Below are 54,651 nucleotides of genomic sequence, written 5' to 3'. Positions count from 1 at the left end.
AGCTGCACGGAGGAAAAGCAGGATAAACATGATAAATAGATACTGCATAGGTGAGATGTGTCAGTGGTGATGGAATGAAGAGTTTGGATTTGGTAGGTGCTATAGAACATTTTAAGGCAAGAGTTCCTGTACTGAAGAGATGGGCTCTCCTTAAACTAGAATGGAACCTGACCACTGGTGTAAAAGGCTGTAAAGCAGCCTTTGAATTGATTTCTAATGTAACGGTAACAGGCACAGAAGTTTCAGAGGGTAGCCACGTTGGTCTGCAGTAAAGCAGCAAGACTCAAGCTCAGTAGCATCTTGTTGGTCTCTAAGGTGCTGCTGGACTTGAATCTAGGTGCAGAGGTGTATGTGATTTAGAGCAATTTATCCATTTGGGATAAAGTTTTAAATTTTCAGTATTCTCAAAGTGAATAAAAGATCAATGGCAATTAATGAACTAATTAAAAATGGAAGCATCAAAATACACTGAAAATATATTTATATATGAAAACCAATGAAACATTATTGTCAGTGGGTAGGTTACATAGGACAAGTTATTGCACTGTGGTGTGTGTGTGTAGGCTGTCAAGTCGCAGCTGAATTATGATGACCTTGCAGGGTTTTCAAGGCAAGAGACGTACAGAGGTAGTTTGCCATTGCTTGCCTCTGCATGGATTGAGAGAGTTCTGAGAGAATGGGCCCAAGGTCAAACCCAGTTCTCCAGATTATAGTCCACTGCTCTTAACCACTACACCACGCTGGCTCTCTTATTACACAGTATATGAACAACAACAACAACAGAAGATTCCGAGACGTTGGGCAATAAGTTAGATTAAAAAGAGGAAAATACTATGGCTAAAAGACAGCATAATACGAGGCCACTATTACATTATTAAAATAATCACAGAGAATTGTCATGAATTATTTGTTTTGGTTTTCATTTCAAAATCTTTTAGCACAAAACTAACATCTAAATCAATTTTTTCTTGGATTTGCATCTGAACAATTGTAAATGACAAATTAAAAAGTAAGAAGTCATCAGTTGTTGGCGCATTTTTCAGACAGCCCATTCCTGTTCTACACAGAAGGATATACAAGTCTATATAATAGGATCTACCTGTCCTAAAGGTCAGTCTTCACCCAGGGAAATTTAACAAATCCATCCCAGTTGATTTATATGGCCAGGTCAATTTACAGCCAGGGGGAAAAAAACCCTGAACATTTGCTTTAGTGCTAAATTTAGTCCTGAGTTTGTCATTGTTAGCCCTAGGAATCTGTTCCTGAAGTTAGTGCTTAGGGCTGGAATCTGAGAGCATTTTCTTAAGTGATGCTATAAATGTCGTTTAGCCTTTCTCACAGTATAATCTAGGATTGTGGCTTAAGCCAGCCTAAATAAGGATAGTTGGAGGTAATGAATGCTGGAAAACAATGCAAAGTTGTGTTTATGATGGGTTTTGTTGTTTTTTTGCTTCACCTGTGAAAACCTTCTGCTGGAATAAATAAAAGGTTATGGTGGAATGCATTATGTTAGACTTTAAGGTGTCACTGGAATCCTGTTTTATTTTGCTGCTACAGACTAATATAGCTAACTATGCTACAAATCTCCCACATGCAGCAGCTATAATTTTTTTCTGCACACAAAAGTAGGCTGGACAACATTGTCTTTGACTTTCTTTCCCTCAAGGATGAGTCACGCAGTTGCAGTGCAAACAGAGTTACACCCTTCTGAAGCCCATTAATTTAGGGTTGCACTGTCAATTCCCTTCCTCTTTACTTATTTGCATTTAGGGAGCAAGGCTTCTAGAACAGGACATGGTTTGCAAGCGTTTTTGGTTCTGGTATCTCTCTTTATAAATAAAGTTTTACCATGTAACTGATATATCATATATGTTGCCCCCAAAGTACCTCTCTGCAATGTTGGAATCATGTTCTTGCATGTTACGGTTTGCAAAGAAATGGTGGTATAGCCATGAGTACATTCCATCTTATGCATTTGTTTGCTGACACAGCGGACATAAGGACTGGGCTGTGAATAACTTCAGCATATCAATTGCTATGCTTGAAGCCATTCATAAATTTCAAAGACACTTTTAAACAAAGAATATCTGACAATGCCTTTGCAATCTTTGTACACAAGTTTCCTAAATGCAAGGAGAACTAGAACTGACACTTATCTGGATTTGCCCTGAATTCAAATGTTGTTTTCAATATTCATTTTGACTTTATGAGGGAGTTTACTAACATAACCTCTCTCATCATGTCTGAAATGTTACTGAAATGATAGAAAGGCTATGAAATGTAATGCTGTTTTTTTTAAGTAATTCTAACAATTGCTTTCATACTAGGCTCATTTGCATTACTGAACATCTTTGTGTATTTGCATACATATTTATCTGCACATACATTTGTTGGTATAAAATGAAACACATACATTTTAATATCTGATGCCTTCAACGAATAATTAAATATGAAGAATATGTGTGTTTAAAAGTAAGAGGTTAACAGAAGTATAAGCTATAACTTGCAGCCTGGATTTATAAACAACCAATCAACTTAGACCAACCTGATTACTTTTTCTGATTGAACCCACAACATTAGTGGAGAAAGAGAATGCTGTGTGTGTAATCTATCTGGAGTCCCAGCAAAGCATTCGATACAGGGCCTCATAAAACATTACTTGAAAAAATGAATTGATATTGGCTTGTCACTATCATATGGATTAAAAGCTAACAGAAGGATCATAAACCAAAGAGAATGCCAAACAGCAAAGTGTTGAATTGTGGGCAATAATGCGGAGGTGGGCACAGTACTTAGCTCTGTTTAATGGCTTTGCTGATGATCTGGAGGGAACAGATCAAAGAGGTTGACTAATGACACTAGGGAAGAATTGGGAAAGGGAGCTTCAAATATAAATGAAACGGGAAAACATGAAAGGCTCTTGGCTGGTAACATGGATGGGAAATAATAATAAAGGTGAAGCAGTTTGTACCAGAGGTGCAAGCAGCCCTTTAGAAACAAATTGTAGTAGTTTGGTGAAGAAGCACACAAAAATATTGTTAGAGCAGTTGCAACTGAAATGCCTCAAGCATGTTCCATCCAAAGTACCTCCCTTCCTTTCCAAAAGTCAGCTCTGGTGTTCAGACTTCAAGCAGAAGTGCTTATTGTCAACTACACGTCCCATGACGTCACCAAGAGGCCTCTGCCATACCGAAGAAAAGTTTTGCATTTTGAAAACAAGTTTTGCATACAATTAAAGGGCAAATACAGAGATCTATGAATGTTCATTGGGTCTTTTAATTTTTTTAAAATGTGGACATCTCAACTTGGAGGGGGAAGGAGAACTATCGTCGAAGCCAGTGTTAAATTCACTGGAATGCTTGCCACTGTGCCAGTCATTTTGATTGTTAAACTAGCCTCACGCTGTAGCTGAGGAATGTTTTCTTTACAGAACATTTATAAACCACTGTTCCACCCAAGGAGTCCTCAAGCCCGCTAAAAAACAAGTTAAAATATAAAGCAATTTCCTATACAGTTCATAAAAATCATCTAAAAACACAGAAACACACGAGGGTGTCAACAAGTGTCATTCCTAATGTTAATCCAATGCAAAGACCTTCCAGAACAGGGAAAAGTCTGCTGGAAAGGCCTATAGGGATGTAGGGTTGCCAGGACCCTCTTTGCCACTGGTGGGAGATTTTTGGGGTGGAGCCTGAGGTGGGCATGGTTTGGAGAGGGGAGGGACTTCAATGCCATAGAGGCAATTGCCAAAGTGGCTATTTTCTCCAGGTGAACTGATCTCTATCAACTGGAGATCAGTTGTGATAACTGGAGATCTCCAGCTACTACCTGGAGGTTGGCAACCGTATAGGGATGGCATAGGGATGGTAATTTCATCTCCCGGGGGAAGGAATTACATAATCTGGAAGCAGCCGCCAAAAAAGCCCTCTGACAAACCCGGCCAACCTAACTCTGGCTAAGGAAGGTTCATGCAGAAAGGCACCATGCATGGATTTAGGAGTCCAGACAGATTGATGTGGGTGGAGCCAATCCCTCAGATACTCTGAACCCAAGAAACTGATGGCTTTGTAGGTCACACCTAGCACCTTGAATTAAACCTGCGAACAAAGTGAGAACCAGTACAACTGACTTAGCACAGGCTGTGATTGTTTTGGCATGTTCTGGAAAGAAACATTGCACCTGCATTTTGTACCAAGTAAAATTTCTGAACCATCTTCAAAGGCATCCCCACTCAGATTGCATTTCAGTAATATTTGATGGTTCTCTCCTTATACAGTATTATATTTGTTTTCACCCTTAAGCTGTGGCCCTGCTTGGAAGCAGATCTGCTGATGTGAAAGAGGCTGACTTTGAAAAATATGGTGACTGGAATATAAGATTTAAAACCCCCACAAAAGAACAAGCATACAACAAGCATACAATAAGTAATAACTGCTGAGGCTTCAGATCCACGATCTGGTAATGGTCTGTCCAGAAACAAGGAGAGATTATCAAAGTACCTACCAAGGCACAAATCTTAAACAAAACAATAGAAGAACATCAGAACTTCAATATGGAGAAATGTTACTCTCATTTGTGCAAAGGCACAAATGGGGTCAGAGTCTACTCACTGGTATTTTCATAAATAAGAACTTCATAAACAATCTAAGGTAAGACATTGCATAGACCAGTAAACCAGGCAAGTGAACTGAAGGTTAGAGGTGGAGGGTTAGGTTACTTGGCATGATTTCCAGATTCAAGATGGTTTCTAGAAGTCATGCTTGTAAATGAATACTCATGCAGATATGCCAGGTGAAAAACTGTGGCCTAATCTCGTACTATCGCAGCATAAGCTGATTTTGTGGCACTGCAGCTATCCTATACTGGCAAAGTTGGGGGGGGGGCAGAACCAAAGGCACCCCAGCTTTGTAGTAGCCTTTGTGGTTCCTGAAGCCCAGGAAGGGTGCTGCTTAAGTATGAGGGAGGGCCCTTGACTATTTAAGTAAGGGACAGTGTGCCATCAAGTCACAGCCAATTCATAGTGATCGCACGAAGTTCCACCTCATGGGGTTTTCAAGACATGAGATAAACAGAGGTGGGTTGTTATTGCCTTCCTCTGCCTAGCAATCCCAGTCTTCCTGGACTGTCTCCCATCCAAGCGCTGACCATGGTTAACCCTGATTAGCTTGCAAACTCAGATGAGATTGGGCTGCATGTGTGCAAAATGCCATCAAGTCACAGCTGACTTATGGTGACCCCAACAAGGGGCTTTCAAGGTAAGTGAGAAGCACAGGTGGTTTGCCATTGCCTTACTCTTGCAGAGTCATCCTTGGTGGTCTCCTATCCTAGTACTGACTGTGCTTAGCTTCCAAGATCTGATGAGATTGGGCTAGTCTCTGGGATGTTAGGGCTGCTACCTTGACTCTTTATGATGGTGAAAACGTGAGTGGCTGTTATGACTACCTTAATGCTGCTCCCACGCCAATGGTGAGGCTGTCCCAGGCAATGTGCCAATGACATCTGTTTATTTTTAAGGAGTCATCTTTTTGTCACAGTACTTGTGTCTTAGCCTACAAATTCCTGTTCAGGATTCCTTCTCAAGTATGTAATTTGTCCCATGGTCCTTTTATGAACCACATCTTCTGGAATATCAGTGGCGTTCACACAGCTGTCAACATATGTGAGCCACTCAAATGAGTTATTTCCACATGTGTGGGATCTCTCACGAGATGAATCCCACATATGGAAACGATCTATGTTGTAAGTGATAAGAAGATCATTCTCAATTTCCAATACTATTCCATGAACAAAAGCTTCATTTTCGATGTGGTGTTCACTAACCTTTGGTTAAGTACTTACAATGAGTGAAACACTTGATGTCATAGTGTTTTGAAGATAATTAGAAAAATAGCATTAATCCTTTTAAACAGTTACAGTGGCTACAGTATGAGATCCTTCCTCCCCCTTCTCTAAAGCAAGTTCATGGGAACATTGTCAGTAAGTTATCCTGTGTTTTGCATCAACTGAAAAAATTCTCAGTATTTATTAATTTGGGCTAGATTCATCATTCTAAATTTCAGTTTTTAATTTTACTGGTCCTATCGTATTGTAAGATTGTGTTTGTTTTAATTATATGTAGATGTGTCTTGTGTTTTACTATTTTTATTTTGTTTGAATTTTTGTGAGTTGCATGCCTTTGGTGGAGAAAGTATAGAATACAATTTTTGAATAAAACAAAACAAAAAAAAACTAAGTAAGAATGGGAAGAAGTCTACTTTTTATCGCTCTAGAAGCAGCAGGACAGCATGGAACAGAACATGAAGTCCCCTTCTTCTGACAAGTGATAGCACAAAACAATTAGGTCATCCTAGAGGACTGTTCTTATTTATAAACTTTTTGTACAGGACTTACTGTTAAGAGCTATATTGTTTATTTGTTATGGCACTGAACGAGAGCAGAACCAGTAGACCCTGCAAAGGCAGGCCACTGGTAAGAGCCTGTAATGGAAGCAACCTATGTAATAATGGATGGCATGGACCCTACAGCACCTCTGCAGTCCAGTCAAAAGGAATACGTCAAAACCGCTTCTCAAAAGCTAATGCTCACTTTCTGTTGCACATACTCAAGAACGAAATACCTCATCACCTTATGAGAGGTGCACACAAGTAGAATTTGCCTTGTGCCCTTTTCAAATCTTAAGAAAGGAGAGCACAACTGTTTCCTGGGCACCCCTACAGAGTGATGTAAAAAGACAGGCATGCGTGACCAAAATAAAACATGAGTTCCAAAATAAAACAGGAGTTCAGGGGCACCGGAAGAACTAACAAAACGTGTTCTAGCATAGGTTTTAATGTGACCTTCGCAATGGAAGACCTGAATGTGCATTTTTGTCCTTGGACACTGTGGCCCAAAATCAATAGGCCATTCCAGAGAAAACAACAAAGCTCCCCTCTTGGGATAACCTTGATCACCTCGTGGTCCCCCATCAACCGCACACAGAGACAGTCCTATGCAACAATGCATGTTCACTCTGAGATAAATCTCTTGGAGGTCAACGGGATTTACCCCCAAGTAAGATTAACTAGGAACCCATTAGCACCTTAAATACTCACAAAAGGCTAGGAATAAACTGGGGTTACATTCCCAGCGATGTATTAAGAGTTTGAAAATGTTATAAAAACATCGCTTTAAGGGGGTTACCGCACATTGTATTCCCAGCGATGTATTAAGAGTTTGAAAATGTTGTAAAAAACATCGCTTTAAAAGGGTTTTTGGATACCACGGCTTATAAATGGTTGGAAGACGTCTTCACAGCTAAAGGGGCCAAACAAAGTGCAAACAGTATTTTTTATAACGTTTTCAAACTCTTAATACATCGGCGGGAATACAAGTGCGGTAACAGCCTTAGGTTTTGGATACCATGGCTTATAAATGGTAGGAAGATGTCTTCACAGCTAAAGCAAAGTGCGAACAGTATTTTTTATAACATTTTCAAACTCTTAATACATCATTGGGAATACAAGTGTGGTAACTCCCCCTGTTAGTCTTTAAAATGCTACCGGCTTCCTGTTTAATTTTGCGGTCACTGACTAACAGGGCTATCCCTCCAGAATTATGCCTTGCGAGGAAGAAGAGTTGGTTTTTATATGCCGACTTTCTCTACTACTTAAGGAAGGATCAAACTGCTTACAATCCCCTTCCCCACAACAGACACCCTGTGGGGCTGGAGAGAGGTAAGTGGGCCTAGAGAGCTCGAAGTCAACGTCTCCTTGATGTAGAATTGCAGAATTTTAACCCAGCTCTTCCCCCCATCTGTTCTCCTGTGGCCCTAGGCCTTAATAATGGATTGGGTAAAATGGCTAGGTATCTAGATAACCTAGAGATACCTTCTCAACGCCGCACTTTTCTATTAGCTAGGGTTAACGCATTCCCATCTAGGATGCTCTTAGGCCGATACCTTCAGATTCCTACACATGAACGCTTATGCACATGCGGTTTAAATTTGTTGGCTACAATTGACCACATCCTTTTAGATTGCCCCTTCTATGTGACTCTGCGGGATAAACTGCTATTTACTTTGCTCCGGTACAAGAGATACAGGAGTAATGAAGTGAAATGCAAATTTCTCTTGAGCAATCATGATCCTAAAATTACGGCTACCGTGGCTGAATTTCTTACAGGGGTTCTTAAAGAACAAGAAAAGTTTTATTAACCCGACTTGTAACTTATATACATTGCCCTTTGGAGGTATATTGTTGTTTTATCTCTGTCTTTTGGTATCCCAATAACGGTTAATGAAATGAAAGGAGAGAGCTCGAAGGGAGCTGTGACTAGCCCAAGGTCACCCAGATGGCTCCATGCGTAGGGGTGGGGAAACCCACCCGCTTCAGCGGATGAGCGCCCACCGCTCTTAGGCGCGACACCACGCCGGCTCCCTTGCGTCTAGGAGGGCTGTGACAGCCAGCAACAAACGCGGCAGGCGGGACACGGCGGCACCTCCTTGGGCTGCTGCGCCCAGCCACCCCGCGAGCCACCCCCACCCGCAGCAGTCGCCGAACGGAACGGAACGAGGCGTCGAGTAGGCGGACCCGGCGGGGAGGAAGTGACACCCCCCCTCGCCCTGCCAGGACCGGAAGCGCCGATCGGGAAGAGCTGGAGAGGCCTAGGAGGCTGCGGCCAGGGTACGGATGAGGCCTGCGAGGCCGCCGTGGGAGACGGGTGAGCCTGCGAGTGGTGGTGGTGGTGATGATGCCGCCGCCGGGAGGGGGGGAGGCGGCGGCGGGAGGCCAGGAGCCCCGGGGGAGGGACTGACGACTGACTGACTGACCAGCTCGAGGAGGCCGTCGGTATAAGCGGAGGGAGGGAAGGTAATGTTTGGGTAGCAGCCGCAGTTCAGGGCGGCTGGCCGGGGGGGGGGGGACGGCTCTGGAGACAACAAGTGACCGGAGGGGAGGGCGGGAATGTGTCGGTGTAAGAAGTCGGACTTTTTTTTTGGGGGGGGGGAGAGAGTTGCCCTATCAGGTTTAGTCAGGGAAATCGGAGGTGAGATGAAAGGGAGGGTGCTTCGACTCTGGAACAAGTTAGAGGCCGACTGTAGAGGGCGGCGCCCTTAAGGAGGCAACATTTACACTAACCTGGGAGTAAGTACCATTGGGCAAAGTGGCACTGACTGTTGAGTAAGCGTGCATAGGATCGCGGCTGCTCAAAATCCTTCTTCACACCCGTCACTTCTCAAGAGGAGGGCTGGGTAGGTTGCAACGTGTGACAGGTTTGATGGATGAGGATTGTAGTAGGAACAGATCTAGAGGCCCAACGACTGCCTAGGTGAGATGCCCGGTTTTGTTCGTTGCTAGCTTTTTATCTTTCCTCCAAGAAGTTCATGGTTTCTTAGTTCTGTTCTCTCAGCCACACTGCGAACTACATGGAGAGTGAGGTTGGTTCCTAGAAACAATAGTTGCAAACTGTAGCCAGGGGACTCCCAGAGGAACTCTCGAAGATTAAGCTCTAATAGTTTTAGTAGTTATTTTAGAGCTCTTCAAGCTGTCTTTTTGTGCTTTTCTTTCCTTTTCCTCCTCTGCTGAGTCAGAAGGTGGCTTTAGGAGCATGTGACACAAAATATTTGTCAATAACTCAGCTGGGAAGGTGGTGATTGTTATTTTTGTGTGTGTGGAGATAGGTGGTACAATGGAAAAGCCATTTTTAGTAGACATTTGGGACAGGTTCAAGGTATGTGGTGTGGATTTATGATATGCTGGACCAGCATTATGAAAAGTTCTAATTGTTTACATTAATGCTTGGCAGACATTGCCCATGGATGAGTTGCATGACTTGGCTTCAGCCCTAGAGCAGACATCTGAACAGATCAAGCTGGATGAGTTGTGGGAAGAAATGACTCTGAGCCCTAGGCAACAACGGCGGCAACTTCGCAAGAGACGGGGCCGCAAGCGGCGCTCGGACCTGACGCATCAAGCAGAGCATGCTTGCTGCTACAGCGGGGCCTCTGAATCCAGCCTGGATGAAGCGGTGGAAGACTGCCGGGAAGTGCTGACGGCCAACTTTAGTGACTCGGATGACATGACAGGAGTCAAACGTCACCCAGCGCTTAGTGGAACTCTCAGGAGTAAGCAGCACTCGTGGCACGAGTCTGACTCGTTCACTGAGAATGCGCCATGCCGACCACTCAGACGTCGTCGAAAAGTTAAGCGTGGGACATCAGAGGTGGCTGCCAGCCTTCAGCAAAAACTTAGAGTGTCAGAATGGAGTTATGAAAAGGGTTGCCGGTTCAAGTCTGCTAAGAAACAGCGCCTGTCTCGGTGGAAGGAGAATGCTCCCTGGACATCATCTAGCCGAGGGCTGTGTGAATCAGCAGAGACTAGGGCCTTCCTCAGCAAGGGGGGAAGGAATGAGAGGATGGAGTGTGAAGCGGATGAACAGAAACAGGGTTCTGATGAAAATATGTCTGAATGGTGAGATCCTGAGGCCTTTCCTTACCTGTCTATAGCTTTGTTGAATATTTTTTAAAACCATTGATTGCCACTGAAAGGTCTGCCCTTTAAGTGGCTTCTTTTATGTAGTCCATTTTTGTTAGTGATGTAACTTGATCTTTATGTTCTTAAGACAATATTCTGTCCATAATTGAAGTGTATTCTTGGCACTAGTTTTTATAGGAAGTGCATGGACAGACTTTGGTGTTATGTATGACACTGATTTCTAACACTGATTTATGAAGTTCACTAGAAATGACAACCAAAAGCATGCTAAAACATTTAAGCCTCACAGCAGCATACTATTAATCACATTTCTTGTGTGAATGTAAAACATGTGAACACATGAAGCTGCTTTATACTAAATCAGACCGTTGCTCTGTCAAGTTCAGTACGGTCTGTTCTAACTGGCAGTGACTCTCCACAGTCTCAGGTCAAGGTCTTTCACATCACCTACTGCCTGATCCTTTAAGTCGATTGAACCTGGGGTCTTCTGTGTGCTAAGTAGATGCTCTGCTACTGAGCCATAGCCCCATTTCTACACCTTATGTGTGCATCCCCCCATTACTAACTATGGGGTATTTTGTAGAAATTTGAGAAGTAGGGGAATTGGTAGAGCTAAAAAGAAGGGGACACTAGCAACAATGTGTTGCTTTTAGAGTGATAAATATCAGCCATAGTAAGTAGATTGTAGGGATATGCTGGGTTATGCCAGTAGTTTCAGCAGAACGTATGTATTTTATTTTATTCATTTATACTACCTTTCTCCCCAATGGGGACCCAAAGCAGGTTATATCATTCTCCTCTCCACACTGGGTCTCATCTCCGTTTGGGGGAGATGATATCGTCCTGTGCATCATAAAAAAATCAGATATGCCCTTGATTCATGGATGCAGAAATGTTTACACATGGAACTAGTAGGATTTTGTAGGAGCCAGGCTGGAGAAAGGAGAGAGATGAACACTGGAGCACAGTCGTAAGAGAAGATCCATTTAAGCTTCTTCTTTACCATTCTTTCTATTAGGCAGTGTTTAATTGAGAAGTGCCACACATGTCAAGCCTATTTGGAAATTATAGAGGGTAACTTCAGAGTAAGTGCTCCAGTGAGTAATTGCTGGCTGTAAAGGAAAGCACTCTGCATATCTGTTCTTGTTTACTGTTGTTGCATATCTTACACAATTGAACTGTGATTATTGCAAGAGTAGTAACAATGCCACATAGCCAGCACATTCCACATGCACTGCATGTAGTTTCTGTAGATTACACCTTATATAAACACAAATGAGTGGCAGTTTCTTGTATACAAAGGTATTTGGCGTTATGTAAGAGATAATGGGTTTTTACTGAAAGCCCACTGAGAGGAGTTGACTGTACATGAGTAAATGAGTCGGTTTAGTTGGAAGAAAAACAACTGTTGGGGGAGGTAATCTAGTGTTGTTTTTAACCTTTAAAGCACTATATGACCTGGGCCTAAGGTATGTGGAATGGAGTCCAGAGCATTATTCAGTGTCTTGCATCTCATGTATTAAGATTTTCCAAAAAGGCTCTTTTACATGTGCCCTGATGACTTAAGTGTTGCAATTGCTGTAAGATCTAGAACATTCTAGGTTGTGGTGGCTGTGTTGTGGAAATCCTTCCTCTGAGGTTCATTTGGCCTCTTGACTAACTTTCAGGAGGCCCATAAAGTATTCTATTCAAGGGTGTTTTGCTTAATTTTAGTTAAAATTTTATTAACATTTGGATTCGAGTTCAATTATTGCTATTGTACCCTGCTCAGAGTTAGTGAGTAGTGTATAACATTACCAAGAGAATAATCCTAAGCAGGTATACTCAGAATCCTACTCACACTTATTCAATGGGTCTTACTCTGAGGAAAGTGTTCTTAGAATTGTACAGTTAGTATACATCGAAGAAAGAAAATTTTGAGTGGGAGAATTGTGAGCCGCTAGTTTGTGGGAATAGGAACAGTGTTTCACAGGGCTTGTAGAATATGCCCTACCATGGGAGAACCTCTGGCAATTCTACATACAAGTCTTCTAGCCTGCTCCATAGTCCCTTAATTCTTGCATTTGGGATGGACTGTAATATTAGTCGCATTCAGCATGCTCTTTGTGGTTAGAATTGGCAGCCCATGCAGTAGGATTCCTAATGAAGAGGAGAAATTTGTAGTCATTTTTCCATATGCTTTGTGTGACCTTCAAAGTTTTTAAATACATTATAAACGCAAGTACAGTGTGTACAGGCATCTCTGCCATCCTGCTGCAGTTTTAGCATACAAATTGAGCGTCCCATATTCTATATAGGTTGAATATTCTATATAGGTTGAATAATGCTGGAATACCTTGAGGTCATTATTTGGTCAGTTTCACAGGGAGTGTAGGTCAGTTTTAGTTCTCGGCAGAACCGGGTAGATTTGCCGCCCTCCCCTTATACGCGTCCTCTTATAAGCCTTTTTTGTTGTTTGCAAGTGCAAGACTACCGATGGAACGATGAATGTCACAAATGGCTGTGCGAGTATTTTTATGTTCTTACGATCCCTGCATTGAATTATGCAGAAACAAATTGGTCAGGGGCGGGGGGTCTGGACCCTTCTCTGCGTTGGCTGTAAAATGGCCACTTGGTTTAGATGAAATGAAAGAATCCCGCTGCGGGGCTGGCGGGAGAAAAACACACACCACAGCCAATTACAAAGCAGCATTTTTGGGGGGATGGACTCACACGTGGTTTGGAAGCTTCACATTTTCACTGGGGTTGCATAATTGATCACAAAGTATTTATGGAATTTCTTCAGGGCAAAAAGCCCCTGTGTATAGTGTTTTGAGAATTCGACTGCAAATACTGTGCAGTTAGAGAGCAGCAGATGCAGCGGAAACAGACCATGCCTAAAAGGCCATTGAGTTTTGAGAATTTGGAACAGAAAACTGGGTATCTGGAGAGCTGCAAACCCCGCACAAATTTCCCCTGCATAAATGGCCAAAGAGACAGGAATAGATTTTTTGATACAAACAAGAACTTGCTATGATATTGTTCCTCTTAAAAGATGGCAGGCATCTTTCAAAGGGGGAAGGAAGGAGAGATAGTGAGTTTGTTATTTTATTCTGGTTTCAACTGGATTTTTTAAACTATTATAGTAAACTACCATGAACCATAAATAAATAAAATTATAATGGTCATACGTGCTGCTGCAGTCGTCTTGTTTGTGGTTTCGTAGAGGCACCTGGTTGGCCACTGTGTGAACAGACTGCTGGACTTGATGAGCCTTGGTCTGATCCAGCAGGGCCTTTCTTATGTTCTTACTTCTGTTCTCATTTCCTGTTCAACAAAAAAAGTTGATAATGACAGAGGTTTTCTGGACACTGAGGTCCTGAGTGGCCACTGCAGCAACATTTGGGGGAAAGGGGCAATAGGGAGCAGGCTCCCTAGCTACCCATACTTGATCCTCATTTATACCACTTTCAGTGTTGGGCAGAGTACTGAGCTCAGTGAGTAGGTAACACATTTTGGCTGTGTATTTTTTGGTACTGCTGAGATTAGTTGAGGCCTGGCTTTTTCTTACTTATAGTTATTCTATTGTATGAATATTAACAGTGAAGTAGATTGGAAACCTTAAAAAACACAAAGGTTTCCAACTCGTTTGAAAGGATTTAAAGAGGGAACTGTGTATGTATGTAGATTCTTATTGGATTGGTTGAACTACACTTCATCCATTGACATCTTTTAAAATAGTAGGTGAACTGATGTGTATTGAGGGTTCTGCTTGTGCCAGATATTGGAATATCATCTGTGGTATTTCAAAATATCTGTTGTGCATGTGTCTTCTGATATCTGGATAATATCTTACTCTTCATTATTGGATTAATATATTTCCATCACTTGGTGGCCCTGATTGGGCAGAAAGGCAGGATTATAGGTAATGTAAACAAATAAAATATCTGTACAGCACAATTATTTTCTTTATGAGTGAACTAATATAGCTTCCATGTATTACTTAATTCTGTACGATCTGCTTATGTAACCTAACCATCCTGTAGTTATAAAAATCACGTTATTAATCTGATAATGGGGCCAACCAGGTTTTTAAAAAAATGTGTATCTGGTAATGATTTAAATTGATGTCCATTTATTTATTTTATTTAAAACATTTTATGCCACCTTTCTACCACGAGGTGGTGAACAAAAACATTAAAAAAAAATTTGGAATATGTATACACACATGTGCATGCACAGTTTTTAAAAATATATGAAATTGTAATGATTATTGGAATGCCTTGGAGCTTCATTCTAGTGAAATTTCTGTTTCCCCTGGGGAGAAGGGATTGATAGCATAATTGCTTAAGCTAAAATAGTTCTGTCTGAAATCTCTCTCCTTATGATCCACTGTGTAAGGCTGCCAAAAGCATATTGTACGGGACAGCAAAACAATTTGGTTCATCTCTTCAGGCCTTAATGTAGTTGCTGAATATGACCTGCTCTAGATTTCTCTCACAGCTCTTGGTTTCAGCCAAAATTAGCTGAATTTCCAAGTTGATGTCTTGTGCAGCTTGTTGAGTACTGAGCTGTCGGACCACCCAAGTTACCCCTCTTTGTGGCTCACTTCTTTTCCCTTTTGATGAGGAGTGTTATTTGGTGATAGCTTGAAGTGGCTGTCGAGAGGCTGACTGAGCTAATGTATTAGAGGTTGCTTCCCAGGAAAGAGAAAATCCCCCTCTCAGAGAAAGCAAGTGACAGAGACAGAGTGCTCAGCTTCCCCCTCCTCCTCCAGCCCAGCCTGACCTTCTGCACCCCCTTTGTGCCTCTTGTTTTCTTATTTTTATAGAAAATCAATATCCTTCCTGACACAAACAATAGCTCAGGAGCAGGACTAAATGGAGGAGAGCTGAGATCTGTCCATCACCTCTCACTTTAACTCTTTCAAACTATTTAATTATAGGCATGTTTTGCTCCAGGTGTTTGCAACAGTGCAATTGCTAAATGAGGGCCATTTTAACCAAAGATTGGGTGATCGATAACACTCTATAGCAGTAGCTTGTCGGATCAATAGCATTCATTATTTTGTGGTTAAGGTAAATAGCCTCCATTGTAAGTGGAGGTCATTAATCAGTGCTTACTGTACTGAAAGGCCTGTTTAAAGGCAAGTGCTTTCCCGGGTTTGTGTGTGTAGTATGTAGAAACTGGGCTGCCTTTGCATGAATCTTTCGCCTGGCACAGTAAATAGAAGACCTGTTGTAGTTTGAGACCTATAACAAATGAAGGGCCATCCAGTGATTTGTTCTGCTACCTGGTCTTGGGGTTTGGGTTTTTGGGTAGGCAGTAGTAATTCTCGTGATGAAACTCCTTATAAACTGTTAAAAAAAATAAGATGACCATCTTACTATTGACACCTGAGAGCCAGTCCCAATAAGAAAGAATTGGACTAGAACATTTCTTCAGCTCCTTCGTGTCCAGTATGATTGCATCAAGGCAGCAGGGAGGTAGTTTTCATCCAGCTTTTCCCCTGGTGCAGGAGGTGGGAGAGGTGATCTTGCTCGATTTCACCGCCTCACTGTAGTCCTCCCTCAAGTGGGTTTTGTCTATATGGGATTCATGATCCCTGACATTGGTGTGTGTGTGTGTGTGGAGTCGAAAGAGTCACCTCCTTTAGTCATTGTGCAACAGCAGAAAAGCTAGTAGGATCAAACCCAAGAAGATACATGACTGGTTAAAATGTCATTAAATCTTTAAAAAGTTAACATATTTCAACCATAAGCGAGTTTGTTTGATTAACATGTATCCACCACCCTGTCCGAGTCTCACAGTGCCTTAGGAAAGGTGGAGATGGGAATTAGGGAGATGTGCAGTCAAATGCTTCCCAGCACTCTGCTCTCCCACCCACACTGAAGTGGTACCGTAAGTATAGCCTCACTCTCCTGGGCAGGAGAGGAAGAGGCCGGGTGAAAGATAGCATCATCTGCAAAGCACAAGACCATTTTTGTACCGTTTTATCGATTATTGGTCCCACATTTAAAAGAATGTTCCAGTTGGTATATTTCCCTCCAGATTGTATTCTAATTACTTCACAAAAGCTGTATTTTTCTGTACAAAAATAAGAGGTGTCATTAAGGAAATGTTATTAAAGCTATACTCTGCTTTATGGCATGCTAGTACAACTGTATCTTACCCTTCCTCCAGGTAGCTCAAAGTGGCAGTTTAGCTTCATGATAAACTCTGAAAAAAAGTTATGCGGAGAGACAGCAACTTGCTTAAGTGGTAGTTTTGAAAACGAGTCCACCAATCTTTTGCTACCTGTCTGACCTCATACAGTTATTTAATCATTTGCTAGATTAACAAAACAAAAGCCAATTTACACCATGTCCTGTTGGGTCATTTAGAGATAATTTTTAGCCACTCACCCGGTCCTCTGTGAGCCAGGACTTGAGCCTGGGTTTCCCACATCTACGCTACTTACTGAGCTTCTCTGACTTGCTTATGCTGTTCACAAGAAAACGATTTTCCTGATTCCGCCCCTTAACCTGTTTCATAAAGTCTTATTATGTAAAGGTGATACAAAGTAGAACGGTTATCTGCTGCAGTTATCTACATAATGCTGATTGTTTAGTAGGAGTATCAGGAATAGGTATGAAGTGTCTAGGGGCTTGCATTTTGATGAAATCATTAGGTAGGGCAGAATTTGAAAAGTAGTTAACCTGGGCGATCATCTTGTCATCTTAAAAAGTTTCACACCTGCAATAAACCTGTGTGATCATCTTGTCGTCTTAAAAAGTTTCACACATGTGCAATAAAAAAATAAGTTTAAAAATTCCTGTCTTGACGGATTAAGTTAACAGTTGCCTCTTTTTAAAAAGTTAACACATTTAATTTTAGGCTGTTGGTTAAAATGTACTTTTCCACCAGTGACAGTGGTTAAAGATGCAGTCCTAAGAATACTTAGGGCAGCTGGGGGTAAGCCCAATTTAATAAAATGGGACTTATTTTGAATAGATCCTCTCTAAATTACTATGGTTGATAAATTCCTTTGTTACTGCTGCACATTAAATGTGTCTCATGCCATCAGTCATCATTGCTCCTGGCAAGCACCCAATCAGTTATGCTCATTCCCTTTATAAACTAACTGTTCACTAACAGATTTTCAGCACTACTTTGGGAAAACATACCTGCATTTCCTACAATTGCTTTTTTTAAAGCACATCCTCTATGAGTTCCACATTTATACAGTGTCAAATAATTATAGTAATACTTCCATGATGATACTTGTTATATTGCATGGAGTGAAAAAAGGTAAACACCATGCTTTGTGAATTCATTCCTTTTTTCTCTCTTCCTCCTATATTCATTAGAAATCTTCACATTAAAAATTTTGAATTTGTTACAAAAAAGATTCTGCAAGCATATTTGGAAACCAGTCCTGCATCCGATTTAGACATTTCTGTGCTAATTGTTTTGGAGTGGATCTTTGGTGCTCAGGAGAGGGCTATCTCTTGATAGAAATGCAGTGATCAGGGTGAAAGCTTTAATTTAATTGGCAGTTGCTGATATGGCTTGTATAATCATTTTCTACAATGTTCCTTGTCTTTCCCAAGAAAGACTGACATCTTACAGACATCATATAGCTGTGGCAGAAAAGGAAATAGAGTAAGTAGAGCTATGTAGCATTGCCATATATTAGCAGTCTGTATCTTCTAACTACTATTTAAGACAAATAGAGCACACTGGCTTGCTTTGTTTCTGATTTTCATTCCCAGTGAAGCATCATCTGCAGACACATTAACCATGATATCTTGCCCCAGATTCCTATCTTATGATCACTATATTTCTTAATATGTTTTTTTTTCATTTCATCTGTGATCCACGATTCTTCACCTGACTTCATAAGTGGTCTCAGTATTGGTCTGTAAAGTGGCTCTGGATGTCCCCCATCATGGTCAGCCACCTCTCAAAGATGCATATAACAATGTCCTTTATCGTCGGCTCTGTTGAAAGTGTTGGAGAATAATTGTGGCGAATGGTTTTTGCAAAACCAGCGTCTTATTACAAATTCATATGCGCTTTAATTCTCATTCCAGTGAAACCAGCAGTGTATGCAGCAGCAGCGACACTGGCCTCTTCACAAACGATGAAGGCCGTCAAGGTAACCATAGACTTGTATTCCAATTCATCTGTTAATTTCTTGCTGTAAATTATAAAATGGAAGGCAAAAGCAGGTAAGGAATCAGGTATGGTGTGGTTCCTAGTGTCACTTGGTGGCCACTCATTCAAAAAACAACACCTTATTGTAGAACTGAAATGTATAGAACTTCAGAGAAGTTAGTGAGGTGAGTTCAAATATTGTTTGGATCCAAAGAATCCAAAGGATCAAACTTTGCTCTCTTATAGAAAGTCTGTTGCAGTTCCTTGAGATTAATGTGTGTATGTATTAAGTGCCGTCAAGTCGCTTCCGACTCATGGTGACCCTATGAATGAAAGTCCTCCAAAATGTCCTATCTTTGACAGCCTTGCTCAGATCTTGCAAATTGAGGGTTGTGGCTTCCTTTATCTAAACATGTGATTTGAAACCCCATTTCTGCTAATATTATGTGAAGTCGCACTAATTGATTTTCATAGGAAGTTGGATAGAAATAAGCATATACAAAATCATAACTTGTTCTAAGCTCAGATTTGACACATTTTTCATCCTGTTACAACCATTTTTATTCTCAATTCTAGTGTTGGAAGATAATTAGGCAAAGTTTAATTTCCTAAGCCTGCAAAAAGGGCAGTTAAAAGAGAAATAGGTTTCCTTCCTGTGAGATGTGGGGGAAGGAGTGTGTAAAGTGCTATCAAATCACAGCTGACTTATGGCGACCCAGTTGGATTTTCAAGGCAAGAGACTAACAGAGGTGGTTGGCCATTGCCGTCCTCTGCATAGTAGCCCTGGTATTCCTTGGCGGTCTCCCATCCAAATACTTGCCAGGGTCGACCCTGCTTAGCTTCTGAAACCTAACGAGATCAGGCTAGCCTGGGCCATCCAGGTTAAGGCAACCAGTGAATAATACATGTGAATCTTTTCATCACATGCAATTCAACCATAAGACTAATTACTTAGCTAAAATATTTCTTACGTGTATCGAAGATGTTATACAGAGACTTTAAAATTAATTTAGTGCTTCTTTATTGTACATATTAGTGTTTAGGTATTAACTCTCTTAAAAGTTTTGTCATGTCAATGTCCCCTGTACTGTTGTTTCATGTAAGCCTCCCAAATTATAATGTCAAAGAACAAAAAAGAAAAACTGGTGAACTAGCTGTTATTTGGCTGAGAACATGTAGCATATTAGGAAAATGAGGTTATTGTCTGAACTGTGCTTTATATAAGCAATTGGAATTAAAATCCCAAAATAAGATAAGAGGGAGAGACAGTGTGAGGTCTACGAGATATTGGATTACCTATATTAGTTACTATTTTAGGCAGAACATTTTGGTACCTTCCAGATTTTTGTGTGTCTGTGTGGGGGTTTAGACTCAGCGGTTACTTATTTTGTTGTTGCGAAAGATGCTTCAAGGAAATGCTTCTGTTTGTTGGGTTGTAGATTAATATTTTGTTTCTGAAAAAGCCTTCTTCCAGGTAGTAAACCGTTACTATTGTGAGTGCTCTGTGGATTCTCCTGTCTGCCCTTTCCCCAGTTCTTGAGAGACTTAGTTGAGTGATAAAGAAGAAACATACTGCCAGTAGTCGTGTTTGCGCTAATAAGTGAACACAAGCACAGATACTCTGTCCTGTGCTGCAGTACCTGGCTATTTCATAAAGATTTTGCCGTGCAGTTTTTAAAAATCTGTCGTTAGAAGTGTATTCGCTGTTACTTTGACCTCTAGCTTTTTTTTTAAGTCAGCAAGTACAGTTATTTACTTTGCATGAAAACTGCTTCCACCTCTGATCCATTAAAATGAGATCTAGATCAGCTAGTGTGAAAAATAAATGAGTGGGGGCCAGCACCAATGAAAAAAAATTCTGGAAAAGTCACAGTGCAATGATTTGTAAGAACTGTTATCTAAGATATTTATTTAAGGATATTTAACAGTTGATTTTTATCTTATTCACGATTCTAAAAATATTAGCTGCACATTTTTTATCAGTCTTTCATAAGGTAGACAGTTGCTATTAGATGACTTTGCACATGTAAACCACAAAGGACAAGTGGAACACTAGAACAGTAATGTTCAGACATGATGTTCTACATCTAGTGGAAGGTTGTTTCACCCTTGTAGGAGCATAAACAAACAGGGTGCTTCAACTTAGGAATCTTTTGCCCTTAAAGTGAATGTTGGTGATCATGTTATCAGTGTTATAAGAAATTGCATTGACTGTCACCTGTGTGGGAGAAATAGTGCGAGGATATATTAGGTTATTTGATGAACAACTTCGTGCTTCTTAGGAGATGATGAGCAGAGTGATTGGTTCTACGAGGGAGAATGTGTCTCAGGCTTTACTGTCCCAAACCTTCTGCCCAAGTGGGGAACTGACCACCGATCAGATGTAGAGCGAATGGACTCCAGCCTTGAAAAAGTTTCAGATCCAACATTCCTTCTGCCTTCTCGGCCAGCTACAAGAGGTGAGTTCCTTATGGCTGTGTAGGGGGGATTGTTCACAAAGTTCAAACGTTAGATTTCTTAATCTGTTAAAAGTTTTTTTAAACCTATATGAGTGAATTAGTGAGCTTGGAGAAACCTTCGGCTTAATTGTACTCCAGAAGCAAGGTATGTTTTGCCATTGCAAATATCTTGGAGGTAAATGTTTGTTATAATGGCCTAGTAATTGAGGATGTTCTTGTCAGAAGAGGGTGCTGTAACCCACACTGTTGTCTTGTAGCTGCCCAAAGTTTGGTCACTTTTTTCATATAATACTTGTAGATATCAAAATTATATGATGTCATTGTGCAAGTGGTGTTTGCACGCTAAGATAACTGAAATACAAAAGATGTAATCTGTCCAAGCTATGCAAGATAGCATTGGGAAATGTAGAAATAGAAATTCAGGCTAGAGTCTTGTGTGTTTCTGTGTGTTAACTTATTGCACGTTACAGCTTTTGTATGCTGTTCTTCTTCCTTCATTGTTCTTTTCTTTTCCTTCTCAGGGTTTCATGGCCGTTTGAACCGCCTTCCCAGTGTTGCTTCCCGTTGCCTCAGAAAGGGCCGCAGAAGGCTAGTTGGAAAGGTACTGTTTTTCAGAGGCTGGCAGTTTGGTGCATACGTTTTTTCCCCTTCTACAGCAAACTTTACTTCATATATTAGCTTATGTAAAAACCCTTCCACTGTTGCAAATACTCATGGTCATTCTGGTTGTTTTTTAACATGGAGGTCAGTGGAAGAGATAGTAATGGGATGCTGAGGGAAGGAGGCTTATAGGATCCAATGGCTTGGATCCAGCAGAGTGTCTCCTCAAGGAGAAATACTTCCACCCACAGAGCCTCCCAGGAGCAACATTTCCGGGGGTGTTTTGGCAGAACCGGAAGGGGGGATGTAAGAAAATCGCACTCTGCAGGTATAGAATCAAAGAGTTGGAAGGGACCACCAGGGTCATCTAGTCCAACCCCTTCACAGTGCAGGAAATTCACAACTACCTCCCCCCCACACCCCCAATGACCCTTACTCCATGCCCAGAAGATGGCCAAGATGCCCTCCCTCTCCTCATCTGCTTAAGGTCATAGAATCAGCATTGCTGGCAGATGGCCATCTAACCTCTTCTTAAAAACCTCCAGGGAAGGAGAGCTTACCACCTCCCGAGGAAGCCTCTTCCACTGAGGAACCACTCTAACTGTTAGAAAATTCTTCCTAATGTCTAGATGGTAGTAGTCCGTAAGCCTGTGGAGATGCTGTGGCTGGAGAGAGAGATGAGGTCAGTTAGAAAGGAGAAATCATGTCCCTCCTGAGAAGAGGAAAGCAATGTTATCAGCCAGGTTGGAGAAAAATATTGTTTAGAGACTTGTGTCATGAGCATTTCTTGCCACTCTTAGTATTCTTTTGTGGGCTAAAGCTGAAGTACGGAGAATTTTGCCTCTGAAATATTAAGCAGAGTTTGGGGTTAGGAGCATTCCGCAGAAGTGTGCTATGGGAGGTTGGATTTCTTAAGCTGCCCTGCTGACATGGCGGATTGGGTCTCTTTCCAAATTTCATAGCTCCATATGTTGTGGGTTTGTATTTGCTCAAACATCCTCCAACAAGCTTTCTCAAGGGTACGCAACACACTTTATTTAATGCATTTTACCTGGCCTTTCCTCCTAAGTGCTCTGAGCTGCATATATGGTTCCTCCCTCCTCCAGTTTATGCTCACAACATCCATGTGAGGTAGGTTAGGCTGAATGTCAAGCCGCGTTTGTGCAGGAGAGCAACATTTGTCTTGTTTTTTTCCACCTTTTACAGATTCTGTGTCCCTTCTTTCTCTTGTATTTTGCTTGGCTATTGAAATAGAGCTTCGGTTATGGGGAATGTAGGGCTTGTAGCCCTGACCTGGATGGCCCAGGCTAGCCTGACCTCATCAGATCTCAGAAGCTAAGCAGGGTCAGCCCTGGTTAGTACTTGGATGGGAGACCACCAAGGAATACCAGGGTTGCTGTGCAGAGGAAGGCACTGGCAAACCACCTCTGTTAGTCTCTTGCCATGAAAACCCCCAAAAGGGGTCGCCATAAGTCGGCTGCGACTTGACGGCACTTTACACACACACACAGGGCTTGTAGCAGGAGCTGTCTGGCTGCTGGCCCGGAGTCCTGGGTTTTGTTCAGGCACTCCTAATGAACCAAAATGCGAAGAATAATATTTACTTGTTTAATTCATCTTCATCACCTTAAAGGGATCTTTGTCATTTGCATTGGAGGTCACTGCGCCCCCCCTCCCCCATTTTCCTCTAAATTGTAATAATAAATAATGAGTTTCATTCAAAGCTCCCCGCCAGCGAGCTGCTAATTACCCAAAGTACGGCTTGTAATTTACACAGTAATAAACCGTAAATTTAAATATTATGGCACTTTAAGTTAATAATTTCTCTGCTGTAACAAATAGCCTATCTTTCACCCCTGCTGGTGCTTTCCTACAAGGCATGCCTGTGTTGGTGTTCAGGGATCCTGGGCATGAGCTACCTTAAATGATGCTCATATAGCATATTTATGGCACGTTGCTCTTTGACAGCAAACAGCTGAATTTGTAGAACCTGATATGTGAGTGTACATAGTAACACACACAATAGCACACTGAACTGAATTTCTAAAAGAAGTTATTTAGTATAGGAGTATGCAGCCTCCCCCTGTGTTTTAAAGATCTTTACTTGTAAGGCTTCTTCACCTAAAACATTAACTTTTGAGTAACTGTTGGGTTTACAGATGTTGCCCAAGATACGACGGATATGTTTAGAAATGGCTGCATGTTGTTTGGGATGAATGGGTTGGAACTCATGATTGGTCAGTTGATGGCACTGATGGTTGTGAATTTTTCCTGGTCTCTTCCCCCCACCCTTCTTTCTGACCCTGAAAAGATTTATTCCTGGTGTCTCAGGATCCATGTATCAGGAGGCTGCAGTGGGGAAGAAAAACTTGGCTAAACCACTCTCTTCTTTCTCTTCCGTCAGAGCTGTTAGACCATGTGGGTCCCTAAAACCTTGGGGATAAACTTTCCCAGGTCAGAAAGGACTGCAGTAGGAAGGGGAACACAAGAAAGATCCCCTTTGCATTTGTGCATTGCAGTGTCCAACCCATAATTGTTTAGGATCTGATGAGGGTGAGTCCCCACATTTCTTATCCTGAACTGGTATAACGTCTTTTTTTACACACTCAAATAAGGCTAGGCTATCCAGCTTTCACAGGGTACCCTATGTGAGGGTAGCTGTTGCAGTCCTCTTCATGTTCAGTGCTAGGTAGTTAAATATTCTGGTTAATTCAGGCATGGGGTGAACTATGTGTATATTTGTGTATCTTTTTTAATCTCGTGAAGGGCACCTACATCCTCTTAATGAATTTTATCTTACGTAGATAGCCGTAAGTCTGTTGTGGCTTGACGTCAAAAAATAGTGCACAATAACAAATTAAGTCTAAACCAGAGCCTTTGAGTAATGAGAGAAAAACAGCAGTGGATGACTTTTGCCTGAGGCAGTGATGTGTGGCCCTGTCGTTTCTCCTGAACCTCTTGGTGCGCTTTCAAACCATCAACAACCATGGATTCCTTCAACTGTCTGAGTTGGAGATTGGGAGCACTATCCTACAGTTGACCTGTTCCTATCTGTCAGCTTGTTACCTGATGGTCGTGCTGGGGAGACAGCTGCTTGGCCCTGTGACATTTGTGCAGTGGTGTTTCATGGTTCTCTGTCCTGTCCCCCATGCCATTTAATGTTTAATGAAGCCACTAGGAGAGATTGTCCAGGGGTTTGGATAAAGGTGGTATCATTATACAGATAACACCGATAACTGGTAACTCTGTTTCTTCTTTTCATCTGAACTGGGTAAAGCAGAAAATGTCCTAGGTTGGTGTTCAGAGGTGGTAATGGGCTGGATGAGGACCAATACATTGAAATTCAGTCCAGACAAGGCTGAAGTGCTGTTGGTCGATAATAAAACAGCTGTAGGAGTACAGACACTGCCTGTTCTGTATAGGGTCTCATTTCCTTAAAGAAGTGAGTTTGCAGCTTGATCCTGAGTTAGAGATGGAGGTGCAGAACTCCTCTGACCAGCCTCAGGCTTTCTTCAGTGTGGCCACGAATATTTATGTTGTGACCACATCCAAACTGGATTATTGCAGTGCAGTCTATGAGGAGCTTTCCTTGCAGATGATTTGGAAACTTCAATTTGGACAAAATGCTGCAGCCAGATTACAATCTGGAACTGGCTATCGTGATCACATGATGCCAATCCTGAAAATATTGGGCTTGCTATTTGCTTGCAGACCTAGTTAAAGGTGATGGTCAATACCTTTAAAGCCCTAGGTGGTCTGAGAACAGGATACTTAAAATAGAACCCTTTCACATATATTCCTTCCTGACAGTTAAGATTTGCCACAGGCCCTTCTTCATGTGTCTTTACCTGCAGAAGTAAGGTCGGGGTGGCCATAAGAGGGAGCGCCTTCTCTGTGGTAGCACTCTGCTTATAGAACTCCTAGTAAAAGATTGCTGTTTCATCTCAGACCAAGCTTCTCTGACCACATCTGGATTCCAACAGTCATGCAAGACGGAAGTACAAAGGTAGTGGGAGGCGTGTATTTTTATTGCTCACTGGGATTTAGGGTAGAATAATGACAACCCATGTGATATAACAGCCAGTCAAAAACATTTTGTTGTGTAAAGTACTGAATTTCTTCTGAGCAAGGAAAGGGTGAAGCCGGTTGAATCAACAATTTTCTGACAGGCAACACTGAATTACTAGCATAATGATGAAACGTCTAGCTGTGGAACCCTCCCCTCCCCTTGTGCATTACAGAGTAATGATCATTTGCTCTGACTCATGAAAAATGGTGGTTGACTTCCCAAAGCTTGGTTGAACCTCGGACGAGAGATGTGTCATACCTGATATACAAAATAAGCATAGGTCCATTTTCTCCATGGGTTGTGTTAACACCTGCAGGCATAATTGGCCAATTAGGTGCACTTGAACACATGCTAGGTCACCATTCTTCTTTCTAGCATCTATAGGTTCAGATTCCAGAATTAAACAAAAGGGAATAAGAACACACACACACACCGGGCTTTTGGGTAATACAGTAATAACTCTCTGTGTAAGTGATTTACTAGGACTTCTAAAATTTATGGGAATTTGTGGTATTTTGTCTGTGTGTGTATCTTCCAAACAGTACTGCAAGGGATCTTGTCTTGACTCTGCCTCTCGTGACCAGACTGGAAACCCTGGCTGCAAGCAGAGTAGAGAATTTACAAATATTTTGGCTCTTCTAGATAATTGTATGCCACAAAGAGAAAAGATTTGAATGTTCAGTGTAGTGTTGGGGATTTGAGTGTCCATTAAATTATTTCCTCCCCAGCATTGTGGAAATTAAGTTCTTACTAGGCTGCTGGATCCATCTTTTCAGTTAACTGCCCAGAGGCCATTCTGAACTATGTGAATATGAATACAGTATCTTATTAGTATGTCATTTGTGTCTGTGCTTTTAGAATTGGGATAGGGGTTGCCTGTAGTTCAGTGTGTGTTTGTTTAAACCCAGGTATGCATCAATATTGTATAATGTCAGGGGTAAGAGACCCATGTCTAAGAGCAAAGGGGGTATGATGGAGAGGGACCTGAGCCCTCTCTCACAGTATGTCCCCCTGAAGTATTTCTTGGATGTTTTCTTCCATCCAAGCTAACTTCCAGTATCAGACTTCGATTGGATGAGAAGGGGCTTGAGGTGACTGGCTGTGGAGAGATGATTGGAGGGGGGCCTGGGGGTATAAAGCCAATCTTCTTTATATTTATTAGGGCAAATCCAGGTTTTAAAGAATGGGCCTGTTCCTATTATGTGTAGTTTCAGTCTCCCCTTCTTCCCCTGTCACTTTGTATTTCAGGAGACCATCATGAGTGCTATTGGCACTGAGAGGATTAGCCACATCATTGGTGATACATGCCAAAAAGAGTAAGCATTGGAGTGTTGCTTAAGTATAGAAGTCTGGGGCTGGGAGGGAGTCATATAGCATAGAATGAGACTTACCCCTTATTGTATTGTTCTGTGGGAATTGAATCCTTCCAATATATTAGAGCCACCATGTTGGGGCGGGTAGGGGTAGTGCTGTTTTTTCTGTTCTGTAGCCCTGTTGTATTTTTTGTCCCCTTCTACTGGCCTGAAACAAATGGCAGCTGCACTTGCTGTCTGTTAATTGAATAATCTTCCTTGTTCTCTTACACATTTACCTACTGCACAGAGAGACAGAGCAAACTTAAAGAAAGAAACATCAGTACCAGAAGAATGGCTGGCCGGTGGTAATGATGCCATTCAAGGCAGCAGCCAGTTTGGTATTGCTCTGCATTTCTGTACTACTTTCTCCTCCTTGGGTGTGAGTGGGGTGTGAAATGGGTGAAATTGCCCTTTAATATAATAATAATGTCTTCCCAGTCAGCCAGCGATTGACAGTGTAGCTTCCTACAGTTGTGCTCCTTTGGACTGAGTTTTTTATCTACCGGTTCCTGGGTTAATTCTGTTTGTCTGACAGCTGTGTTTAGAACACCTGTCTGACACGGAGGCTTAATCTTCCTTTCTTCCCCGTGCATCTATATTTCCTTCTTGTTTATCCATTTCTTCTGATTCTTGGTTTTCTTGGGCTTCCTGCAATTTCATCTTTTCTGCCATCTCTCTCCAGTTTCTGGTTGCCGTCCGTGGGAATGAGGTATCGCAACCAGGTAAGATGGCTCTACTTTGCTTCTTTATATTTTCCTCACTTGATTTTTCTGTCTAGAAGGAACAAAACGCTGCCTTCTGATTTCTTCCACATTACAGTGTGCACAAGAGGTAAGGCAACCCAATGTGATGCCATGCTCGGCTTTTTGTAACAGCCAGTACATTAAGGTCTCTGTCTTCTCCTGCCATTTGTTTTCTCCAGTTGCTTCTCCATATAAGCTTTCTGGCTGAAGTATTTGTATAGTTTGAGCAATTCAGTTTTATTATTAAATAGCCGTAAATATATACATGTAAATTTTCAGAGTGTGTGCCATCTTATATTTTATCCTTTTATAGCTGCGTCGACTATGGGATTCAGCCATGCTGGCATCTTCTTAGCAGGGAAGAAAGCAAGCTGGTATTCATAGTATAGAGGTTGCTTGGCTACTGCCGCTAAGGGAGAGAGCCACTGAGCATTCCTCACTGACTTAGACTTCTTATACCAGCATAACCAGTTGCAGCTGCATGGAGCCAGCTCCAGACTATACAGCATACAGTAACCATTACCTGTTTATTCCTCTTTGGATGGAAAAACAACCTCGCTTTCATTTAAAAACAATGATGCTCATTCCTCTTCAGTAGCCCTACCTCTTTTGGGTTTACTGGAGCTAGTGTTAAACTCTCAAACCACTGTGTAGCTTAAAACTGATTTTTGTACAACAGTACATACTGATTACAGATGCCGGAATTCTGTTACTCAACAGCTGTTGATATTCCTCTGACAAGTCAGACATGGTTCTATTTTAGACGGTGGGCATGAGTGTCTCTTATAAATGCTTTGTAGGAGGGAAAGAAAAAGGACTTGTCTCTGAATTACTCAAAATAATTCCCTATCATCTAGTAATTTTTTCCTCTGTCCATAATGTTATGGTTTATCACAAGCAAATAGTCCAGCTGAAAGTGAATTTTATTACAAGCACCTTTTAATTCTGTGCTCCTGACTCTCGTTTTACTAGCTGTTGGCACTGTGTTCTAGTTTTCTTTGTTCTTGTAGTGCTGTATTAGGAGAACTTCCTGTGTATGTTCTTCATAATGACAGCATATTACATGCATTGGTTTATTTTCAAAAGAAATATAGTACTGTATGCCTGTGTACTGCTTTGTTACAGTACTGATAAAAGTCAGTTTCACCCCCTTGAATTGCTTATGACCTTACAATCAAAGTTAAGCTGAGAGAAAATAGAGAGTCACCATAATGTCTTACAAGGTTAGAATGTGTTGCTGTCCATGAACATAGTGAATAGATAAAGCATGAAATTGTCTTGTTTCCTACTTCATATTGGACTATAGTTTACCCAGTGCTTTTTATTACCAGTTTAATTTAAAAAAAACAAACCCACAAGATTGAAGACTGAATTGAGCTCAGAATTTAGCAAGGCACATTATACTGCCACACGTGGAGGATTGTGTGAACGCCTCCCCCATTTTAAAATCTCTGCATTTGCAACACTTGCCCATCAAGGAGAAAGAGCCTTGGTTCACTTACCGTGAAGGCTTCTTCTGCTCGTAGGTAAGAAGGGCGTCTTCATTCTGGGTTATTTTCCTTATTTGCTAGGGAAGGCAGGATTCAACAAAAATGTAGGCCTTCCGGTTCCCCGGGGGAAATGACCCCCTCCCATCGGAATGCCTCAGTAGTTGAAAAGCTTAACATTAATCATCGAAAAAACTATCACGATTTTAATTTTGAAAGAAACATTTTTCCCCTTCAACAGATAAGGTAACGAGAGGAGCAAACGACTGGAAACGAAAACACCTTAAAAGGTTAACATGAACAATTTTACTCAGGACACCCTCCCCTATTTTTTTATTTAATTTTTTTTTTAAAAAAAAATTTCGGTGTGAATTTATATTTTGCAAAAATTCTCCTGTAGAGCCAAAATCACATTCATGTAGGTGATTCTCAAGAGGAGGGTGTTTCAGCCAAGTCTTTGCAGAAGGTATACTGTGGTTGTGAGAGGCGGCCCAATACATATGAGAACAGGCTCTTCTTTAATCTCTGTTGGTATTCTTACTTGAAAAAAGGTTTGTGCCTCTAGACTGAGATTAGGTGCTCTACTTCTGAGTCCAGTTGGTTACATCCAACCTCATCAGAAGGGGCAGCAGAATGGTCCGTTGTCAGATGTTGTATAGAAGCCTGAGGAACTGCAGGAGGATATCTCAACCCAGCTGTATTCTGATGATGTCACTTGATAAGCTGTTAACCAAACCTGCTCTTTTGCCTTTGCAGTTTAATCCACTATCTCCTCTGTACTCTTTGGATGTTCTTTCTGATGCCTCTCACCGAAGGTGCTCTCCAGCACACTGCACAGCCAGGTAACCGTTGTACTCTGCTATTTGTTGGGAGGATATTATGTAATCGGTTTTCTTTGAGAGCATGTATGTTGACAAAAAGTCTGCACAACTGTTAGTGCCCCCAAACGGCACTGGACATATAACATATGCTTTGTGTAATATTAGTGTGTCTATGTGAACAAAGATGATATTCGGATAATGGAGGTTGTGTATAGAGCAGCTGGTCTCCACTAGGTCAAAATTCCCAAATAACCAAAAATTTTTTTTTAAAAGAGGAGGTCTTTATTTCAAAACAGAACTGGATATCTTCTATTACTTTAATGCTGTGTCTTAAGGCTGTGTGAGACCAGAAGAGATTTCCTCTGAGACCTTTGGGGACTTTCCACCCTTCTACAGTTTTGGGAGAATGTGGAGTGTTGAGTGGGATGACTGTGCTAAAGGGTCAGGAAGATTTGCACTTGCATTGAGTTGGAGGTGGGTAGGCTTTGCTTTTATGATCCACGGTATAAATGGCATAGTTTGGCTGCCTGAAGTAGTGGATGCTGGTGATGTGAGCTGGGGTCCAGATAGGACTAGAGGTGGGCTTGCAATCAGCCACTTGCCTGCTTGCTGGCAGCGATTCAGTTTCTTCCAGGTGGACAGGAAGGGAAACTTAAAGCTGGGTCTTTCGTTCCTTTGGTAGGCCACATATGATTGACATATCACATGTAGGTGGTTGAGCTAGTAACTCTTGTCTGCAAGGCTGTCTTGAGATATTAGCCAAGAGCTTTTTTGCGTGTCTAGAGTATTTCAGGTAGATGGTGAACATGGTGTGCTAACAAATTCTGGGTTTTTGGGAAGACATGATCTTCTGGGGGCCCAGTAGGTAAGAAAGAGCTTATCTTTACTTCTATGCTGCTCAAACTAACAGTTTGTATAAGGGCCATATGCCTTTGGAAAGCATTAGCAAATGTGCTAAGCAGTCAGGAAGGCTGTTATTAGGCAGATTCTGTTTTTCCCACCTTTCTGCCTTAACCTATGTTTTCTTTGCCTCCCCAGTGGTTTCTGGTGCTATTCATTTGACAGCGTAGTGACTGGCTTGTAACCCACTGCTTCATTTAAACAGAGCCGCCAGCCAGATTGCTGAGCGCGGAGCCATGGGTGTGCAAGGAGGGCTTTGCGGTGTCAAGGAGAAGGCTCTGTGAGGAGTGTTCCTTGGAAGGCGCAGTTGAAAGGCTGCATAAATTGTAATATTCCAAGACTTCCTTTCTAGCAATTCCGTCTGTGAAGTGGGGAGACTTCTCTGAAAGTATTAGGCAGCCTTGGGAGTTCTACACCCATCATTAGAAGTGGCGTGTCTGTGTGGGTGGGTGGTTTGGTGTCTCTGTTATCGTTAGTAGTATAATTTTATTTTGCAAAGTGAAGAATCGTCTTTTTTGCTGTCCTCCCCGGGGATGGTTGGTGTATTAATTTGCTGTATTGCCTCCTGGCTGTTCCCAGGCTGTTTTGATTCTTCATCATGGAATTTTAATGGCCTGCTGCCTCTCGGGAGACATGCAAGGAAGAGCATCTCAGGGACTGCTTCCCTTCTTTTCACATGCCTGTAATTGCTGCTCTTTAAGAACACAAAGCATTTCATAATCATGCCTTGTCTGTTATGGTTTCTGTTTGACAATGCAACCTATTTTTTTTAAGAAGAAAACAAGAATCCAGCACTGAATTCTTCCTTGTACCACTTTCTTCCCTCAAATTTGGAAACTTCTTTGGGGGTCACCATCTGGTTCCATTACATGGTCGGTCTTGTAGATTGGTAGTGTGAAAGTTCCTCATCCTGTCTACCTTAGGAGCGCTTGAGACATTCTGTGGTCCTACGTCTGGGCAATGCTTGATAGTTGCAGTTTGGCCATTTGGCTTGGTAGCATGCTGTTTCTTAGAACAGTGCCAAGGGTTCCTGAGAAGAGATGCTTATCACTGGGTAGGACCATGGTGCAGTTTAGGCTCAGCATGAGAGCAATAATTCAAGTTGAGCCCAAATTTGTGCCTGGTCGCACCCTGGATTAGCACCCTGACAGAGGCCTTGAGTCTGTTTTGAAAGCAGCTGTGGGTGGTATATGTTGAATCCCTGCCTTTACTTTGCTGGATTTCAACATCTGGCTGTATTGGTTGATTCAGTATTTAACCAGCTGCTGGTACTGCTGCATAACTAGCTTCAAAGTGGGGTTGAGGGAATAAAATTAGTCATTTAGGTGGCCAGACGTTGGCAATAGGGTTTTGTCTTTGATTCTAGTAGCCTGAATGGTAGCTGTTCAGAAAAACGAAACAGAGCCATTGTGACAGTTGCCTGTGCAGATGTGCATGGCAGTGGTTCCAAGTGTTGTTGAGTCATAAGAAATATGTCATTCATTGCAGGGCATGGCATTGGGTGAGAGCTCTCTTTCAGACTAAGCTCTGGATAGGCCAATCCAATCGCTAGTCTATGGAATAGAAAGAGGCAGGTGTTTTTAATTGGTTGTCTTTTGGTACTTGGACACTTTTAGTCTTTTGTTGCACTGTAATGGGTTAATTCTTGCATGCGTAGTCACCGGGTTCAGTGCGGTGATTGGATGCACACCTTACAGAGATTTCTACTTGTGATGTGTAGATCAGACTTGGGTGCCCAGCTGGCTGGTGCTGTTTCAAAGGGGAGGAGGATCTCTGTTCCCACTATTAATTTTGACCTTTGAAGCCATCAGAAATAGCCTCAAGGCTTAGAAAAAGGATCTTTTATGTGGTCTGTATTTGCTATGGCTGTTATACTTACAACAACAGCAGCTGAGCGGAGTACTAAAACTACTCTTGATAGGAAGTGTGAGTTCTACTGAATATTTTCATTTATATGAGGGAAATTCTGTGTTTTGTTTGGAAGGGAGTAGTGTAATAAACACCTGTGGTAACTTATATTAGCATAATATACATGTTTTGAAAATCTGGGGTGAGGGTAAGGTAAGAGAACTGAACTGTTACAGGGGAGTGTGGGTTTGCTGCTGGGGGCTAATATTCATGAAGCTGCCTTATACTGAATCAGACTCTGGTCCATCAAAGTCAGTATTGTCTACATGTATTTAGAAAACATTGCCCATGATATTCCTAGGTTGGTACTACTGTGTCTGTTCTTCCACTGAGCCCATTTTGGTCCTGAAATGAAAACATCATATGGCTGTCACTCTAAATGTCAATTTCAGTTGAACATTGCCAGCTTTTTAAGAACACTGCTTAATTTACAGAGTTCACTGTAATGTCTAGTTCTACCTTGTTTTCATTGTGTGCATTTGGGGAAGTAATCCTTTAAAAGCAAGCTAACTGTTCTGCAGACTAAATGAGATAAATCTGGTACTTCATAAATAGAATAGTTTTTCTCTTTCCCAGAACATGGAAAAAAATTCTCATATACTATCAGCTTCTCCACTGCTGCGTCTAGGCCTTTGAAGTTAAGGTTAATAGAAAATGGATGGCCAACTGCGTTAAGTGCTAGCATGGTGTAGTGGTTAGGAGCGGTGGACTCTAATCTGGAGGACCAGGTTTGATTCCCCACTCCTCCACATTAAGCCTGCTGGGTGTCCTTGGGCCAGTCACAGTTCTCTCTGAACTCTCTCAGCCCCACCTACCTCACAAGGTGTCTGTTGTGGGAAGGGGAAAGGAAGGCGATTGTAAGCCGCTTTGAGACTCCTTAAAGGTGGAGAAAAGTGGGGTATAAAAACCAACACTATTACTTCTAAAGCATGGGGGATGGTTTTGTGCATCAATCAGAATCCTGGCTCTGGTAGCTGATTCACAATACGGGGGCAGAGCATACATCTTGAGAGCATGTCCAGACACCTATGTTGCCATCCCTAATATTTTGAGCAATGGTGGGAAAGGGTATCATTCAGGTTGGAGGGAGTGCATGAGTCTCTTTCAAACTCTGTTGATGTGAGCAACACCACTGCCTTCAAAAGAAGTATCTTGGACGGTGCTGCCACCAAGAGCCGTGGAAAAGATTATATGCAACCTGAGGGTACTCGGCAAATGACAAGGGACACTTGGTATTGATCTGGAACATGTCCCTCCTGTGTGGAATGAAAGCATCTGCTAGGTGAGAAGCAGCATGCTAGTTTTTCTTCAGCAATATGTGGGGAGGGATGTGAGCCTCCCAAAATGGCCATGATAGCTAGATGCTGCTATCTGCTAGCTGGTAATTTTCCTTCTTTAATGCATAATGTAAGATTCCAAGAAAAAAAAAACTGGCATTTGCTTGCAGAAGCTGCAACCTGTAGAACAGTTCTGGTATTTTGTGCTGGTAAGGACTCTTATTAGATTCCGCTGTAGCTTGGTAGACAGTAAGTGGGGACACAGAAGCCTTAGCATTCTCACCTATTCTTTTACACATTCTTCGAAGAACTTTAAGAGATCTGGGTAGCTGGAACTGAAGCTTTATGGAGTTTGATTATTATTATTTGTGGAAGTTTGAGTTCCATTTTTAAAAACTCAGCTCTTTTTCAACACGGGAAAATCTTTCCTAATGCAAGAGCTGTTTCTGGTGGCACCATACTAATTCCAAAATGTTAATTTTATTTACCCATTTTGCAGTTTGCATTTGTGTGTGTGTGTGTGTGTGTGTGCAGAGTTGTTATGCAGGGAACTAAACCATATGTTTTTGGTGGCTCTCCACGTAATTTTGCTTGCTGCATTTATTTATTGGGATGAGAGGCCGAGGAGGAGCTAGGCAAGTGTTTCAGGCAGAGCTTGAAAGGGACACTTTTTACCGCCAGGTTGGTCGAAGCCAGTGAGAGATCAATAAGCTCCTGATTTATTAACAAGAGGGAAGATAATCAATAAAGGATAAACTTGAATGACAGGTATGTTATAGGGATTTATGGCCCACTATGGCTGTATGAGCACAAGCTGATGGGTCTCTGTCTTAGTCAACATCAAGTCAGGAGAAAAGTTCTGGCACTTATTTCTTTAGCACAGGCATCCTTCTTTATCTTGTTGAGAATCGGCGTGAGGCTATCCCAGGTTCTCCTGTATCTTGTTGCAAAACACTGTTAAGTGGGGAAGCCAGATATTTATATTTTACAGAAGTATTGCGAGCAGGGTGATGCCCCCTCCTTGCCAGAAATGAACAATGTTTACAAACAGAAATGGGAAAAATAGGTGTTTGGCATAACAACTCTGATTTCATTGCCTTTGCTTTATGTCGTATTTTAACAGTATTTGGGAGGGGACAGTTCGAGTTTCAGTCCAGGTTCTGGTGATGGTTACTAAGGCTCCGTACATATGGCAGCGATTTTTTGTGTTCTTGCATTGCCACTGTGGATGTGGCATCCCACAGTAGTTTTCCGCCTTGCCCTGGCCTCCCACAGCCGTGCCACTGAAAGGTTTTTTTTTCAGACTTAAAACACAGTAATTGATATAGTGCTGTAGCTTACAATTGGGAATTGCCATGTTGCTGTAGCTTGGCACTATAGCGATGTCAATTACTGGGGTTTTTTTTTTAGCCTGAAAGGAGGAGAGAATGGGGGGATGGAGACAGGAAAATGGCACTGATGTGGGTGGCACCTGCAACACATGAACACATGAAGATGCCCTTGGTCCATCACAGTCAGTATTGTCTACTTAGACCAGCAGCTTTTCAGGGTCTCAGGCGGAGGTCTTTCGCATCACCTACTAGCCTAGTCCCTTTAACTGGAGATGCCAGGGATTGAACCTGGGACCTTCTGCATGCCAAGCAGATGCTCTACAAACTGAGCCACAGCCCCTCCCCAAAAATCCACACCTTCCTCTCAATAGCATGCAAAGGCACTTTGGCTGCAGTCTTTCCCAAAAGATTGTACTGCACCTTCTTTGGGAAAGGTCACAGCAAAGTGGTGAGAAAAACAGAAGTAGATTAATAGGGGATGGCATCTTTGCTCCAAAACCCCCATGCCAGTTCAGAAACAAACAAGGGCATAAACTCCATGTGACAGTAGCCTAACAGCGCTATCCTAAGGAGAGTTACTGCAGCCTAAGTCTATTGAAATGAGTGGGCTTAGACTGGAGTAAGTCTCCTTAGGATTGCACTGGAAGTCATGTACAGAACACAAGGGTGGCACTGGGGGAACTTACGTTTGTCTACATCTCGAGCTTATTTTAGGTCTGCATTGTGCAAAGAGAGTCCGTGTGATGTAAAGGTTAGAGTGTCAGACTACGATCTGGGAGACCCAGATTCTAATCCCCACTGTACCATGGAAGCTTGCTGGGTAACTTTGGGCCAGTCACACACTTTCAGCCTAAACTACTTCACAGAGTTGTTGCATGGAATAAATAGAGGAGGGGAGAAAGATGTAAGCCTCTTTGGGTGTCCGTTGGTGTGTAAATGAAGTAAATAAAATTAGCATTTTGGATTTAGTATGGTGCCACCAGAAATAGTTCTTGCATTAGGTAAGATTTTCCCATGTTGAAAAAGGAGCAAGTGTTCCTGACAAAATTTAACAAGGGGCAAAAATGTGTAGGACACGGTAGATGGATTGATTAACAGCAACGTTCCTATTTTGCAGACCAAGTACTTTTCTGAATGCATACTAAATAGTTGCCATAACAATTAAATCATTGCCTTGAAACAAAATGGAGCCATTATGCTATCGAGGAGCAAAATTCAAAACCTTTGGTTGTGGAGTCCACATACATTTGCACTACAGCATTTATATCTGCTAAGAGGCGAAGGAGACAGTTGTGAAACTAATAGATTTCTGTTTGGCTGGGTCTATGTGCTTGCAAGGACATTTAGCTAGATACTTGAAGACAAGGGCACAATCCAGCACAGAGTTAAATGAACTGTAATCGATGAAATCTTAGCTTGGTACCACCAGCCTGTGATTTCTTTTGGTAAGGGCTCACATTTTTCCCTGACTATTTCTGCACAGATGTCTTAACATTAAAAATGCTCTACAAGCTGTTTCACCTTACTCTTAATATTCTGTTTTGTTCCCATGTAAGTTGTGTGGGTGACTGCTGTATAATATTTGAATTGCAAAGCATCGATGCTGTTTTGTGAATTCGGTTAAATAAATTCGGTAAAAGATCATTAAGTGCTGCTTGTTTTCTTTGTAAAGGGACCATCAGCATGGTGTTTATTGTCTTAATTTTTTAATCAATAAGGTTTATTTCCTCCTTTTCAGGCAGACTAATATCCATCTAGGACCTCCATGCTCAAGGGACATCAAGAGGAAGCGAAAGCCCGTAATGGCAACATCCTCCCTTTCCAGCCCATCCTCAGGTGAGGGAGTGGGGGTTAGAATTAGAAGGCAGGGAGAGGAACTAGAAGAACATTGGGGAATGTTTGTCCAAATTACCACAGGGATTATCACAGGGAGATTTTGCTTGTGCTAAGAAACCTGGAAATTAAATGCTTTGAGATCAGAGGACGTGAGATTAAATGTATACTACCCAGTGTCTTTCAGTGTTTTCTAGCAGTGCTTCCAGCAAAAATCAGTGGATGCAGATAAATCTTAACTCCAGCTTCTTCCAAATTCTTGACTGGTTTAACAGGCAGTGGTAATATGTGGTTGCTGCTGACCTTTCCCCTCCCCCGGGGGGGCAGTGGTGCCTTGTATTGTGCTTTGCTTTAAAACAGGCAGAAGCAACGCAGGCTGGTCCAAACATCTGTATACCGTTTCTTGCCCTCTCCAGTGTCAGAAAAGGGTTTTTCTTGTAACATGTCATTCGACCCTGGATATGACACATCTACCATGGGCTCACCATGGGGACTTGCAGCAGGATGCCCACTACAAGTTTTCAGGGGTGGCTGAGGTAGGTGGATATAATGTATATCACAAGAGACACATGACACGGATGAGAGGAGACCTCCTTCTTCCCTCCGTGCACTCTGCTGCTTCAGGAATTTTTCTCCCTAGTCTGACTTGGATGTTGGAAGTGAGTGCAGGGAAGCCAGGCTCTGCTTCTCTCTGCACTCCGTTAGACATGGAAACCAAACCCTCTCTCCCACCCTTGTCACTCATAATCGTGAATGGCAAATGAGGGCCCCCATCCTATCTAGGATGGCCAACAAAGAGCACTTCTTTGAGCACAGGAATCTGCAAGCATCTTATTAGCAGCATTGTCTTCAAAGAGTCTCAGTTACCAGCTAAGGGGAGCTGAGTTCAAGTTGCTGGGAGGAAAGATTCATAGAATCATAGAGTTGGAAGGGACCGCCAGGGTCATCTAGTCCAACCCCCTGCACAGTGCAGGAAATTCACAACTACTGCCCCCACACACACCCCAGTGACCCCTATGCTATTCCCTGAAGATGGCCAAGATGCCCTTCCTCTCATGAACTGCCTAAGGTCATAGAATCAGCTTTGCTGACAGATGGCCATCTGGCCTCTGCTTAAAAACCTCCAGGGGAGCACTTACCACCTCCTGAGGAAGCCTGTTCCACTGAGGAACCGCTCCAACCGTTAGAAAATTCTTCCTAATGTCTAGACGGAAACTCTTTTGATTTAATTTCAACCCGTTGGTTCTGGGGCAACAGAAAACAACTCGGCAACCTCCTCTGTATGACAACCCTTCAAGTTCTTGAAGATGGTTATCATATTTGACAATCCAGAACACAAAAGTGCAGCCCTGTATCCAGCTTGAGAGGGTGTTTAGGATTCTGAAGTAGTGTGGTGGTGGTTGTTTTTTTAAAACAAAGCATTTCCAGGGAAGCAAAGTACTATTCCTGATTTTGTGTGATGCATGGGGCACGCACAGCCTTGGTCATTGGAATCTCCCCCCCCGCCCACCCCCAAGCATTCTTGCAGTCATTACCAACTTGGATGTTTCCCCTTTTGAGGTAGCTTGTGGTCCTCTGTTTTCCTTCCCTGGGGGTGTAGTGGCGTCTGAGGCATTTAATGAACTATAGGAGTGCCTCATAATTCAGCCCCAGACTTGAGATTAGGGAGTCTGTATCCTCAAGCCCTACCCCTTCCATGCGAGACTGTTCTTCCCAAATAACATCCGTGGCTGAGCCCAACTGAGCTCACCTTGCGTGTTGACCAAGGTCCTGCTTCAGTGAACTCTTTTTATGCAACCCGAGTGCCCCGCAGAGGTGAAGGACACCGCCTGAGCCGGCTCCATCAGTCAGCAGAACAAATGGGCTCGCTCTGCCTAACATCGGGCCATCTCGGATCCCACCTCTTTTATAGAGATGAGTGATGAAGAGAGGCTCGTTCCGCTTTGCCGCTGTATTAATACACATCAGGGGCCAGCTCCCGGCACTAAATCACGCTACTGCATACATCTGTTATCGGACTCCTCACCAATGTGATGAACAAGACTGCAGATAGAGGCTTCCTCATGTCATTCTTTATAGGATTTTCCTAAAAGAATAAATAGCTCAAATCTCTGCCAACACTCTCCCCTGTCATGGTGATGAATTTAGCTTCTTTCTTAAACATGCAGCAACAAATCTTCCTCTGTCATAGACCCCTCCCCCCTTCCCACCTGCAGAAAGTTTTGTTGGGATTTGACTGAATTCAGATGGTGATCGTCAGACGACTGAAAATGTGGGCTTGTATTTAGTGGCCGGAAGCGGAGGGGCAACCTTTAGGCCCTTTTGTTGTCTGCCCAAGAGCTCACATGCAAATCATGCTTTTGTGATCTGGATTAATTTGGCACCACCACCTTTCCTTGTTTTGTTTTTACTTGCATTCTCTGTGGGGCAGATTCACACACAGTGGGGGCACTAGCAGTGTTGCTTAGGGAGTGTGCTGAGTTATGACTTGCATGGAAGTGTTGTTTGGGAGAACTGAAGTCTCTTTGGCAACTTGAGATCGCTGAAATAGGGTTGGTTACATGTACACCACCCACAAGGAGACGTTAGTTAATACAAGCAGTTCTTCTCTGGGAGTCCATTTGTAGCCCCCCGAGTTCTTGAAGCAGTGGTCTGGGAACTGGCTTGCATAGGAACCGAATGGATTATACCTTAGTCTGGTATACCTTATGGAATACCTGGTATGGAAAGGGTGGTGTTTCTCTTCTCTCTACTTGCTTCTGGGCAGCGGGCAGATTTCATAGTTTGGTTCTGGCCAGCATGAAGAGTTACCACCCTAATTTACTGAGAACCAGGTTTCAGGGGGTAGCCATATTGGTCTGCAGTAAAACAACTAGATTCGAGTCCAGTAACAGCTTAAGTGACCAACAAGATTTTATTGTATACGCTTATGAAGGGAGCTTTGACTCTTGTAAGCTTGTACCCCGAAAATCTTGTTGATATCTAAGGTACTACTGGACTTGAATCTAGCTGTTTTACTGAGAACCGAGTTTCTTATTTTCTCTGGTGATTTTCTCTCACTTTTTATAAAGCTTAGACCGTATTGGTATTGCGTTCATATTGGCTCATGGTCTGTGTGTGTATGTGAAACAGGTTTGGGGTGGGTGGGGAGAAACTGGTCTCACAGCTGGACTGATAGGTAACACATTCTGGCTGTGTTCATTTTGTCTGGTTCTTTCAACCACCCTTTTAGTGACTCAAAGAAAATGTGTTCCCTCTTCTCTTCCTTTCCTGTGCAATTGGCAGTGCAGAAAGTGTGTGCGGGTTTAGTGGACTGCTTGGAGCTCCTTTCATTCAGAGTTTATTGCATTGTTGGCATAAGAGTTCCTCTCTGTTCCCGCTCTGAAGGAAGGTCATCTTGAGCTTTGGTGTTTCTTGCCCCATTGCTTGGAGAGTCAGGACTAAACAACTACTTCCTATCTTGTGGGCGGGGAACGCCTGAACTTCAGTTATTCTCCTGCCTTGCTAGAGAGAGGACATTCCAGCCATAGCTGGTTTTTAGACCTTAGGAGATTAGCTAGGTGAATTCTTCAATCCTTTTATCTTAATCCATTTGTTCCCCTCCTTCCCTCCTGATTGTTCCATGTCGTTTTTTCGTACACATTTTTTCCCAGTCTGCTTCGCAGCGGCATAGCCGGCTAGCATCGGACTTGAAGGAAAAAAGACGCAGTTTTTAAAATGCTCGCCACGGCTGCAGTTTCGGAGGAGGTTGAACTTCTCTCTGATACAGATCACGATGCAGCTTTTAGCGGCCATAACAAACCGGCTCCTCCTGTTAGCTGCTTCGGCGGACTTTCAGAGAAGGAGACGGAGGAAGTTTCCCTGCCCTCCAAAGCCGCCGCAGACAAAGACGCGGCGGCAAAGGGTGCGAACGGGGGGGGGGGAAGAGCAAAAAACGATCGGGGCGCAAACGCCATAAACAGAGTTCCGCCTCGACCTCCAAGGTCCCTGCTGGTTTCTCTGATCGACTAGTCGACAAAAAGCTGACCAAGACTTCAAAGGGTAAAGTAAAGAGTTGTACCCCGAAGGTTTTAATGGAGAAAAGAGTGAATTCCATAGTTGAGAACACCTTTGAATGACATTTCCAAAAGCTTCAGGCTTTAGTTTTATCTGTCCAAAACCCTAATTCTGGCACAGCTCACATGCATGAGAGTGCCCATAGTTCAGCTTCTTCACCTCAGTCCTCTGCATATTCGGAACCCCTGCAGGAGGATCCATGTTGCAGCCACTCCATTACTAATAAGCAGTGGTTAACTAAGGCTGCTATGAAATTCGTCCCCAATAGGCATGATTCGACCATTGGTGATGACTGTTCCTCCATTAGCCGGGGGTCTGTGACTGAAGACGTGGAAGAGGGAGAATTCGTTTCTGTACCTCAGGAACAACAGCCTAGGCTGTTTAGTGCTGACGATTATCAATCCTTGCTAGCCAAGGCGCTTTTTGCCTTAGACTTACTTAATGAGCCAGAAGTCGCTGAGGAGCCCAAACCCAAAGCTAAGCGCAAAGGGTCCAAAGATTATTTTCCTCAAGGTGATTCACATGTTATCAAGGTTCCATTACATGAACATTTTGAGAATTTAATACGGTCTGAATGGGACAAGCCACTTCACAACAAACCGTTCTCAGGTAATGCCAAGAAACTGTACGAGATGGCCCCTTATGCCATGGACATGCTCGAATTACCTGTAGTAGATGCACCTGTTACAGCCTTGCAGTCTTCCGATTTCTTTACAGAAGACGGGGGAGGCTTCGTTAAAGATATGTTAGACAGGAAAATGGATTTCCTTTCAAGGAAAGTGCATGAGGCTTCAGCATTGTCTATTCAGGCAAATACTACCACAACCCTTATAGCCAGAGCCACTGCTTGGACCAAGAAGCTTATCAAACTTCTACCCACAGCTGATAAAAGGGTTGTTGAGGGCCTCTCTAGAGTCTTACAGGTGTCTTCCTTCATGGCGGATGCATCACTCGATGCCTTAGTGCTTGCCTCTAGAGCTGTAGCTTCCAATACAGCAATTAGGAGAGCCTTGTGGTTAAGACCCTGGCAAGTTGACTATAGGTCCAAATCTATTCTCCTGGCTCACCCCTTTAAGGGGGGCAAACTCTTTGGAGAGAGATTAGACAAGATGTTGTCCTACACTAAGGACAAAAATAGGTACATGATGAAGAACCATAGGAAGGAATATAGGTATAATCAGTACCCACAGTCCTTTCACTCCTCCCACACGCTGTCTCGATTTAGACAGGATCAAAGGCGTCCCTCCTGGCCCTCCCAGAAAGGCTCCTTTCGAAGATTTAATAGATTCAATTGCCCTCCCCAGTCCCAACCCTTCAGAGGGGACAAGTGGGACAAGTTCCCAAAAGGGAACAAACAGTGACGCCAAGGGTACAGTGGTGGGAGGAAGACTACAAATATTCCTTCCACAGTGGCGCAGAGTCCAGGTGGACACCTGGGTCCTGCAATTAATTCAGAAGGGTTATGCAATAGAATTTCGCAGAAAGCCACCAGATCGATTTGTGACTTCCCCACAATATCAAACCACAGACAAGCACAAAAGATCCATGGGAGCCATTTTGCATCTTCTCGAAATAGGAGCCATAGAGGAAGTCCTTCTGCAGGAGCGCTCGACCGGAGTGTACTCGTATTTTTTACAGTCCCAAAAAAGAACGGGGACTGGAGGGCAATTTTAGATCTTAAATTTGTCAATTGCTTCGTCCAGCCAAAACATTTTCGCATGGAGACGCTGAGAGCCATTGTCGAAGCCCTACGCCCTGCCACCTGCATGACTTCCATAGATCTAACCGAAGCCTATTTGCATATCCCTATTCATGCTGCCCATCGGCACTTCCTCCGTTTCAATTACATGGACCTCCACATGCAATTCAGAGCCTTGCCCTTCGGACTTGCGTCCGCCCCACATGTATTCTCAAAGGTCTTAGTGACAGTAGTAGCCCTGTTGAGGAAGGAAGGGATTCAGTTGCACCCTTACCTCGACGATCTTCTCATCTGCGCACCTTCCTACGACTTGGCCACCAAAAACACCAACCGGGTCATTCAAGCCTTAGAGGGTTTCGGTAACCTAATAAACAGGGCAAAAAGTTATCTGGTTCCAGCTCAATGCATCCTTCATCTGGGAGCTATTATAGACTCCATCCACAACAAGGTTTTCCTACCAGAGCCCAGGGCGATCAAGATAGCTGCAGTGGCCAGGTCCACAGCCAAGGCTCCGCAACATTGCCTCATGGCCCTCACAAGACTTCTAGGGTTGATGATCTCCTGTATCGGCTTAGTACCCTGGTCTTGGTTCCACTCCAGGCCTCTTCAGGTCGCTCTGCGCCCCTTCCAGCTGCTCATTATACACAAGATCAACAAGTGCATCCAGCCAGGTCCAGCCTAAAATGGTGGATCAACCGGGCCAATTTGACATCCGGTCAAACTTACCTGCCCATCCAAGTTTTCACCGATGCCAGTCTCAAAAAATGGGGTGCAATGGTCCGAGGATCTTTTGCCCAAGGTTTTTGGACCCCCTCAGAAACCAAACTCCACATCAATCTTTTGGAGTTGAGAACGGTGAGGTTAGCTCTGTTGAAGTTCCAACACATCCTGATGAACAATCATGTCCTCATACGAACCGACAATGTGGCCTCCAAGGCCCACATCAACAAACAGGGCGGGTCCAGGTCCTCACATCTGCATCGGGAAGCCTCGATCATCATGATTTGGGCGGAAAAACATCTTTGTTCCTTGAGAGTGGAACATGTCAGAGGCATACACAACCTAGAATTGGATTGGTTCAGCCGCCAATCCATCCAGGAAGGGGAATGGGCGTTGGACCCTCAGATCTTCCTCTCAATAACCAACCAATTCGGGACTCCGGAAGTGGACCTGTTTGCCTCGGTGCAAAATCGATAAGTCCACAGATTCTTCTCTTGGTTCTTCCATCCGAACGCTGAACAAGTAGATGCCCTCTTGTCTCCTTGGCCACAGGGTCTGATGTACGGGTTCCCTCCTCTGCCGATCCTACCGAAGGTCATCCGAAACATACAGTCAGAGAGAGCAGAAATCATTCTGATAGCCCCAAACTGGCCACGTCGGTCTTGGTTTGTAGCTCTGATGGAAATGTCAATTTGTCCTCCATGGCAGTTGCCGATAACCCGGGATCTCCTTTGTCAAGGACCATTGATCCGCCCGGATCCAGGATGGTTCCAGTTGAACGTGTGGAGGTTGAGAGGGCTGGGCTTTTAGACCTGGGCCTGTCCCAAGATGTAGTCTCAACCATTTTACAGGCCAGGCATCCTTCTACCAAAAGGATATATGAATATACCTGGAAGACCTCCCGATGGTGTGGGCAGAAGTCAGCCAACACCAGGTCACCATCTTTGCCACAGGTCTTGGCCTTCTTACAGGTCGGAGTACGCCAAAACCTCAGAGCCTCCACTCTCCAGAAGCAGATCTCAGCAATTGCCTCCGTGTGCCCAGAATTTGACGGCTTTCCGTTGTCCTCACATCCGCAGGTGAAAGCCTTTATCAAAGGAGTGGCACAATCCACACCTCCCGTCATGCATCATTTTCCCACTTGGAGACTTAACACGGTTCTATCAGCTCTCACCAAGAAGCCATTTGAACCAATGTGAGAAGTTCCTCTCCGTCTCCTTAGGATGAAGACATTGTTCTTAACGGCCATCACCTCGGCCAGACGCGTGTCAGAATTGGGAGCGCTTTCCATACGTGAGGACTTATGCATATTTCACAAGAATAAGGTGGTCCTTCGAACCGACCCCTCCTTCATTACCAAAATAAACACTCAATACCACCAGACGCAGGAGATCCATCTCCCCTCGTTCTGTCCCAATCCAACTAACCCCAAAGAACGCAGCTGGCATACTTTGGATCTCCGTCGGGTGCTGAGTATCTACATTTCACGGACGGTTACTATCAGGAAGACGGTGTTCCTGTTTATCTTGATAACAGCCCCCAACAAGGGCATGCACATGTCCCTCCAAGCGATAAGTTCGACCATTCGCAGTTGCATCAGGGAAGCATATCTGGCCAACGGCCACAAAGTACCATCCGGCATCACGGCCCATTAATTGCGAAGCGCCGCTACCTCAGCCGCCTTCTTTAAAGCAAGCTTCTACAGAAGAAATCTGTAAGGCGGCTACGTGGTCTAATGCCTCCACGTTCATCAAGCATTACCGTATCAACACCTTGGCATCCGCAGAAGCGGCCTTTGGGAGACCTATTCTACAACATGTGGTGAAAGACAATGACAATTAGGTCCCACCCGAAATAATTGCTCTTGGACATCCCAAAGCTCAAGATGACCTTCCTTCAGAGCGGGAAAGGTACGTTGTTTACTCACAGAGAAGGTCCTTTCCGCTCTGAAGTAGAAGGTCATCTTGCCCACCTGGAGATGGATCATCATCTTCCAAGGGTGGCTGCTTAACGATTCTCAGCCAAATAATTCCTGATGCACAGAACCGTTATTACTGATGCACAGAACCGTTGTTACCGTTAATTGTTCAACCAGTTAGTTGTGTTCCCGTTTTATAAATGTTGTTAATATGTCACTGTCTCTTATGAGCTTGTTGAAGAAAACTGGAAGTTCAGGCGTTCCCTTCCCACGAGACAGGAAGTAGTTTTTTAGTCCTGCCTCTCCAAGCAATGGGGCGAGAAACACCAAAGCTTAAGATGACGTTCTACTTCAGAGCGGAAAGGACCTTCTCAGTGAGTAAACAACGTACCTTTTTGCACAGGATAGTCTGTTGCTTAGACTGGTTCCACCTTTCCCCTAAAGTTGCTTCACTTTTTGACGAAGAACAGAAGCTGTTTCTTCCTACTTCCTGTACAAACTGCAGGTAGGGGGTTGGGATGTGGGTGCTATGCATAGCACCTTGCTTCTCTGCCATGCTGGCAGCATTCCCTTACTCCACATCTCATGTCTTCCCCAGACTTCATTGTCTTCTCTGCTCCTCTTCCGTTATTTGCTGGGAAAAAATTGCATCCTCTTTAAAACCTTTGAAGCAGAATAAAGTGAATTGGAGAAGCCAATAGATGCTGTTTTTGACATTCCTGGTCAGAATTTTGGTTACCGTATATACTCGAGTATAAGCCGAGTTTTTTAGCCATTATTTTTGGCTTAAAAAACTCACCTCGGCTTATACTCGGGTCAATACGGTAATTCGCCTGCCAGGCCCTCTCCCAGTGTGCTCCCGCCAGCCAGCTGATGGGCAGGCTGTCCCGCCTTCTAACCCCCACCCCACCTGATCGCGCCTTCTGCGCAGCGGTGGTGGCAGCTTCTTTCCCCACCCCACCCGATCGCGCCTTCTGTGCGGCGGTGGCGGTTTCTCCCCCACCCCACCCAATTGTGCCTTTTGCGCGATCGTGATCGCGCCTTTTGCACGATCGGGCCTTCTGCGCGGCGGCGGCGGTTTCTTCACCCCCCTCCCGGCCTTCTGCTGGGTAGCGGCGGTTTCTCCCCCCCCACCTCCCCCCCCCCACCTCCCCCGGGCCGGTCCTCCCACTTGCCAGCTGACCCTGCGGGGCCTCCTGCGCGCAGGGAGGGGGCCGCCGCCACTGCCTGCCTGCGCGCCTGGAGCCCGGTCAGGTAAGCCTGCGGGGGGGGGAGGGGTGCATTTCCCCCTCGGCTTATACGTGGGTGCCTAATTTTTCCCCATTTTTGGGGTGAAATTAGGCACCTCGGCTTATACTCGGGTTGGCTTATACCCGAGTATATACGGTACTCTGGCTCAGAATGTTGATTTTTTTCATCTGGTGTAGTATAAGCACAAGCCTGGATATGTTGGCACACAGACAAGGCTTAGGTACGGAGGTCAGCAGCCTTTCAGAATCTGGTTTTTTGGGCTCCGGAGTCCCTTATATCATGCAATAAGTTGGCACTGTGCCCATGTGTGTGTTTTTCCCTCTGCGTCCCATGGTCAGGATAAAGAATAAGGTGCATTAATGATGTTTGTGAGTGACTGAACAGAGCCCTTTCTCCCCTTTCCTCCCTTTCCAAAAGGCTAGGAAGCATGTAATCTGTTAGCAGAAGCCAGCTTTCAGGATGGCACTTTAAAAATCAAATAAAGGAAGTCCTGCCCTGTATGACTGTTGTTGCTGTTCTAGCCTTCTGGAGTACAGTAACCCTGGCTGAAAGTAAATGAATGAGATAAGCAATAATGACAGGGGTGGGGCTAGGCAAATGAAATCCAGGCATGCAGAATTGTAGTTATGTATTTTTCTATGACATTACTGTTCATTATACCTCTGTCTTCTCTCCTGGTTGTTGTATTCCAGCAGCTTTATCTATCCACATAGATGCATCAGACCCTGCTTCACCAGTGACACACTCCCAGAGACACCAGAACTGACTGGACAGGCCAGAGTCCTTTCATTGGAGAAAAGTACCATTGTTACCCCAGACAGCTCTTTTAAAATGCTGTAAGAGAAAGTTCTTGACTGCTGTTAGATTGGAGGCAGCTGTTCCTTTGGAGAACCGGTTGGGTATTCTTGTTGGACTGCAGAGTATGTCAGTATCTTTATCAACTTCCTTGACTGGCAGTAGCCATCTCTTCAGTGTTAGCATGTGATGCTCACCTCTGTCAAAACGATGCTCACCTCTGTTGCCCCACACATCCTTCAAAATCATGTTTGTAAAAATGCCTAACTGATGCTGGGGTTTCCACATTTTCAATGTTCCTCCTATTACTGAGTAAGTATTTACCGTAATACCTCCTTTAACGCTATGGTTATTTCCCTTAAAAAACAGTGTGAAGTGATGATAACTCCGTAAGACGTATTGGTAACATGGGCTCTAATGTGCTCACAATATCACTGTTTCTTATGTATGAATGAAATCAGATAGCAACTGGAAGAGGTGGCAGCCACCAGCTGACTGGCTCTGCTAGGCTCATGTTCTGGAGTTTCTCCAGGTTGCCTTCCATGTTGAGGCTTCCTCCCAGGAGAGCTGTGTCTACCTTCTCTGTCGGCCCCACAGCTCCTACTGAGGCATGGTTCCTCAGCCGTGCAAGTCTTTTACAGATCTCCATTTGTAGTTGGGAGATGGTTGTCCTGCCCCAAGCAGTGCCGCATCAATTCCAGCTGGGCCAATCATGCTACAGAGCTGCCACCACCCAACTCCCTCCTCCATATGTTATTAAAAAAAATTACACCCAGGACAGGTTGTGCTATAATGCATCAGCTTTAATTGATGTATAACTGCATTGCACACTAATCTCCGACACCTGTCAGCAGTTGCTGGTGGTGTGCACAAAATATTACTGGATACTTCAGATGTCTGTCTTTCTTGCAAAAGTCGTCATCCGTTGGGTGTTGTAAGCTCTAGAAAGTCCTGTGTTCTACAGGAAAGATTCTAATTACAGTGCTTTGGGGAGGTAGAGCCCATGTCATTGGCAAAGCATAAGAGCTGAAAACAAGCCTGCAGAAATCTGATTAGAACAGAGATTCACAGAGGATAAAACACGTTATCTGAATAGGATGGTGTGTGAAGTTTCGCATAGGGAACATTCCCAAAGGCTTTTGAGGAAATAGACTGGCTTTGCCCCCCTCTGGAGTGGCTGTTGGCTTTCTGTATATACAATTACCTCTCTAGATTTTTCCTCCTGTGTCACTGGGGTATCCTAATAATGATTTTTAATTAGGGTTCCTTTCCTCTGGCCTTGTTTTCCTATGTTTCATGATGCACAAGTCAGTGGAACCATAAATGCACAGACTGGGCTGTTATGTGGGAGGTTCTGCAATATATCATCCTTAAAACAAATGACAATGAAATGGACTACCAATCACGGCTGTTCTATTCTGGAAGCTATTGCAAGGACTCTGCTGGGGTATAAAGCTGAGGTCCACATGTTGCAGTTCTTTTAAATATCTTTTAAATGTCTTGTTTCAGAGCAGTGTTTGTACAGGTAGGATCATTTAATTGAGCCTCTTCAAACTAAGACTTTTCTTGCAGTATAATCTCTCCCCTGGACAGTACTATAAGGGGAAGGATCTGCTGTATTTTATTCTTCATTACCAATAGCATTGTATTCATTACAGTGTAGGTTTAGGGAGTGGTGCCTCCCCCCCCCTTCTCCAGCAGCCTTTCTTTTCATGGCTACCTATTCCTCAGTACTTCAAATCAAAATCAAGTGTTATGAACTTTGACAGCCATGTACCCAGGATTTTTGTTGTAATTTTGTTTGCCAATACGTTATCTTGGTACCGTATATACCCGTGTATAAGCCGACCCGCGTATAAGCCGAGGTGCCTAATTTCTCCCCCAAAATGGGGAAAAATTAGGCACCCGCGTATAAGGCGAGGGTCGGCTTATAACCCCCCCCCCCTGCAGGCTTACCTCAATCCAGGTGCGCAGGCCGGCGCCGGCCGGCAGGGGCCTCGCTGCGCCCGGCAGGGGCGGCAACGGGGCCTCTAGAGGCCCTCCCAGGCCGGCGCCGGCCGGCAGGAGCCTCGCTGCGCCCGGCAGGGGCGGCGACGGGGCCTTTAGAGGCCCTCCCAGGCCGGCGCCGACCGGCAGGAGCCTCGCTGCGCCCGGCAGGGGCGGCGACGGGGCCTCTAGAGGCCCTCCCAGGCCGGCGCCGGCCGGCAGGAGCCTCGCTGCGCCTGGCAGGGGCGGCGACGGGGCCTCTGGAGGCCCTCCAAGGCCGGCGCCGGCTGGCAGGGTCCTCGCTGCGCCCGGCAGGGGCGGCGACGGGGCCTCTAGAGGCCCTCCCAGGCCGGCGCCGGCCGGCAGGGTCCTCGCTGTGCCCGGCAGGGGCGGCGACAGGGCCTCCAGAGGCCTCTGGAGGCTCTCCCAGGGCGCTCCTGGCTGGGGGAAGCCACACGGGCACGGCAGCAATGGCGGCGATGGCGGCGGCGGTAAGTTCCCCCCTCCCTCCCCTACTGTATTGACCCGCGTATAAGCCGAGGCTGGCTTTTTCAGCCCTTTTTTTTGGGCTGAAAAACTCGGCTTATACGCGAGTATATACGGTATCTTAGCAAACGCAGGCTGCTCTTCTTTCTTGCATGGTCTGTTTGAACCCTCCTTCAGGTTTTATTTCTAAACAATGTGCTTGTAGACAGTCAACCATGTGATCTTTGGTTGGATCTCATCGGCTGCATGGCAGTTGTGAAGGGAAGAAGAGGAGCCCTGCGGATCAGACCAATGGTCCGTCTAGTCCAGCCTTGTACCTTAAGGGTATAAGGCCACAGCCTATGGAACCATAGACCTGAACTGCTACTTATATACATATGGAGCCCCATCCTGGGAAAGAAATCGAAGCTGCTTAGATGTGGGTAAAAGCTTAATATGTTTCAGTCGCTTTTAAAAATGGTTTTGATTTCTTTTGGCCTGTAGCACACACATAGAAATAGACAACATGATACAGGCATTAAAAAATGCATTTAAGTATAAAAAAAGTTAAAATGGCAACTCTGTAAGCCACCATCAATTATACTGATGGATTTCGTCACATGTGATATACTTATATTATCAAATAATGTAGATCAGCTCACTTATGCCTTATTAGTATAGTTACATTAGTGATGCCTTGCCTGAGCCATTAACACCAATCTTCAGTCCTGGCATAAATTCTTCTCTATGTAAACACTTTCTGTGCTTTTAATGACTTTAAAATTGATGTTGAAAGTCCCTTTAATCTGTACGGCGGATGCATGTCCAGGCTTATTTGGGTTCCCTATGAGGATTTATAAGGGAACTTGGGAGAGCCACCATCACGTTGCTTCCAGGTTTGTCACTTTGGTCACAGTTCAGCCACATCTTCCCCCCACACACACACACCGGGAAGACTTCCTTTCCCAAACCCTATTGAAATGAACAAGAGCAATCTCTTGTGTAGTGTACAGTACCGAACACATCTGTGCTGCATAATAGTAGTAACCAGTGACCTCAAGATCTTGAAAAGTTCATTATTCTACCTTTGGTTTACTTCTTGGGTATGGAATCAGTCGTACTCACAAAGGGATGCATGTGAAAAACTCCCTTTCGCTGAGCTTAATAAAGTGGTGCTGAGTTGCAGCTTCACTACTTCTTTATTTTGATGAACTGTTCTCTTAATTTTTTTATCTCATTTTTCCTTATGGTGTCTATAAAATATAACACAAGAACCTTTTCCTAATTGCTTTAAGGAATCTGAGGAAAGGCACAAATGGGATAATTCTACAGTTTCTCTTTGAAGCTTTCCCTTCCTTTTTAAAGAGTTATTTATACAAATGTAAAAAGGTTCTGTTGATGTGCATAGCCACTACTATACTTACAGTAAGCCCAGTTGTCAAATAATATGAATATTTGCTTAGCATCTGAATCTTACTAGCAGGACCCTGAGAATTCTGCACATATTAAAATTCTACCACAAAAGAACATGTGTTTAGCAGAAAACCACAATTCTGTGAATAGGATTGTCCAAATTTATTTTGTTTTGACTGCAGTTTTGAAAGCAGATTTTTAAAAAAAATCTTTTGTTTTCCAAGGTGGTAGTAGTAGGGATAATCAGTTGAGTCAGTAAAAAGGCACTAAGCAGATCTGGATGGCAAAAAAAGTCAGTAATGGCATTAAGAGGACCTGGATGGCAATAGCCATACTTTTAAAAAAGATTCGGAGGTCATGGGACCCTATATATAACTGCTAAGAAATTACACACTTGTGAGAAGTATTGATTTTTCTAAGCTACAGTATACACACTTCAGTATTCCTTTCCATTTAACTTTTATACCATACATTGTGACTGGAAAAAGAATATCCTGTAAAAAAAATTGTTGCTGTAAAGTCACAGCTGGCTTACGGCAACCTCTGGTGGGATTTTCAAGGCAAGAGACCTTCAGAGGTGGTTTGTCATTGCCTGTCTCGGCATCAGGACCCTAGTATTCCTTGATGGTCTCCCAGGGTCAGGGCTGAGAGTGTGTGACTGGCCCAAGGTCACTCAGCAAGTTTTCATGGCAGAGTGGAGATTCAAATTTGGTTTCCCAGGTCCTAGTCCAACACCTTAACCACTACAACCATGCTGGCTCTCATAAAGTGCTGTCAAGTTGTATCTGACTTATTGTGACCCCTTATGGGGTTTTCAAGGCAGGGGACTGAGGTGGATTGCCTTCCTCTGCATAGCAACCCTGGTATTCCTTGGTGCTCTCCCGTCCAAATACGAACCAGGACTGACCCTGCTTAGCTTCTGTGATCTGACGAGATTGGGCTAGCCTGGGTATCTGAGCATAGTCACATACAGTGTTAAAAGTATGTAAAAGGTATCATTTCAGACTGAGAATATAAAATGGCTTTACATTCTACTCCAGGGCCAAGATCCCACACCAGTTGTTGGCGACTAGTAGCCCCAGGTGGAGGTGCAGATCTCCATCTGCGTCACAAGAAATATCCAAACATTTCAGTGAAGCCTGGATAAATACTGAGATGTGCATGAAAGTGCACATCCAGATATGTATCTGCATTGGTTGTATCTGCATTGTGGGAGGATGCTACATGTGTAGAGCTTCCTGAAGCAGAGCGCAGAACTTCTACATAAGTGTGAGGTTTTCTTGGGCTTGATTTAGACATGATGTTGGAAGGACAGAGGAACTGCTTGCCCAGTGTCGTGTTTAAACAGGCCCTCTGTGCCTGCAGTCCCACCAATATTAGTACACCAACACAGTACTCATCCGGGTTACTTATCTGGCATGCTAACATTTGCACACAGTAGGTGTGAGCTCAGTTTAATGAAATCTTTGGCTACGTGCAAAGCTGTATGGGTAAGATGTTCTATCCCTCCGGCATCCAGATTTTTTTGTGGTTCTTTTGTGGCAGTTTTGTGACATCTATCCTTGCCCACCGTTTGCTATTGTGACCTCCTCCTCTCCTCCTTTTCACCTAATCATCAGGTAGAAATAGAAATCTGAGAAAAACATGATGACTACGCTGTGCCTCTCATGACATGTTTGTTTGAACCTTTCTGCATGGGGCAGCTGCTACCACATGGTGATCAGTTCTGTTTATTCTGGTTTGTGGATTGGTGTCCTTTGCATGCATTTGTCTGTTTTCCAATGACATAGGCAACCCCACACGGTGAGAGCTATCCACATGGTGAACTACTACCCTCAAAGCAGTTTGCCACAGGGAGTGCAGCAACTGTGTGGATCGCACACACGTGGGGACCTGAAATCCGTTACATGTAAAGCATGAGGATTGTATACACAGAATATTTTTGCTTGATGCCTTCAAATCCCATACAGATTATTTTAGCTATGGGCCAACTCCCTGTTTTTCCTACCCCTTTGCATGTGTATTGCTGCCAAACATTTATTTTGTAAGCAGTAGCATGCTGCCTTGTGGTGGGGGGTAGACCGACACCCAGTTAGCAGTGCTGGATTATATATTTCTTTTCAGAGAGCCATTGACGTTTGTACTTTCAAGTAGAAAAATTAAGAAAATATTACATGCGTTTCACAAGCCCTTTTTAACCAGTAGCCTTTTACAGCAGAAATCAAACGCTTTCACATAGATAAAGAGTCAAGGTGCCAAAATGCCCTTGTTCAGTAATCTCATAGGAATTTGGTTTTGCAGGTACTATAGTGGAGTTTTGTGTTTGCAATTTTCCCCTCGCTGTGTTTCCTTTAATATGTATGTAATATTGCAATAGTCATATCATGACTGCCAATAGCCAAGGCTATACTTAGATTCAGGTAGCTGCTTGTGTTTAGTTCTCAGTCTGGAACTTATTTTTCTCTGATATGTTTTTTAACAATATAGTTGCAGTGGTTGCCATTTGATATGGGAGACTGGTACAGGTGGTAGAAGGGCTATTTAATTTTTTCTCCTTGCACTATTCCTCTGCCAAAAATTTCCACCACTCCCCCCCCCCACTATTATTTATGCTGGGGGGTAGGATTCAGGTACCCAGCTATTTTGCCCAGCAGGTGTAAAATCAGCATTCAAGGTGGGGTTTGAAAGGAAAATAGTACAGGGAGAAAATTAAATAGCCCCTTCCCTGCGCCAGCCTTTTAAATGCAGTCCTTGCTGCATTTTGCTAAAAATAAATTGTCTGGGGAAATAAGCACAGAACTACATCATAGGGCATGTAGTTCTGTCTTCACTGAGGTGGCAACTCTGAGACTGGTTCAAATTGTTTGTGTTGCTCAAATGTCTGAATGTTCTTCCATATAAAAAATTCTTTTAACATCAAAGCTAACATGTTGAGAAGAAACTAGGCTTGTGTTCTTCCTGAACAAGAAACAAAACCC

At 43.5% G+C, this 54,651-nt stretch overlaps 1 protein-coding gene across 1 annotated transcript; it reads left to right on the top strand.

Moving 5' to 3' along the window:
• The first annotated feature begins 8,799 nt into the window (after window positions 1-8,799).
• GPATCH2L (G-patch domain containing 2 like) lies at window positions 8,800-47,867 on the top strand. The gene is made up of 10 exons (XM_056851070.1): window positions 8,800-8,846; window positions 9,781-10,445; window positions 18,524-18,588; window positions 20,870-21,046; window positions 21,568-21,647; window positions 26,964-27,031; window positions 27,753-27,792; window positions 30,057-30,142; window positions 37,276-37,373; window positions 47,707-47,867. The coding sequence occupies exons 2-10, from the start codon at window positions 9,790-9,792 to the stop codon at window positions 47,778-47,780; spliced, it is 1,344 nt and encodes a 447-aa protein (XP_056707048.1). The 5' UTR covers window positions 8,800-8,846; window positions 9,781-9,789; the 3' UTR covers window positions 47,781-47,867.
• Window positions 47,868-54,651: the final 6,784 nt, after the last annotated feature.

The sequence above is a fragment of the Euleptes europaea genome, chromosome 6, assembly GCF_029931775.1.
Source record: "Euleptes europaea isolate rEulEur1 chromosome 6, rEulEur1.hap1, whole genome shotgun sequence".
NCBI classification, from domain to species: domain Eukaryota; kingdom Metazoa; phylum Chordata; class Lepidosauria; order Squamata; family Sphaerodactylidae; genus Euleptes; species Euleptes europaea.
This window is presented reverse-complemented; position numbering and strand designations above follow the sequence as displayed.

What these genes read in the sequence shown, in the direction of transcription:
- GPATCH2L (XM_056851070.1), top strand. Translation starts at nt 9,790, where the DNA reads ATGGATGAGTTGCATGACTTGGCTTCAGCCCTAGAGCAGACATCTGAA. An exon ending in AAACGATGAAGGCCGTCAAG is followed by an intron (nt 18,589 to 20,869) that starts GTAACCATAGAC and finishes CGTGCTTCTTAG; the next exon opens with GAGATGATGAGCAGAGTGAT. An exon ending in CCAGCACACTGCACAGCCAG is followed by an intron (nt 30,143 to 37,275) that starts GTAACCGTTGTA and finishes CCTCCTTTTCAG; the next exon opens with GCAGACTAATATCCATCTAG.